The following is a 72,089-nucleotide window of genomic DNA, read 5'->3' as shown; positions in this document are numbered from 1 at the left end:
GCTCTTTAAATCAATATATGTTATGGCACATGGGCTAAAATATTACACAGGAATAATTAATGGGTCTCGAGATAATATTTTGGTACGAAATGTTGGGCCAGTTCAGTTTTGGCTGAATTTTAATGATTATTTATTACCAGGGTTATCTATCTAAAAGTTACATAATATATAAACGTAATAATATCAAAGAATTCTGTAGTAATATAATCACTTATCAGACATGCCCCATTAATATTGTGCCATCATACCACAGAATAATATACAATCTGCATACCCTGACCGAAATGATTAGATACCAATCTGTAATCAATATTTGATTCAAAAGATATATCATATATATTATTTTATGATTTTTAAATAAACAATTTAAACGTTTACTTCACAAATATTTGTTATATAAATACATAAATCGCGGTTGTAAATTATCAATTATCAAATTTGGTAAATGTTGTTTTTATTGTCATGTATCTCGTCTTAGTGCTAATTGTTCACTGATGTTACTGGTTTTAGTCTAGGTATCTAATATTTATTAGGGATGGCGGCGGCGTTTGAAGAGATGGGCGTTTTGCCCGAAATAGGTAAAGCCATCGAAGAAATGGACTGGCTGTTGCCCACAGACATTCAAGCGGAAGCGATACCTTTAATACTTGGAGGTGGTGACGTGTTAATAGCAGCAGAGACTGGTAGTGGTAAAACGGGAGCGTTTTGTTTGCCGGTTATTCAAATAGTGTGGGAAACGCTCAAACAAGCTGATAAACCACGAACTAATTTACCGGTTTATGTGTCGGGTATCACAGATCCATGGGCCATGAGTGTGTGGGACCGTTCATCTGCCATAGCTGTGACACCAGATGGTAAAAAATGTCAATCAAGAGAGCAAAAGGATTGGCATGGTTGTAGAGCTACTAAGGGCGTTAAAAACTCTGGAAAATATTATTTTGAAACAACCGTCACTGATGAAGGTCTGTGTCGAGTTGGCTGGTCTACACCAGGAGCCGTGTTAGATCTAGGTACGGATAAATTTGGTTTTGGTTTTGGCGGAACAGGCAAAAAGTCAAATAACAAACAGTTTGATTCTTATGGTGAAAGTTTTGGTTTACATGATACAATCGGCTGTTGGTTAGATCTGGATAATTGGATTATTGGATTCAGTAAAAATGGTAAATATCTTGGTGATGCATTTAAAATTCCTGCAAATTTGAAAACTTCAACATTTTATCCAGCTGTTGTATTAAAAAATGCTGAAATAGCATTCAATTTTGGTGAATCATCATTTAAATATGATATTCCTAAAGACTTCTTCGCTATAAGTAAGGCACCTAGCAATTGCATTGAACTCTCTCAGTGTAATGCTCCAAAAATGAATTCAAATACAAAAAAACCAAATAATGCACCATATGCAATAATTATTGAACCTTCTAGAGAATTAGCAGAACAAACTTTTAATCAAATAAAAAACTTTAAGAAATACCTTGTAGAACCGCAAGTTAAAGATCTCTTAGTAGTTGGTGGTTTTAGCATTAAAGATCAAATTGCTACCTTATCTTCAGGTGTTGATATTATTGTTGCTACCCCGGGTCGTCTGGAAGATCTTATATCTGGTGGCCATTTATCTTTATCTCATTGTAAATTTTATATATTAGATGAAGCTGATGGATTATTAAAACAGCGTTATACAAAACTTATAGAAAATCTACACGAGAAGATGCCAAAAGTTTCTTATGATGGTAAAAGACTTCAAATGATTGTTTGTTCTGCAACACTTCACGATTTTGAAGTAAAAAAATTGGCGACACGTCTTATGCACTTTCCAACTTGGGTAGATCTTAAAGGTGAAGACGCTGTTCCTGAGACTGTACATCATGTTGTAGTTACTGTTGATTCCCAGAAAGATTCATCGTGGACTTGTTTAAAAAATCCCATTCCAACTGATGGTGTACATGATAGAGATAATATAAGAGCACTGAATACATCTGAAGCATTATCTCAAGGAATTAAGCTTTTAAAAGGTGAATACTGTATCAAAGCTATTAACAAACACAAAATGGACAAAGCTCTCATATTTTGCCGCACTAAACTTGATTGTGATAATTTAGAAAAATACTTTAAACAACTTGGTTCTTTTTATTCTTGTTGTACTCTTCATGGATCACGAAATGTTAATGATCGTAGAGTGAATTTAGAAAAGTTTAAGAATGGTGAGATCAAGTTTTTGATTTGTACTGATGTAGCAGCTCGTGGCATTGATGTTAATGGGTTACCTTTCATGATTAACATGACTTTACCTGATGACAAGACTAATTATGTTCATAGAATTGGTCGTGTGGGTAGAGCAGAGCGTATGGGATTGGCCATTTCATTTGTGGCTACTATCCCAGAAAAAGTTTGGTATCACGGCGAATGGTGTCCATCCAGAGGACAGAGGTGTTCAAATACTAATCTAACTACTAACAAAGGCTGTTGCATATGGTACAATGAACCCCAGTATTTGGCTGAAATTGAAGATCATTTGAATATAACTATACCACAAGTTGGTCCAGAACTGGATATTCCTATGAATGAATTTGATGGAAAAGTTGTATATGGCCAAAAAAAAACAAATAATGGACCCTCATATAAAAATCATTATGATCAATTGTTGTCTACTATCAATGAGCTCACTCAATTAGAAACTAAGGCTCAATATTTATATTTGCACATGCTTAATAATTAAGTGTAACATTTTGTACAAAGTACTTGTATTAAAAAAAAAAAATAATAACATTTATTTTCACGTTAAACATTTCAGAATATAATTTTCTTTTCTAAATTCCTGACTGGGTTTTATTTTCTAATTTTATACACTACTGTATAATTATATACTGTGTGTTAAAAATCATGAATTACAAGCTATCATTTTTCATTCCAGTTCCAACGGGTCCATGACGTCTTTCCCATATCATGCGATTGAGTTGTTTTGCATAACACCTTTCGGCAGTAACAGCAACACCCAAATCGCCATCTATAAAACAAATCATTTTAACCTTACATATTTCCATTTTACAATATTCAAAAATATGTTCTATACTTACATTTAATTGAATAATTTTCCTCAGCTTTCTGGTAAATTTCAGACAATGGTTTGCATTTCCTCATACCATCTGGTGCTTCATAAATCCGACAATCTTCATACCTTTGTCTTAAAATGGATAGAATATTGCTATCTACTAGCCTATAAAATTTTAGTTAATAAATTAAAAAATTCAAACAATTATCTTAGTTTTAGAAAATCAATATCTCATAAATGTACATATTAAACAAAAAGATTAATGTATGTTGTTTTTTGTAATATCACCTTAAGCAGCAGTAAAAGTGTTTTAATTTTTAATTTTAGAGGTGGTTTGTAGTAAGAAATTTGATCTAGTTAGTACTTTTTTTTTTTTTTTAATACAAAGAAATTTAAAAAATATTTATACTTATTTTATAGTATTAACTTATAAGTTAATTATTCATCATTAGATAGTTTATGGAAAAATTAATTCAGACTTTTAATATAAGAAATAAAGGTCAATAGACTATCCCTAATTAGAATAATAAGCAATGGTTTAACATTGAAATTAAATTGAACATATTTATTATAGTAACAAACTCAATTTTGAAATAATTAATTAATGTTTTAAGTTCATATAACTCATTTTAAATGAAATGCGTAAAATCTGCTCATCACTTTATTACCTTCTACAAATTTCATAATATGTAAAATTGCTCAAATATTAACTTAAGATAAACTATAGTATTTGTTATATTATAAACATTCTCTTAATGAATTTTATATACCAATATCATAAAAAATATTATGTGTTAATAAGAATATTAAGGTTTAAGTTAAAATATGTATCAATAGGCTTGTCATTCGTCCCGGTGTCCTGGAAGGTCATTAATTTTGTACCGGTTAATGGAACCAAGAGAAAATAACTTTAATATTGTATTATTTAATTATAAAATATAAAATAATATTGTACATAGTATTTATCATTACCGTATTATGTTATCTAAATTTTATTGACGTGTTTTCAGGTTTATTTGTCTTTCTTTTTTTTAAAAAGCTTCAGAAATTTTAAACTTGAGACTAAAAGAAAAAAATGATGTTCCAGTTTGATGATTTTAAAATCTGGCAACTCTATGTATCAATAACTATGAGCAAAAATGAACGGATTTTCAAGTTTTTTAACCGTTTATTTTAATGAACTATCTTCAATTTTAAAAAATAACAAATACTATTGCTCTATCAATTATGGATTTTTTTTTTGATTTGTTACACATACTTATCCCGAATTAACTGCTGATTGGCTTCCCATTTGCACAGTCTGTCATCGTCATAACACTGATCAACTGTGGGCACTCTACGTAACTGTTCATGATAGTAGTTGTAATCTTTCTGATTGGGTTTTACAATGGTTTCTAAAAACAAAAGACAAGCAAATGTAAGTGAGACTCAATAACTATTTAAAAAATATGCACTATCTTATGTGAATAAAAAAATAATTAGCAAACAGTAACGGTGTTACCTCTAACCCAGATTACTGGTCCGAGGAATACGCCTTTTAGGTTCTCTAAAAAGTTTTCGATTGAGTTCCGACCAGTATGTTGTTGTTTTTCATAACCGAAAATCTTTCCGGGCATGGTGTCTGTATCTGATGACATTTTTGTCGTTCAAGCAATGTTTTAATGGTAGAAAAAAATCGTAAATTAGCGAAAATTTTGTGAATGTCGCCGTATTTTGTGTTATCAGCGAATTCTTAAATATATAGATAATCAGTCGGAAGAACGACCTTTGGGAACGATCACCGGAGAATTCGATAGCGAGGTACACGGTATTTATGTGTAGTACTGCTGGTGAAACTGTACTTGTATTTTCTACTTATCAATAAACTAACATTTGTTAAAAAAAATTGGGCGGATAGACAAACTCAAGAATCAAGATTACATTTAATGAATTAACCACTCTCAAGGTAGAATCGAATCTCGACTTCTCGATATTACTTTGTATTCTCGCACTAGATTTTAATATAACTGAAATCGGCACTCTTTAATCGAACGCCATGAAATTCTGCGGACCTAAACTGTCCCTGTGCGGGATCATTATCAGCATTTGGGGAATAATCCAATTGGTAAGTAAATAGTTTTTTTTTTTTGTCAGTTGACTTTAACCAATGTTTCTATTATTTGTAAGATTTTAACGATTGTTTTTGCACAGGTTTTGATGGGATTTTTCTATTACATTCGTAGTGTAGCGCTTATTGAAGACTTGAACATTCCCGAGGAACATAAGTTTACTGATCCACAAGATTTCTACAGCTACGCTGACAAAATGTATTCTTTGGTGAGTAATAAAAATGACTTTTATAATAATAAATAGATTAACTGATTTTATACCATGCAAAATCTATAATTATTAATTTAGTTGTCCTATCAAATGCTAATATATTCTCTCTTATTATGTCCTTTATCGTACTTGGTCATAAAAATGGGCGTGGATTAAAAAATTGCCTAATAAAAACATGTATCAATATTTGAAGAAACAGTCAAAATGTATAGTTACTTATTATTTAATTTTCATAATAATATGGTCAGTAATGTAATCAATAAAATAAATTTACTAATAAAGAATAATAAAAATGGAACATATTTTTTTTTTTTGAAATAAAATATAACAGGTATTTAGGTAGAATAAAAATAGTAGAATGAATGTAGAATAAAAATAGTTTTTATTGCTGTAAATTTCTTGTTGATTTTTAAATCTTCAAATTTCTTTCATCCATTAACTTTATTTGTGTTGTTATTTGAGTGAATAAAATGTAGCCTGTTGATACCTCATTGTTATCAATGTAGTAATGTGTAGTTCTTACTTTGATGTAGACTTTAAAAAAATGAAAATTTTTAAATCAAAAGTTAAAAAGTAGATTATTTAAAATATACATTTATAGCTAAGTACAAAAGAAAAACATTTAGTTATTCTTGGTTACACATTTAAAAACCTTTAGTTTTTTTCCTTTCAGGAAATATATAGCATTATTAATATATTGTATTTTGGCTATAAAACATATTACCAATCGTTTGTCCTTATCTTAAGATTTATTCAAATCAACAAATAATTGTAAGCAATGGCTTATGATAGGAAACATATGAAATATAATTCTGTGTTTGTAAATGTTTGACATACATATTATATTCTAATATGTACTTGGAAACATGTCACTCAATTGGATTTCACTTCACAAATATAATATAAAGTGAAAAATTATTTTACTTGAAATTATCACAAAAACGTCTGCTGATTGTCTTTGAATATTAATCTACTATTAATATAAAAGAAGATTTAAAATATATTTCTTTTCTTTAAATATCTTTTATTTTGTTCTTTTCCTGGGATTCGTCAGTAATCATGTTCGAGATAGGATAAATTTTACTTGAATAGAGTATAACATTATTGTTGTTATAATATATTTAAATTTATAATGACCTTATTTAACATATTTTAACAAACCATTGGATTGTCTAAGTTTTTGTAATTGTTTTATGATCAACATACAATGTAAACAATTGATAACCTTTTCATTTTTTTTTCAGAATGCATATAACTGTTGGATTGCTGCTTGTCTTTATATATTTACATTGGTTGTATCAGGACATCAATTCTACATGAACAATCGCAACACAATGAGTTTGTAAAATGTTATTTTTATTTTATGTTACAATTTTTATTATTTTTAAGAGGTTTTTTTTGTTTTCTTTATTTTTTTTTTCAATTGTCTCCACGGTCACATTTGAGTTATTCCACATTGTTAAAGGATTGTAAGATTATTATTGGGTTTTCATGTTGTCGTATTATCAAAAAATTTCATAAGTTTTAAGAAGTAAATATGGAATATATTATATAATTAAAAATACATTTGGTATTTTATACTGTAACGACATGACCAGAAATTGTAAATTATTTATCATTTGTAGATTTATCTTTTTACATTATTGAATATTTTTAAATAGTAAGTAGGTAGTTCAAATTTGTGTGTTAAATAATGTACAAATATAATATGACTAGGCCCTCTATGTTTCACTTTTGAGTTCATATATATTTAACCATAGATAAATTAAAATATATTGCACTTAAATCTATGGTTTAATTGTATGTAAATAAAAATTTACTAACTGTATTGATTGTAGTAAGTATTTATTGAAGAAAATGCTCAATTACACTTATTGTGTAAAAATTCTAATTTTAGGCACATTACATTTAGTTAGTACATGTTGATAGTAAATTTAAAATGGTTTTGTGAAGAAATTAATGTACTATTGTATTCTATTAAGTTATACTCAACTGCTTATACCAGCGGTTCCCAAACTGTGCCCTAGGGGCACCGCCAGCACTTTCTAGGGGCACCGTGGTCTACGTTTCATTGGTTCTCAATGAGTACTTTTTTTGTTCCATCTTTCATGTTATATACAGCAGGGCACCGTGGTTAACATGGTGCCCCTAAAAGGGCACCACGTTCAAAAAAGTTTGGGAACCGCTGGCTCATACTAACTCATTCTAATTTATTTGGATATTCAGAGTGTACAAGACAAGAAAAACATGAAAGTATAATGTTTTCTTAACATTATCTTCTTGGAATATTTAGGACTTTTTTTTTTAAATTTTCAAGAGTAATACAAAAAAAGATGTTACACAATATAATAAGTGCCTCAATCACAATTTTTTATCAATAAATAACATATAAAATATAATAAAGAATTTTATGAAATTCTATTTTTAATAAATAAAAAATTCAATAATTACTCATTTATCAATTTCAAAAACAATATAATGGTATTAGAACTATGAACAATTATAACTTAAGAGTAGAAAAAAAATCATTAATAGCTGTACAATAATAAATCATTAAAGTATAAAATAATTTTAACAAATAACATTTTAAAATATGAAGACATTTTAATAACAACAATGTTTTCATCACTGTATTTTGAACAGTATATTATAGATTTTTTAAAAATATTTAATTTCAATCTTTGAAAGTTATAATAATAATGATAAAAATATCTTTGGAAAAATAAGTTATTGATTAAAAAAAAAAATAATAATAATAATTTACACAAAATTGCCCTTAACTTTAACATGAAAATATATTAATAACAATTTATTGTTTAGCTACTGATAAATAATAATAATTTTATTATTTATATTTGATTTACATAAATGCCCAATTAATGCATTTAGGTAAAAATTTAAAATTTCTTATTAGAGTGTTCTCTTGTAAATCTTTTCTAAAAATTTAAAAAACATGTCTTGTGATAAACCACGTGACAATTGTTGAATATGAGTGCATATTAATTTATAACTTTCTTCTTCGTAGAGTTGAAATGTGTTTGGTAATTTCAACTGTTCATACAAATCTTTGATAATTGCAACATTCAATGGATTATCAATACCATAGTTATCCTAAAACAATATATTCAATAAGTTAAAATTTCAAACCATACTGTAAACTATTATATGATATGTTACCTCCATAATTTTTTTTTGCTCAGAATTTACTTTTTGCAAAGCCATTACAGCTAACCATGAACATTTGCCATCTTCAATGTCCGAGCCAATTTTTCCCATGACGTCTGGATCACCATAACAATCTAAAAAGTCATCCTAAAAAAAAATATTTATTTCAATAATTCCTATTTAATTGATTCAAATAAACAATTTATACCTGAACTTGAAAAAAGTGTCCCATTTCAAGCAATATGGTCTTAGCTTGTCGAAAAATTTCTGGATCATTAATGTTTGTCTGTAATATTATATTATTAAGTAAAATGTAATGGATGTTATCATAAACATTTACTTACCATTCGCATTGCAAGACATACAGGAAGAAAAAATGAATAATAAGCAGTCTTATATTTCACAATAGCTGTATAATTTTCCATGGTATATTTTTCAAGTTTTTTTGTCTTAAAGCTATTTGCAGTAAGCATATCAAGACATTGACCCATTGAAGTTTTCATTGTAACCTAATTATTGAATTGTGTCAGGGCCGTATTTAGGGCAAAACTCAGGCCCTGGGATCCATGTTAGTTTAACTTTAAGACAGCAATATAAGTTGTATAGAAAAAGTAAATTTTTAATTAATAACATAAATAAGTCATGTAAATATTTCCCAAGGCCTTTTGTTATCCTATGCACGGCCCTAAATTGTGTAACGAATATTTTTATGAGAATTTATATTTCGTACGTCATAGAACAGCTCCAGAATGTGTATGTAATAAGGCTTATCCTTGAAGTACTTTTTAATCAACTGGTAAATGGTCTGTTCGAGAAGAATACCATCGTTCACTGCCATTAGACCAATATCATTGTGTCTATACCAACAAGGACGTCCACGTCTAGTAATAGCATTATCCATTATGTCATCCAACACTAATTGATAAGCTTGCAACTAAAAGAAATTAAATATATATATGTAAGTGATTATTTATTGATTTCCCATCAATATTTTGCTGCATATGTTAAATTACTAATTAAGGTAGTAGTATAAAATTAATCTAGTACTTCATGAAATACGATTATTATTTATAGCACTAACCAACAATGAATAATTATAAACTAAGTTCGCAAGTGATTAAGGTATACTTATTTAATGTTTTAAGAAAAAAAAAAAAAATGAAATAACGTAATACAATATTTTTAAATTGCAACAAATATTTATCAATGTTATAATATTAACTATAATTGTTACAATCATTTTTTAATAATCATATAAATAAACTAACTGTATTTTATTATATAAAATATTTACTCAGTTATATGTTAAGTAATAACACACACACAATTAAAATTATAACAGATAAAAATAAAATAGTAATAAAATTATTACTAATTTTTTATTTTTTATGATTTTGTAAAAAAAAAATTAATGAATTAGCAATTACTACAAGAATTAAATATTTCATTAAAAACATACTTTGTATGATCATATTATTTTTAGTTGAACAAGAAAAAAATGTGTCAATTTTAATAAATAACCCACAATTATAATTTGTGATATAATAAATTAATTCATTAAATTAAGTCTATAAAATGAATAGGTAAGAAATTAAATCAATACTGGCATTTTTTTTATTATTAAATAATTTATAAAAAAAACTATTTTTACTATTTTTATTTTCTATTAGTCAAATAAATTCATTGAAAAATGATAAAATTAAAAAATTCTTGCATAATAAAAATAATTAGTGATAAGATAAATAAATATACCAACTTATATTTTTAAATGATCTTATATCATAAAATGAAAAGTTATTAACTATTATTTAAATTTACCAATTCTTTTGTAAAATTGATAATTTTTATTTGAGATAAAGTTATATTGTAAAATAGAAATATGAATTTATCACTTATACAATTTGCATTAGAATAATTAAAGTAACATATTTGAGAAATATAATGTAAAGATTAAATAATTTTATTTCATTGCACCCATTTTTAACTAACACATTTACATTGTCATATAATTTGCTTATTGATGAGCTTTAAGTTTTAAATCAGTTAAAATTTTTGTGTCTACATTTATAAATTATATTTAAATTAAGAGGGTCCAAAGAAAGAGATGAACATGTATGATAAGTGATCAAAACTAATATTTTTTTTTTAGTTACAAATCACAACGACTTACAATTTCAACACACCATCCCAGTATGTAAGACAGTCTAAGATTTTCATCAGTTTGATCAGAAGGGGAGGAAAGCATTTTGAATGACAGTACTAAAGCCAATCCTCGGTTTTTCTTACCGCCAGGCACATTGTATTGCAACACCTATAATAAAACAGAACGTTTAATACAAAAATGTTACATAAAATCAATTTCTCATACCTTAGCAAGCCACTTGGTGACGTCAGGTATGTCTAAGTTACGGCCAGTTTCTGTCAGATCTCTAACAACGTCTGGAAACACTGCCATAAAATCCCTGGTTTCGTCTTTGCTGACAGCTGTACCGGTTATGGCTGGAGGCACTGGTGGTGCGCGAACAATACTCATGAATCTGAAATGGGATAAATTTATTTTTAACAATAATATATGTGATATACTTTACACGATTTTCAAAGTGTATATCGCAGACTTACCGGAAGTGATTCTTTCTAACGGAAGCCGCATCGCTTAGCAAAAACGCGCTTGGGCGGCTCAGGCATCTTGTGAATGTCAATATTTTGTTCATGTCTTATGATATAAGCAGATAAACGGTAGTTATGATGTATGGTCCAGTGGATAGTTTGTAAATGGATGGACAAAATATTGCCTAGATATATGTCGATCGTCGATGTGGAGACCGTCTTGTACCTCGATTGGAACCGGACGCGCGACGACTGACGTTACGCGTACGATTGGCACAGCTCGACAGTCTAGATTCACAACCACACAGAAGACGACCACGGCGGAATTGAAACTGCGGACGTGCAGACGTGCAACCGTTGTTGTCACGTCGCGGCACGAGTGAAATCTCGTTTTCGAATTCCAGAAGAATAATGTGCGTGAGACCACTGCGCTCTCTATCGGACAGAGAAACAACTGTTTTATGTACATCTTCACCAGTTGGGAAACTACCTGACCGGAGTTGAATATTTTCGATTTTTATTCCGTGGCTGTGTACGTATCGGACGATCTAATCCTACTAGGTTACTGGTTAGGTATATAGTATGCTGTATGATCAACAGACTGTAACTATGGTAATATTATACATCAAATTCAACGGGTTATCTACTTCTCGTATACTGTCATATCGTCAAAGCTCGTCGAGAGAAAGTGAGGTACTGAAGTGTAATCCGTCATGAGATTTAAAAAATAAATAGGTATTAAATTTTGAAATCACAACAATTAGTTGTTTGTATGTTATATTACTTATATTATCTAACTATTATGAAATTTTACACAACAACCTATTTAGTCAATTTTTAATTATACTTAGTTAATACTTATTAATTATGATCAGAGCTGGACAATATAAAATTAATTTTCAAAATCTAAGTATAAATTCGTCGAATAAAAGATTTCGAAAACGTTTACCAAAGAAATCCGGTTTAGCATGCTTTTAGAGGAATTAAATTATTGGAAAAACTTATGTATCTTAACCGAGTTAAGGACGATGGTGCTAACTAAAATTCTCGTACAGATTTAGTTTTTGAAATTATAACTATTTGAAATTGTTCGTTTATGCAGTTATTGTTTAAGTATACCTGCATAAGTCTAATTAGAAACCAACTTAGAGCTATACACGTAATGCAATGTGGCATTATTTGCACTTTTTCTTCTCAAACTTTAACGGAAGAAACTAAACATCTATTATTATATAATATTTATATTTCTATCGTCTATTTTTATAATTATTGATTTTACTATTGATACCTAAACCGTTGATTAATTTTTACCGTAAGGCATAAACATACACCATTTATTAGGTACATCATAAATTATTAGACATCAATATTATATATTATTATATCAATATTATATCATGTATTATTGTCATTAACTGTTACTGGAGAACAGTGCAATAGTTTCAAAAAAGTATTCACGGCATGAATAATAAGGATTAAGGAATATAGTAAATTATTATAAATTTAAATGTCTTAGGTAGGTTGGTAGATGCCTACCTGTGAATAATATTTTTGAATTACCTACATTAAAATAAGTAACATCATTATTTTTCATCTGAATATCTAATTTCGTCAATTGAAACTCAAATGGCTAAAAAAGAAAATTCTACTTATAAACATAAAAGTTACAACATTAAAAGTTTTTGGGATTTGAATTTCAGTGAGAACTATTTATGAAGAACCTTGTATTAGTTGTATTCGATTAAAGTGATACCAATATAAAAATTGAACATATTATAAATGTAGATAATTATGATAATTATAATAGTATTTAATTATAAAAAAAAATTGCCTGTTAATTGTTAATGAATAAATAAATAAAATAGCTTGTAAATTTTTTTCGTTTTAAAGAATTTTGTGAACATCAAAACTTCAAGGGTATGCTTTAAGCTTATAAAAAGAGATACCTACGGGTCAGTACGGGACGCCCCTGCAATGATGCATTATGCAATATATACACTATACATAATATATGCAACATTTAAATGATAAAAAAGTTTATTTGTTAATAGATACTTAATAGCAATAATAAGCACCTATTTATATGAAACATTTTAATGTACATATTATTACATAAGACATCACTATAATTTAAAATAATATTGATGTTAATAATTTTTTATCTGTAGATTATGTAGGTATAGTAATCGTTTATACGTAAATAAATACTGTACCTAAATGCTATTATAATAATTATATTATAATTTATATAGTATTTTTAATCATTATGCTATAGATAAATAAGTAAGGAATTGGAAATTTAGGTAGGTAAATACTAGAAAAAAAAAATCAGTTTATTAATATATCGTTGTAATACCTAATTTATATATTATACGTATCATAATAGTTTGTGTATACCAGCGAAGTATTTATAAAATTTAAAATGCATTTTAAGGTTTTGAGTAAAGTGATGAATTTATTGATTTTATATTGATATGTTTTTTTACGTCTGTGTATAAATTATACGATAAGTAGGTAGTCGATAAAATATTTCGATTATCAACTTTGAGGATGGCTTAATATAGCAAATTAAATCTAGTTAGTACTTTTGAGAGATAAAAATTAACAGTAAAAACAAACTTAACAAGCATTTTTATGCTAAACAAACTAAAAAAATTTAAGCCGAAAGTCATTTAAATTGTATATAAGTATTTGAAGTTCAAATATTTTTAGAATACTCGATAGTCAATTTTTAATATTTTGTCGTATTTCAAAAAAATAAAAAAAAAAATAAATAATAATAACATTAGATATTTGAAGTATTTACCAAATACTTAATTATCATTTTCTATACATGGTATTATTTTCAAAATATTTTAACTTTTTTGAGCTATTAGTATGAAAAATCTTCCATTTCTGTGGCTGACAGATCATATTTACTCAAAATCTTTTTTTTTTTTATATAATGATTTGTCATTGAATTCTAATTTACATACCCATTAAATTGATCTGTTCGACACGTAATACGTATATAGCAGAATTGATTCCACTTGCCTACCTTTTTTATAATTTTTGATTTTAAGTCAAAAAGCATAAAAATTATGTAATATTAACGTTCCCGATAAATTGGTTTTATAATATTTTAAATATAGGTAAGTACCTATAAACTTTTCAGTTACAATTTATTTTTAATTAGGGTTTCAAGTTAAATCACAAACTATATGAATAGAGACAGTATATTATATTTTATAATTTATGAATTATTCAAATTCTGATGAAATCCTAAAATTGAACGAAACATAACGATGATCCTTATATGAGTTATGATTTTATGACCCTTTAGCAATTTTATTTAATTTGTTGTAATTTAAAATATATTAACCGAATGAGATTTTAATTATACGCATATTATTATTTTCCACGAAGATGAAATTTAGAAAAATATTTTGCCTAATTGTACATTGTTAATTTGTTATTTTAAGGATTTACAAGTTTCTATGATATCGGATGTATTAATATATACTTATAGGCTATATAGTTATATTTAATGTATTTAGTAAAACAAGTTTAATGTATACATGATTTATTATATAATAAAACATAATATGTAAATTATAACTATTTATACCTAAATATAAAAAAGTGTCTTTAGAAACAGATACATATCATATAACACATTTGCTCTTTCTCAGAATCGTTTGTCAAATACAATATACAATGATCTATTATTTAATTTAAATTTAACTCATCCATTTTAGTTGTTAGTGGCATATTCGAAGGTAGTATTTTATCTATACAATATGTATTATACATTCATATCCTTCTAATGGTATAAAGAATGAGTTCACCGATATTATTATATTATAGTTTTATAAATAAAAAACTATTAGTGTTCATTATTTATAAGTTATAACTATTACTGCTTGCAATATCATAATAATTAAGGTTATTTTATAAAGTTATACACGCCAGTAATTATACGGGAAAAATAACTGTAATATTTATTTATAATTTTACTGTATAATAGACATAATAGTATAATGTGTGCATTACGGTAAAATTGTATCTATACTAATGTATAGTTACCATTTTACTGAATAATTCGTATGACTTGTATGAGTATATGTTTACTTCATAAGTACTTGTATAAAATATAATTGTATTTAATTTAAGCCAGATGTGATTTATGTAACTGTTATTTTTATAATTAATTATTTTTCATAAGATTTATTTGTACTTTTAAAAGTAGGTGTTCAAATAATTTATAAGTTAAAAAAAAAAAAAATAATAATAATCTTATAATTTTCATATTTATACGAGTTAGAAAGTAAATAACAAAATATGAAAATGGGTAGTGGTCGTTTAGGAGAGAAATAATTTTTACCAAAAAAATAAAATTGTCCGATTAAATGAATGAAATTATTTTTTACCAGAGTAATTAATATGGACTTGGGATTATGGACGGTTCTAGGGGGGGGAATTGATGGCAAGTACCATCCCCGTTGGAAAAAAAAATAAAAATTTTAGTATTAATTTTTTTTGTTTTGTGGGGATATATCTATATTATAAAATTTTTCCTATAAAGTGCCCCAACCGTAAAGACATGCTGGATCCGCTCTTGACTTGGATGCACACGTGATTTAATTTCATTAATTTTTGACTGTAGTATTATTATAGTATATATCACTTTATATCAAGTTTATCTAATATCTATATCATAATCTTTTTAAAGTTAAAATTTATTATTATTATTAAATATGTACATTGTATGTGATTTTTTTTACAATATACAATATACATTATTTTACTATGCTATGCATACAAATTAATTTACTTACAAACCTTTATTCATACTTATTTGTCCAAACAGAATTTTTGGTAAAATGAATACTTGCCCAAACCGTATACAGTGAAACCGCCATCTTAAGGAATGGTCCATTATTGAAAAAACCTTAACATTTATGAAAAATTCAAAAAATGTTCACTATAGAGAGGTACTATTTAGGAAAAAATTATTAAGTGTAAAAAACACATTTACCTAAGGTAATATATAATTAGGTATATTACCTAATAACTAAAAAGAATAACATATTAAAATGTTTTTAGCGGTATTAATGATTAGTAATCGGTGTTTTACATACAACTCTTATATAAGTCTTATAATATTAAAATTATTATATTAATTTGTAGCTTATAATTTCGGCAAGTGTTTATTTACGATATAGTGCGTAAACGGTTATAACTGTATTGACGAATAAAATTAAATTGCGAATAACAGATTACTCGTAGGAGTATTTTGTATAATTTTATGAAAAAAAGTTAGAAAAATGTTAAATAGTGTCGTCACAAGCCAAATGGAAAAATAAAAATACAATAAACCCCTTCCCCATCTTTCCAGACAAAAAATTAAAAATCGGGCAATTTGGTGAGTGGTGACACTCAGGAGACTATTTGGAACAAATCTATGAAAAAAATATAGAAAAAAAGATAAATAGTGTTGTCACAAAATGGGAACATAAAAAGGTCTGTTCTTGTGGACCTCGCAAAAAGGCCCCAAAAATTAGCTTTATATTTTAATTTTTCTAGAATTTTATACTTATTTTTAATTAACAAAATTGGTACTAAAACCTTCAGCAGACTGTCAGGTATAACTGTAAAAATTTATGCCAAATCGGTTCAATAGTTTTTTAGATTAGCGCGATCGTAGAAAACCCTTTACAATTTTATTTAGTAGGTAGTAGAGATAGAGAAGAGATAATTATTTTTAAAAACCCTTCAATATCGAGAAAATTAGTATCAATAGTATCTACAGGCTATATAGATTGATGTATATATATTAGATATACACTATATACGTATATTCTCTAAAAAGGCATACATTATACAAATAATATATAGCTTATAGAAATAGGTCATATGACTCTTAAAAGACATGAACGTATAAACAAATTTATTTTAATTATGTTTAGTGATAAAAAATATAAATAATGTTAAGTACACTGTACAATATCATAATCAAAATATTCACACATGTAGTTCTTATAATAAATTGTAAAACATATACATACATACATAATATAATATGTATAATAAGCAAAATCCAATAGATACCTATTGTTGATATAATATTATATTAACATTTGTATAATAGTATTGCATTAAATTAATAATATTATTATACCTACATTAAATGATATGTAATTATCATATTAGCACCAATTCCAATGGAAAATACAAATTAAAAATATGGTTGTCATAACGTACTGTAAGTATGATAAGGGAATTACTTTTCGTCTCGTCGCGGGGTAATAAACAATAAATCTCATTAATTACATAATTTAAATAAAATATACTTGTATAATAAAAAAGAAAATGACCACATAAATTATTTAATATTATGTAATATACTATTATACTAATATTATTTAAAAAATAGGTAATATCTAACAGCAAAATGATTAATACCATAACTTATTAAAACAACTATGAGTATACTACTGCCATTTAAGTATAAATAAAAATTAAGTATTATAGATTAACCTACCAAAATATAGTTATAGCTTTTATATTGCACACACATTTTATTTAGTTACCTATATAGATTTAGATACCTATCAATTTCAATTAAAGAGTACCCTATATAATAATTTATAATGTTTAATACTTATAGGTACTACTCATATAATATATTGAATCATTAATGATTATTACGTATATCTCAATTCAAAACATTGTGATTATATAATTGAACTAAACATGTTTAAATCTATTACTATATTTAATAAACAATTATAGGTACGTGTAAATGACCTCTAAATAATATCTTTATAATTATTAATAGATATGTATACAATACGATAAAATGTATTATACAATACAATATTACTATTTTTAATTTTATAGTCGTTTAGTATATTAAAACATCTATTTGGATTATCATTTATAATTAATTGTGAAATGAAGTTATAGCCTTTAGTTATAGTACCTACTAAAATAAATAAAATATATTGTATATTTAACAGCCTAACAGCTGCTGAACAGAAACAGTATGAAACTTTATACTTAATCTATATATAATCCATCATCTTGTGTGGCTTAAAATTTATTTTGGTCATCGAGGCAATCATAAACCGGTGTTAGGCTGGATATCAACCCCCCAAAAAATAAAACACTATGATAACGAAAATTCAAAATAGCAATAAATTAAAAACTTTTATATATTATATAACATACTACATATTATTTTAACCTCTAGACTCTCGAGGGTGCCACGCTCGCATGTGTCGTCTCCATTTTATAAACGTATAACATGGTAAACATATAAAAGTGCTCACAATTCACTTAAAATCAAATTACCGTAAAAAATCAGCGAGAGAACACATCTAATATTTTAACTTTTAGGTTTTAAAATAGATCATTTCACTGTAATATTTGTGCTAAACTTACCAAATTTGTTCTACTAAATGAAAATTTACCTCGTGTGTATGTTTGTTAGACAGAGACAATACATGCGAATGTGGTCTCCTGTTAAACAATAAATATTTATAAATTATAATATCATGGTAAACTAATGTTTTTCAACCTTTTTACCATCGCGACTTCCCAAATTAATATTCAATTTTTCAGCGATCCCTAAACATATATTTTATATACGTGAACGGGTGAATGTCATGAACGATGTACATATATATTTTATACATGTTAGAAATCCTAAAAATTTAGTTGTCGACTTTTTAGGGGGCTACAATCAAAGATCACTGAAAATCTTAATTTAATTTAGTTAAATCAAAATAAATTTAAAAGTGAATTTATTTCTGAAAATTTAAAGTTAATATGTTGAAAAATATTAACTTAATTCGGTTAAAAAAGGGTATATATTTAAATTATAACCAATATTTTGTTAAAAAAGCATCCTAAAAAATCTTCTAAACATCATTATGTACAAAATCACATCAGGATAAAAAAAAAAAAATCAATCAATCAATTTAATAGTTACAACTTCGGATAAATATGATTATTGATTTTCACTAATAGCATTACTTTTGAAATTTACTGAAAAAAGTTTAGTTATAAATTAATTAGAAAATTTACAAACTTTGACTAATAAATATGATGTATTATTATCATTTTTGTTTAGTTTCAACTCTAAGTTAATGATCTTTGTACCTATATGTATTATATTTTTCATAAACTCACAACTCATTAATAGGTACCTAAGTACTCATAAATTACGAACCTACTACTGATATTAATATTATTACTTTTGAATATCATTGTAACTGTTAGTTCATTAACTTTTATTATACAATTAAAAAAATAAAATTCGCTAAATTATTTTGTATATACATTTCAAATAATTATATTAAAATTTAATTAAACTATATATATCAATTTTAAAAGCACATTAATTAAATAAAACGTAAAGAAAAATTTAGATTTTTATAACAAATATACATAAACATAACTTTAGATATTATAGATGCTTATTTTGGAGGCATGAAGAATATACCTACCTTTTATGAATAAAAAACGAATAGACAAACTGGATCTACAGATAGAATTCCAAAAGTCAATTACAAGTGTTGGCTGCTTTTTGTTATATTGTATTATGATATTTAATAATTAGTTTTTGAAATTACAGATCAACTACATGTAAGAAACAAATTATCATAGGCGTATTGTGGTCAATTTTTTTTTTTTTTTGTGGGGGAGGGCTGTAGCCTTTCTAGAGGTAGACATATGTACTGACATGTGGAAGATTTCGTCTGCATTTGGGAGGGATAAGTCCCCAAGCTCCCTAACTTTGCCTATGCAAATTATCTATAGTCGATAATTACTTATAAGTTTCTACTTGCTATACTTAATCAACAAACATAAAATTGATATGTTGTATGTAAGTAAGTTTATTGTTTTAACATACGGCATTTTTATATTTAGTTACAGTGCAATTTTTTAATTGTACTTACGCAATACATAGTTAGATAGGAATATCAAACTATTAAGTGAAATAATTGCAGGTTGGGAAATAAATTTAGAAAATATCACGTTAATAATAATTTATAAATAAATTGTTCTAATTACTGAATAAAATATTGTGAGTATTGTTTGATGTGAATATTATACATTTACAAACTCCTACGATAATTATTAAACACGCACTAATTTTAACAGATTTTGATTTTGATTTACTGCCAATGGGTACACACAGTATAGCGAAGAGTACCAAGAAATCGATAATAGGCTAAAATTATTCAATTTTGCAAGAACTAAAAATAATTGTATGAATAACATCAACATTCAAAACTGATAGGTACCTAACCAAAAAAATCGAAACGGTGATTTCTCACCAAAAATTCGTAATCAGAAATCATAAACCTGTTTTTATATTTTCTTTGCTTGCCTGTACGTATACCATCAAAGTGGTTTATTAAATAGACCTATAGTAATGTATGTTAATAATGTTAATAAACTGGTAGCATAACACTCAGTTGTATACTCAATAGATATAATATTGTATAAAAACAAATAAATAAATATACATTATTTGTACATTAAGGTAGTCAAAAATATGTATATATATATATAAATAAATACATTCTTTTAGTAACTATAATCATACAAAAATACATTGAAATAAAATAAATGGTGGTTTTAATCACTACAGCTATGTACTGAGTTCTACTGAAATACCTATTGCATATAATCATATTTCAGTCGAAACCATTCTTAGTTTACCTTGTTTAAAATTTCTAAATATTTCTAACTTTTCTATTTTAACATTTTTAACCATTATTTTATAAACCTTGTTTTGAAACATTAATAATTAAATTAAATTATCTAACATACCTATTTGTAGGGGATTAATAATCTATAAACTATAAATTATTATAGGTGTTAAATACTTATTCAAAACTATGTAATAGAATATAGGATATCACGATAAAATGATCTCATACATAATATGACATTTAGCTAAATTATTTTAGTATTAAAAAAAAAAAATGGTTATGGAATCTAATATTTTACTAATGGCATATACAAAATTGATATTATTAAACATAATAATATGCAATAGATATACTTACTAGTTACGTACAATAACTATAGATATAATGAATAAGTAAGGCAAGTACTTATAAACACATTAATTAACCCCCTAATTCAAACAATGCATTCTAACTCTATTTCTGACAAGATTCAACGCTATTTCCAAAAGAACTGAAATCACGATGACTTGTTATTAGATACTAAAAAAAAAAGAAATACCATAATTAAATTATAAATATATAATTCTGAGGGAGGTATTAATGTTTCACTAATGGGGTTAACTTCCCATATCACGATACTCATGTTATAACTGTAAAAATATAATTTTATCATAATAACTTTTGTACACATTTATGTATATACATTTTTTTTTTAATTTTCTTAAAAAAAATATAGTACAAGTAATAATTTATAGAATTTATTAAGTTTTGTTTTGTACCCACTATGTAGTATGTATGTAGTTATATGATGTGATTTAATCATTAGTTATTTCTGTTTGAATATTTTTAAGAGTCATTATGTCAAAGAAAAACTATCTTTTGAAAAGTATATTTGTACGCAGTACCTATGTTGTAGCAGTGTAGTCTGTAGGTACCTACACAAAGTGTGTTAACAATTATATGAAAGGAATTAAAAATTTTAAAATAAATACAATGAAAAATTAATTACCGGCAGACAGTACATAATTTGTTTTTTAAAATACGAGTAATATAGGAAACCAAAACAGATTTTCTTAATCAAATATTATTCGGAAATGATTAAAAATTTCGTGTGAACGATTAAATTCAAATTACGATTGTGAGTATTATTATTACATACTATAGAATATTTATTATTGAATATACTTATATTGTTGAAAGTTAAGTTAAATACAAATTTATGAGGAAGACTAAAATATAATAAAATATTATTTTTAAATTTTAAATTGATATTGAAATCCTGCAGTTAATATAATATGTATTACACATAATCTTTATAATTATTATTATGCGGTTATATTTTTCAGGTTTAAATTTCTGGGGTTATTCATCGTATTATGATAATAGATACATATAAGTTATATTTAAAGAACTGATTCTCGTGCAATTGAAACTTTATTGCATGTTTCAGAATAATCTATAGAACGAGTATTAAATCCAAATCAAGTGAATTATATTATGAATTTAAACATAGTTTTATTTTGCAAGCAATTGCGCATTTTGGGGATTCTACATTTAAATATACATTTTCCGTTTTATTTCATAAAAATAAATACTTGGGTTTTCGACTTTTCGTATTTAAAGTTATTACAATTTACAGCTATGATGAGTATTATTTGTAGTATTTGTTAAGTTATCAGGGTTGTTGAACTTGGATCTTAATATAATACGATGTGACAAAGATAACGAATATTAAACGATCAACACATGATAGATAATAGTTATAGTTATTTATCATCGTATTATAGTTAGCTACAGCCTACAGGTATATAGTCTATATCACTCTACCTCCCACTACTGTGAAAAAAGACTTAGGAAATGTATATAATATTACTCGTATAATAATAAATTTGATTTGATTATTTTTTAGAATAGATAGATAACTATAGATTGTATAATTTTTTGTTTTATAATGTACATATCTATATTGGCCATTACATATACAGAAATATATTATAATATTAAAAAAAAATAAAAATAATTTGACGTATCTACTTACCTTCAATAAAAAAACGTTACTCTTCAAATCCAAAAATAGGTATTAAATATTTTATTTTACACATTTTGGAAATGTAATTGACATTTTTACGGGTGTTTGTTGTACAAAAATCCGGCCTTCAGTTATACCTATTATAATTTATCATAACGTTTCTAAGCTTAAAAATTTAACTATGGGTCACAGACCATAGCTCTGCAGCAGTTTCTTTTCCACACGGCTCTACCTGCATCATAATATGATACCTTCCAAATACCTATTGTTATATTCCATATGGCGTATGGTACAATTGGTATAATATGGTATACATAGTATCGTACTATAATACGGTATTGGGTATTTGTTTTTACTAAACTACACATAGACTAATATTGCAATTATACACTATGGATGCATTTTTTTGTTGATACATATTATTTCATTTTCAGTGTAAAACGTAAATCAAGTCTAGAAATAAATATATATTTTACTATATATATTACTTGACAAAGTCGTAAATAACACTATCATATTTTTATATTATAATATTAATTATACTTACACTATACAGCTTTATCCGTGAATGTTAGAATATAATACGTGTATAGGGTTTACCTATAGGCAACCAGTAGGGCACGATAACTGAAAACATTTTATTTCTCACTGGTAGAATTATTCAATTTTAATGATCATTTTTGTTCATAATGATATTAAGTATAATATTATATTTATGCTATTAGTTTTTTATAAATATTTATAGTTTTCTTGCTAGTTAACAGTTTTTTAAATTATCACACCTACCACTCAGTTTCACTATTAATAAATTATTTTTATTTGTGTTTTTTTCATGAACTTTAGTGATTAAACTAACTTCCTAAGTTAAAAATGGTTGAGTAATAGAATTAAGATACGTAATTTTTTTTCCAATTATATAAGCATAATAAAAATAATTATAACTAAAACTAAGTGTCTAAGTTATAATAATTATTATATTATAAAAAATTTTATTTTTATATTCCCGCGTCAATCGGTGTTGCCAACATAAACTTGTTTTGGTTCGTTAAATATATACTTCAAGATTCGTCCTGTGTTTTTTGTTATGATAACAAATGTGCCCTTTTGCGTTGCGTAAAATGGCGGTTAAAACATTGTATCTGATAACGCCATAAAAGATTTTAAGTTACATGTTTATAAATGTTATATTATTACTTCCTAAGTACAAATTATAATTAATTTATATTTGTGTTGGACGGTATATCCAAGTATTTAAAACGAGTTTTTAATATTATGTTGAGTTATTAATCGATACTTGGTTTTTACTTTTGGTGTTATGATTTTATTTTTCATTATTTCGTCTACCTAAGAGTAAGTACTAAGTAGTCTAATCATAATTATTATTATGATTTATGATATGTTTTACACTGTTCAATCGATCTGATTTCCCATTGTAAAGTAGTAATTACCAAAAACGAACTATTTTTTTAAACTATTAAATTATTATTATAAGTGTGCATGTAGATTAAATAACTAATGTTATTACATAACAATATTGATAATTAAAGTTAGAAAGATTATGACTAGCAGAAATAGCATCAAGAAAATTTATACCATAGGTTATTTAAACTATTCTCACATAGCCTTGTCTTGTAGCTATACAATAATTAATAATGTTATTTGTGTAGGTACCTATCTAAATGAAGTCCAATCCAAAACTATAAAGACTATAAAAAATTATAGGATCAAATTAAGGATCTACTGAAAATTTTCTTTTTTATAATGCTATAAAATTTAAATTTAACAGTTGAGTGTTGGCGATAAGTGGCCATTTTGTGATTTTTTGATTATTAGTTTCTTTAAGTGTGGATGATATACTGTAAAATTGCGCTATTATATAGCATACATATTTCAAAAAATTAACACAGTTGAGAATTACAACTTTTTTATGTTTACGGGGTATTTCTTATAACTATACAGTTTGATAGAACACTATAGTAATAAAATAATAAGAAGCAAATAAAAAAAGGTATTTTTATTTTTTATTATTAATATATTATATAATTAAAAATTAACACCTAATAACACTATACGCAAGTACCACGGACATGGTTCACCTACAACCAGTTCGCGGAACACCAGTTGAGAAACACTAAATTAACATTTTTGTTATTTCTTTGTTATTAATTAATAACAATGAATAGAAATTGTCATAAATTTCAAGTTTGTAAATAATTTTGAAAACAGTTTTAATATCTATGGTTTAAATATTATTTTGAATATTTATTTAATTATTACAGTTTTATTTTTAAAGAATTAACAATTTAATAGAACATAAAAGTTAAATAATTTAATAACCAGAACATTTAATATATTACATTAATTATATTTTTTATATGACTTCCTATACAATTTTAAGAGAATATCAAAAATCATGAGCTAAAATTTTTGTGATGTTGGTTTTAAGTTTGTTTGTCAATAAATGAATGTTAATTATCTAATGTTATTTATTGATTATTATATTTTATTGAATTTATAGATTAAAGATACTTTTTCATCTTATTCTATGTGATTTGCTTAGTTCATAGATTCTTAACCTTTTCTGGACCATGGACCAGATATATAAATAATACATATATATTAAATGTAGTTATTGGTAACTAGTGAAATTATTTTACCTAAACATCATTTAATTTAGTTAATAGAAAAAATTCTGAATATATACCACATTTACACAGAATACGATGATAATATAATAGTACCTTTAGATATCAAAATGAATTTATATTTGTATGCGTTGTGTATCTTATCAATGCGTAACATGGAAAGTTTAATATTTACATGAATATATTTAATAGTGTTGTTATTAATATTAGAGTGAATTGACCTGTTATTACGTTTAAGAGTAAACATTTTATCTAAATACGTCAAAAGGTTTTTAAAATATTCATAATTTGCTTCAAAAGTAAAATATTAAATTAAAAAAAAAAAAATAATAAGGTAATAATATTATATATTATGTCTACTTTTAAATTTGAGAACAGCTTATTTTATTCAAATAATCTCAAATATTTAAAATAACAGTAAGACTGATTCTTCTGAATGTTAATTGTCAATGTTATGTGATAGTAAGACAGAGACAAACATATAAGTTTACGTTCTTCTTAAGTGTATTTTGATAATTATTTTCTAAGTTTATATTAATTTCTTTTTAGTTGTTTTATATTCATATCTTATAATCTTACAACAAATAGTGATAGTAAAGTTTATATTATAGTTGATTAAGTATGTAATTTTTACTATTGAGTCTTGAGTATTCAAAAATATTACTTAATTTTTAATTGAGTAATTTTATTTTGTTAGACTAAATAATAGATTATTAACACTTGTATTTATTTTTTTTAGATTTATAATGCATATAAAATCCTTGGTTATTGATGGCTTTAAGTCGTATGGAAAACGCGTGGAGTTAAATGATTTCGATCCAGAATTCAATGCTATAACTGGCTTAAATGGTACAGGAAAGTCAAATATTTTGGATGCAATATGTTTTACTTTGGGTATATCAGCTATGAATACTATACGTGCTTCAACTATGCAAGATGTAATTTATAAAAGTGGACAAGCAGGTGTTCATACAGCTACTGTTACTATCACTTTTGACAATAGAGATAAATCAAGATCTGCTCCACATTATACACACAATGATGAAATTGTCATATCGCGAGAAGTGGGAATGGGTTCTAAAAATACTTACAGAATTAATGGTCTTACTGTACCGGCTAAAAAAATTATGGACTTTTTTAATTCTTTACAAATGAATGTTAACAATCCTCATTTCATTATTATGCAAGGTAGAATTACTAAAGTGTTGAACATGAAACCTATAGAAATATTGTCTATGATTGAAGAAGCTGCTGGCACTAACATGTATGAGTCTAAAAAAAGAAGTCTTGAAATGACAGTGGGCAAAAAAGATAACAAATTAAAAGAAATGCGAGATGTTGCTGATGAAGAGATTCTTCCAACAATGGAGACTATAGAAAAAGAAAAACAGATGTTGGAAGAATTAAATATGGTTCATGGTCAGTTAAGAATATTAAAGGAGAAACTTGATAGTTGGAATTATGTGCAATTAATGAAAATGGTAAATCAATTTTCTGATGATCTTAAGAAACTAAATGTTATAAAACAGGACAAAGAAGAATTAATAGAAAAATCAAAAAATCAGCTAAAAGTTATGGAAGAACAAATTAAAAAAGATGAGGAATTACTGAAAACAAGTGGTGGAAATAATCTGAACATATTAAAAGTTAAACTTGAAGAAACGGAAAAAGAAAAGGACAATGTACAACTTCAAGTAAATGCATGTAAAACAAATATAAATATTGAGGTTAAAAAAATTAAAGATTTGGAAAAACAAATAAATAATAGTAAGAAAGGTTATGAAGCAAAGAAAAAGGAGATGGAAGACTTTAACGAGATGAATGCAGGTGTAGAAGAAGAGAATAAAAAAAATACAAATGATTTGGATGAGATTGATAAAAAAATTCGATCATTAAATTCAGGAAATATATTTGGTGATGAAGATAATGGTTCAGTGCAGGAAAATATTAATAAATATAATTTAGAATTACAAAACCAACAGACAGAAAACCAACAATGTGCAATTAAAATTGATGGATTAAAAAAAAAGTTAAATGAACATTTATCTGGTGTCAAAGAAGCACAAAAAACATATAACATACAAATGGCTCAATTAACAGCTAAAGAAAAAGAATATGAGAAAGTTAAAGATGAATATATAAAAGCTAGTGAAGCATTAAATCAACATCATACTTTGAAATCAAGTCGTGATAATTTACTAAGAGAAGTACGCAATTTAAGTTCAAAAACTGAATCGTTCGAATCAAATAATCCCGGTTTATTTTTTCGATATAATGATCCAAGGCCTAATTTTGACCGACGTAAAGTGCATGGGCTTATTTGCCGTTTGTTTACGCCTATTGATTTTAGATTTGAGCTTGCATTAACAACTTTAGCCGGAGGTAAATTATACTTTATTGTTGTTGAAGATGATACTGTTGGTAAAGATATTTTGGAAACCAATAAGTTTTCAAATCGTGTGAATTTTATACCTTTAAGTAAAATCAAATCTGATAGTTTAGATCCTAGAATTATAAGTAGAGCTCAGCAAATTGGTGGAGCTGATCAAGTTTTTCCTGCCATGTCACTTATCAAATATGATAAAAAGCACTTAAAAGCCATACAGTGGGTATTTGGACAAGCATTTATATGTACTACCAAAACAATTGCTGAAAAAGTTTGTTTTGACAACAAAGTTAATAAACATTGTTTTACTTTGGAAGGTGATCATTTCAATCCTTCTGGTAGTCTTACTGGTGGAGCAAATACTCAAAGACTTATTTTACAATCAATAGCGAAACAAGAAGAAATTTCATTAGAGCTCCAAGCAAAAAAAGCTGAATATGAGAAAGTGGATAATAGTTTGCAAGCCATGCATAATTTACCAGAAAAGGTTGCACAACTTAAAGATAGACAAATTTCTGTTCAAGAAGAATTGGATAAAATTAGATCAGATGTACATTTAGGACAACCTCATCAACAAGTTACTGAATTTAATAAAATTAATCAGCAAATAGCAGAACTGGAATCTAAGTTGGTTGAAGGCAAAGCTAATGAAAAAAATTTACAAAAAAAAATTAAAGACTTAGAAAACAAAATGAAAAATGCTGAGAATATACTAAAAAAACAATTAAGTGACGCAGAAAAAACTAGAAAAAATATTTTGGAAAAAATAAAAAAAAACAAAACTGAATATGATAAGAAAAAAAATAACTACAACAAATTAGAACTTGAAATCAAAGATTTAACTGGTCAGATGCAAGAAGAAGAAAATCAATTGGTTGAGTTAAATGTTGAGAAGAAGCAACTTGAAGAAAAACTTCATACATTGATGTCTAAACTAGAAGTAGCTGATGATAAATGTAAAGAAGCATCTAAAGAATATGAAGCCCAAAGAGAAATTGCAATGCAAAATTCTAATACAATGCAGGAACATAAAAATTTATACAAGAAATTGATTGAAGAGATTTCAACTAGTCAAGTTAATTTGGCTGAGCTTTCTTCAGAAATTACTAAAATGAATAATGGATCATTAGCTGCAAAAGAAAAATTTAAGGATATTGATAAGAGATTGCCTGACGAACAAAAGCAAATGGCACTTAAAATGGATTTTATAAATTTTAAATCTGGTAAGATTAAGTATAGTATACTATACCATTTTTATTATAATGATAAATAATATGATTTGGGTTATTTATAAGTTTTTATTATTTCTTATGTTTCCATGAAACAGCTTTGATTAAGTATTGACTATGGTAAGTTATAAAAATAAAAGTCCAAAAACACACACATACATGTTTTATAATCATAACAATTTCAATATCATGTTCTTATGTATTTTATTTAAAGCAAACTTCATTATCAAATTATTTTAGTATACAAAATAAAGCAAATATTAAAACAAAAAAAAATGTATTAATTAAAATAACAGATGTATAATACTTATCAAAGTAATATGTGTGTTAGGTGTTAGGTATATATTTTGTAGGGTTATAAAATTAATGAAATAACTCATATTATTTATTTATCATAATATATTAATCAATAAATTTCGATTAAAGTATTTTGAATTGTCTGAATAATTAAATATTATTATTATTGTTTGCAGAGGAATGCAATCGATCAGTTAATGAACTGCAAGCTAGGTATGATCAATTAGCAAAAGTTGTAGATCCGGGGAAATTGAATAACTTTCATAAACATATTCAAGAGTATAAGCGCCTTCAAAAAAAACTGGAAACAATTGTAAAGGATAAAATTAAAATTAATGAAATAATTGAGGAATTAGAAGTGAAAAAACGTCTTCATTTACAACATGCTTCAAATCGTGTGAATACAGAGTTTGGAAAAATATTTAGTAGTGTATTACCTGGTGCTCAAGCTTGTTTAAAACAAACAAGTGCGGATGACATAACAGCTGGTTTAGAGATTTGTGTTGCATTTAATGGACTATGGAAAGAAAGTTTAGAAGAACTAAGTGGTGGACAACGCTCTCTAGTTGCTTTGTCTTTAGTTTTAGCAATGTTGTTGTTTAACCCAGTTCCTCTTTACATTTTGGATGAAGTAGATGCTGCTCTAGATCTTTCCCATACTCAAAACATAGGAAAAATGTTGAAACAACATTTTAAACAATCCCAATTTATTGTAGTATCGCTCAAGGATGGAATGTTTAGCAATGCTAATGTATTGTTTAGAACAAAATTTGTTGACGGATCTTCTGCAGTTACTAGAACAACTTGTAATCAAACATAATTTTAATAATTAATTTGCTTTTTGTTATATAACATTATAGAAATTATCAAATTAACAATTATTTCCAATTTACATAATGTAAAGGTAGTTTGACTTGCTGCTCCCTTTGTTTTTGTTCTACTCCGACATTGTATTCATAAGTTTGACTTGAATATTTTTATATTAATTTTTAATATTACCATCATTACTTAATAAGCATTTGGAATACCTCGATTTTTTTTTTTTGTATATGTTTATTCTATAGTAATTTAAAAGTACAGCTACAATATTTTAGAAGATGATAAATTATAATATTATGTCATTTCATGCAAACACTGTTTTTGAAATAGATTAACATAGTTAATTTATACTTCACTCTCTTGATAATATTAAATATATATACAAGTTTTATTTGTACAATTATAAACATGTAATAATATAAATTAAAAATACTAAAAATTATAGATTTTTAAACTGTAAACTTTAGAATTAAGTGATTTTATTAAGTACAAAAGAAGAAATCAAATGTCTTAGACTTATATTTTTAGTAAATTTAAAATTTAAGTTGGTTATTTTTTATAAAAAATGATTGTAATATGACAAAATACATTAGTTGTATATTTTGTTAACATTAATTCTTATTTCTAAATTATCTATTTTTTTTTTACTTGAAATTTTGGTTAAGGACCAGACTGTTTGACTTATGTTTTAATTAACTTTAATGAGTCGTGTTTCAACGTTCTAATTTTTAAATTTAAAAATATAAAATAGTAGTTTTGATTAGCTATATATATACGTTTTTAATATTTTAAAATTGACAATAAGAATTTTTTATTACACAACATAGCTTTTTCATTTTGTGAATGATTATTTATAATAATTTGTGCAAAGCTAAATTAGATCAAAATTCCAATTATTCACATAGAAGTAAACATTGACCATGGTATTCAACGTTTGGTTAAATAGGTACCTATAAAATCTTCTAGCCCTATAGACTACTTCTTAAACAGTATGTACCTATTAAATATTAAAAAATATTGTAAGTTTATAAGTACTGTAGCATTTATTTTTGAAAGTTATAATTATTTGTAAATTGTAATATAGAATTTATGTGTATTTCACGAATCACGTAATTTACATAATATTGTAGACTACTTCATTAGTTTAAGCAGTGGAATACTCATAACTTGCTAAAATTAAATAATAACCAACGTTCAACCGTTTAGAAACCTTGAGAAATGAGGAGATGGACATGAAGTTCCTCAATATTATCATAGATGATAATATATGAATATGTTATGTTCCATGATATTTATTCAATTAAAAGTGCACTTAATGGTGTCTAATTTAATTTTTAAATTTTTATGTCTTTACATTTTTAAAATATCAACTAATATTTTTTAATAAAACTTAAATGAAGATAGTTTATTAATAAATCTAGACTTTCTAAAAAAATAACGTCCATTATATGATATTTTTATGCATGAAAATATATCTCCATACATAACATATCGATACAGCTGCAGAGTACTATTGTCTATCTGCAATAAATATCAAAAGAACGGTAACAATCTATTCAAAATAATTTACATTAGTGATTTAATTGTCTAATATATCATTTAATATTTATCAATCATTAAAATGCAGTGGGATGATTTGATGTAAATTTTTTTATAATTCGCACAGGAAATAATAGACTAGGTACCTACTGCAGTTTGTGTAATACTTAGTGCTCGAATTGGTAAATTAAAAGAATGGGAACTCAAATAGAAATTAAATAAACTGCGTTCTAATTGAACATTTATTTAACACTAACCCGTGGAGGGCCTTGCCCCTCACACCCCTTTAATTACTACCATCATATTTTAAGTTAAATAAATTCTTTTATATATTATTTAATATTTTTAACTAAGTTTTAATATGTTTACACTTTTAATCACTTCAAACTTAATTTTTTTCCTAGTTGTATTAAATAGAAAAAAACCATTATAGGTAGAATATTCGATTAAAAAACGTATGGTACAATATACAAAAAATAATACTTCGTTGTGATTTGTATTTTATATTGCTCGATTGCATACCTGTGCGTTATTTTAGGAAAATGTAGTACAGAAACGCTAATTAATTTCAAAAACTACAGTTTAGGAGCTCTTTTCATGCGTTCCCTCCCAATTCGAGTACCTAGGTATTTATCGCTGTCATTTCGTATGTGCTCTACTATATATTTTACCACTTTGCATCCATATTTAGATTTGTAACAATATATCTTATAAATCTTAATAAGTGGTTTTAAATACGAACAAAAATTCTTACAAATAAGTGATATACAGTAGACGCCGCTTATAAGACTCACTTTGGGACCAGCACAAAGTGAGTCTTATAAACGAATGAGTCTTATAGGCGAAGTGGAAAAAAAAATAATTACGTATTTATAAATTTTATTTTACTACATATTTTGCTTTGATTTTAATACATTAACACATATTACATATTACATACTTTATTATTGAATACATTTTATAATCCCGATAAAAATACTAAAATTATAATAGGTAAATATTACATATTACGATAACTGTGCAGCCGCCAGATAATCAGTACACTATAATAACAATTATCGTTGCGATAAATGTGAACTTTTATCTGCGATAAAAATTATTATACGTTATAAGATACCAACAGAAACTAGAAATAATCAACACGAATATTATTTCATTTTTCAATAGCAATTTATTTCTAAATTATAACCAAAAAAGTTTATTTTCTACTATTTATTTTACGAAATTTGAGTCTTATAACCGATTTTTTTTTAATGTATTTGGATACGTCCGGACCGTTCCAGACGATTTTGAGTCTAATAAGCGATTGAACCTTATATCCGTGAGTCTTATAAGCGGCGTCTACTGTATTATAAAAAATCATTATATATTATTATAAACGCGCCGTATTTGTCGTCTTCTCATTCGCTTCATTAGTATTGATAATTATAAATATAATAACGTGATAAGAAAATATAAAAAAATAAAATAAATAAATATTAAAATACTTATGACATGTCTCTTAGAAATACGTTTAAGAGGACGTCGTACCCGCATATGTTATCTCCGTCTTACAAATGCGTAACATAGCAAATATTACGTTCAGAAGATCACGGTTAACCGGGTTAACTCCTTTAAATTGAAAATTAGAGTAAATTGACCTCTTTTGAAGTTTAAAAGTGAGATTATTATCTAGGGCATCTCATAGGCTTTTTATTATATTTTAATTTTAAAGCGAGTTATGTGTGTTTTAAGACAATTTTAAAATACTCATTTGTGTTATTTTTATTCATACCTCTTCACTGCGTTTCAATTAGATACCTGTATAGTTATTATACTTATACATATAATTATTATATAATATTATACTCGTATTATTAAATTATATATCGTATTGAGTTGTACTAAAGAATTATCGCCCTATAGCCATAGGCTAGGATCACACTATGCGTTTTGTCGGCAACCGAAAAATACTATCCCGATTAACCACAATCGGGACGATCGATCATACTGTGCGTTTTATCGGTAACCGAATACATACAAATAAGATGAAAAAGCCCGAATATCGTTTTTAATTTAAATTTAAATTTTAAACTGATTTTTTATTTAAACGAAATGGATCTAATATTATAAGTAAAAAAATAATAAAAAGGTTGTGTAATTAGAATTATTTGTTTTTATTTAAAACGTGTATCAACTAATTATGCTAATAAATAATAATATACATCTATAATATAAATAAAATATAATATATATATGTATATTACAAATATATTTTAAGTTTTTTAATTATTTAAATTTAAAAATGGTTATTAATTATTCATAAAATTTTCAATTTCGGTTACCGATAATCCTCGCAAATGTGATCGGACAAATTGCATTGCATGTGTTGTGCTTTACATCCCGAAACGCAACCGGACGGTTGGGCCGCAACACGTTGCGGTCGCTTCCAGACGGTTTTAATCGGTTCCGTAAATCGGTCTAGTCTGGCCCTGATAACGCATTTTATATTTAAACCTATTTTATTTTAAAGTGTTGCGGTTTGGCTCCGGTTGGTCGGGAACCGGCAAAACGCATAGTGTGATCCTAGCCTAAATATACGATCAAAAATTATATGATGCAGGAAAAGAGAGTGCTTATCTTTATTACCATTTAGTTACGATAATCAAGATATAAATTGGATACCTAGTAGAGCGCGTAGGTACGCCAAGATGGCCGATATTTACTTATCATATTCTTTCGTATTATTTGTGAATATGTACCTCATTAGTTATTACATAGTTAATAAGCTAATTCTAGTTGTATTATATTCTGATAATTAAACTGTGTATAGTTATCTAATTTGAAAAACTTACGTAATTACTAATTAATGATAACTTATGGTATAAATATTTAAAAAATGTACACTTCTACATCGTATTATTCGTATATATGTACTAAAAATCTTATAGAATATTTACATGGTTTTGAATTATTATTTCTATTTTGATTTTATTATGCATGAACTAATCTAATAGGTACATTTTAAAAGCATTTGTTCTTGGTGTATCTTTTATTATTTATTGATTTATGATTTGCGATTTCTTATGTTTACATTCAGTTTTTGATGAATGTATTGTTTTACAATAATTGTATTTTTTTTTTATTTTTTTTTTGGTTTTTTGCGATTGTCAAACACTCATAAGTCATAACTATAAGGCAGCGAACTTATTACATTAAAAAATCTAAAAAAATGCACTTAAAATCTCCAAATAAGCATAAGTAAAAATAAGTATAAAAATCTCAAATGAAAAAATATTTTAAATTAAAGATATTAATTAAGTAGCTACGGTATGTGGCATGTGTCAGCATGTATACAGATTATATTAACTATTTATAAATCAAAATATGTAAAAATTACTCATAAAATTTGTGTAAAAAGTTTTAATCGGCGAAATTAATTAATAATATCGTAAATAAGTATAAAAATGACTAAATTAATTAAAATGATCACTTTACCGGAAAAAAATAATAAATTAGTTTAATTTTATGCTCATAAAATTTTAAATTACAGTTATGTAATTATATTTTATTAATATGACGATAAAAATCTAGAAAAACTTCATGCAAAAATCACGTATAATATTTATATATAGGTACATTTATTCACCATTATTATAAGCCATAATAAGTTAGTTAAATGTTTTTATTTTTTTTTTTAGATCAAAATTTATATTGTTTTCATATTTAACTAAAGAACTCTGAGTTTAATTTTTGCATTTATAGTATATAAATGCGCGATTTTAGGGAAGCGAAGAGTCAGAAATAATCTGGAGGTGAGAATCTTTATTAAAAATCCAATATATATTATATTAATTAAAAAAGAGGTGACTTTCTTGGGCTGGTCATATGTGGTGAAAAGAAAGTTCACTTGAAATTTACACATGTGATATAATGTGTATAGATACTACTTTAGCGAAGGTAAAAGACGAAGGCTAATAGGTCAATTATTCAGGTTAAGGTGAGAAGACCCTAGTTGTTACAATAGTCGTGGAGCGACTATTAGATATGGATAGAGAAAAATGACAATACATATATCAGTATGCCCAGTATGGTCATAAGACTGAAAACTATAAAAAAAGAAGAAGAAAAGTTTTATTGTTTAATTAATAAATATTCTATTAATTTAAAAATGTATTTATTATTAAAGGTTAAAAGTGGAATATAATATGTTAGATTATTATTAATAATAGTTTATGTTATAGATTTATGAGTAACATATCAAACTTATATCGAGTTGAAGGAATCATGATTAATTTTGATAATATACAAAAATGTTAAAATCCTCCGACACACACATACTTGATAAAATATCCGTTAAGAGTCAGTGCATATACATCATTTTAAGTATAATCATGAAATTTTAATTGTTTATGTTTAATTTATTAATACAGAAAAATGAATGTACAAGTTATAGCCTAAATTCAGGCATTCAAAACTAAAGTCTTTTTATTTTACAGTGTATAATATTACAGCGTACGTTTTGTGCAAACAACCGCATTTTATTACGTTTTTACCTTATAAATAGTCCCAAACCACGGGGAAAAAAATATTATGAAATAAAAATACGGAGTGATTCAATTAACGCGAGACACTCATAGTTTTAGAAAATATTAACGTTTTTTTTTTAAATATATTTTCTACATAATATTTTTAAGTCGTAATTATTTTTTTAAAGGTTTTTACTCTTGTGATTTGTGAATGACAACATAGGTATACATTTATATTGTCGTATCCTGAAGCTATGCGTTATTCTGAATATTTCGATCAATACAATAATTATTCGAATAGTATAATTTATTAGTTATTATACTTATTAGTATTTAAATCTTTTATGAGCAGAGTAGTGGACCAACAATTTACGGGGTACAGGGATTAAGGAATTTAAAACGCTCGTTGTCTTTAGAAAAAAAATAATAAATTAATAAATAAATGTAATAAACGACGTTTTTTTATGACTTAAAATTATGAAAAAAAAAAAAAATTTTATAAACGTTAATAGTTTTTGAAATGATAAATGTATTACGTTAAACGGATCATTCGGTACACACATATTATACTCGCGCGCGCGCGCGCGCGCGCCTCTATACCTACTCCTAATATTATCATTATAATATGAACTCGGTCGAGCCGACCAGCCGCGTCACCGCCGTCGTCACGAGAGCGATCGATAACGCGCCGTCGCGGCCTGCGAATATAATAATATATGGTATGCGTGTAAAACGGCCCATCGCTGGCGATCGCGTAAAACGTGCGCCCCATAATACGATCGTTGCATAATATGGCTCGATCGCGATAAATAATCGTAAATAACGATCCCGATGATTTTTTTTCTTCTTTTCGATGATTATTGTTTTCGTCTTCTACGCACTAAAAACGACGAAAGCTGCGACGATGATTTCGCCGCGGCACAATAATATTACAATAATATTACTATATTATATCGTTTTTGTATAGATCTTACGACGAGAAATCATATCATATATATATAATAATATGATAAATTTATATATATAATACGACGACAATGCGACCACTATTGATGGGGTGATGCGGACGGGTCGGGTCGGGTCGGGTCGGGGACAGGGATCCGTACGCCGAAAGTTAGGGGCGCAAGCGCGCGAAGTTCGTCGTCGGGTGGCGGTACAGTCGTCGGTCGCGCTGTATATAGGTTATACGCGACGCGCGCGGGCTGTTGTGCGATCGCGCGATTCACCGCGGACTACACGGCGGGTACAGGGCTATAGCGGTGCGGAGGAGAAGGAGGACTGAATTGGCAAAATAGATCGGCACCGAACACGGTAACAGGAGTACTTATAACATTATTATTATTGTACATATATATCGGACCGTAAGATTATTGACAATACGGCCCGAGCGGATCTATCGCGTCCTCGTATTAAACGCGACGCAACGACAAAAACGATATTATATTTATCATATATCTCCGACGCGCGCACATTCTTCCGCATACCATATTATTATAGTACAACGATATTATAGTGGCACTTCCGCAGCGTGGTGTACAATAATAATCATATTATATTATACTACACGTCATGTGCGCGTGACGATCGTGACGACACGACAACGGACATCGTACGGCAGCGGGCGTACATAGATCGTTGGGTCGCTGGATCGCGGTGAATCGTCGTCGTCGTCTTCGCCGTCGTCGAGATGCAACCGCCTCCCAGGAAGGTAAGGAGTACATACAATCCTCGCAATGTTTATATTTATTATTACATTAATTGATGACCATAAAACGACGGGTGGTGGGTGGAGGAAGTGGGAGGAGGTAAGATAATAAAAGCTCGTGCGAAAAGTCATTCAATCATTCAGTCATCTCATTTGGCGTTGGCCGGCAAAAAAAAAAAGTATCGTTTAATTTTGCCACCCGTCACTGTATACACCTATATTGCGTTACGATATTATTGATGTTAGTTGTTACTTGTTACAAAATAATATTATTATGTGCAGTCGGTTCTTGTTCGTATGTTTTTTTCGTCCAACCAGTTGTGTTGAATGATTTCGCGACATTTCTGTCAAAAGTTATTATATAGTTTTTTGATTTAAAAATTTTTTTTTTTTGCTTTAACGTTCTCCTTCGGCGTGATATAATGTTCGGCGGTGACGGTGTTGCGTATTGACGAAGTAATTGTTTGCCGTCGTTTTTTTTGTTATCATTACTCGAAGTCGTACTCCGAGGGCCGACACGACTCTACGACATCGTTGGGCGAATGATAAATACGCAACACGAGTATACATAGCTATAGCAGCTACACGCTGTATTAACTTCGATAACTTGATCAGTGAATCGTGCAATTTCACACATCGATGAAATAAAAATTCGTTTAGTGCCCCCTAATAACGGTAGTTATAAGCTACGCCTGCACTCAACATTATTTCACCATATATTCATATTATTATAGGGGATTTCGACAAGCATAATGCTTACCTCCATTCTTTTCTTTGATAATGAATTTATTCAAATTATATGAATTGAAATTTTTAAGTTCCTACTTATACTTTTACAACGCTTATGGATCATATTTTCAAATACTTAAATTTTCTATGTGGTTTAAGGAGTGTCCCTGTTATAATAAAAATTAAAAATTACTTAAAAAAAATTTTTTTACTGTAGGTTGCTATGGAGATGGATTTTTTAAAAGTGTCTTTTACATAAATCGAAGTCGAAAGAGTAGTAATTGAACTTGTACTTAACTAAAGAATGATAATAAATTATAATAGATTTAAAAGATTGTTTATATATCTTTATAAGTTATAATGTGACCATAATTGTTAAAAATGTTTCCAAAATGTTTAATTTTTATTCAGTCATAAGGTCACCCAATTTCTAGTTTTAACCAAAAAGACATCCTCCAAAAATGTAGGCCTAAGCAAAAGCCATTGGAGTTATTATTGGAGATTAAAGTAATAAATATAATTTATTTGATTTGTCCAACTTAAAGTAAAAATACATTACCTATACTTATTAGACTAAATATATAACATTCATTTTATTTTTTATATACAGTCGTTGTATTAAAATTATCATTTTTAGAATTTTAAATTTAATAAATTAGAAATCAATATGTTTATTAAAAAAGTTTGCTCTTATTTGAAAAAAGTTAGTATGTGTCACCACAGGATTACTATTCCTTGTAAATATCCTTGAATCTAAAATTTAATACGAATTTTTAGTGTGCTTAAAGATTTTTAAAAATTAGAATTTGAAAAAATGAATAATTAAAGAATAGAAATATGGTTAATGTTTGATGATATATCATATATACACGTCTTGAAGATATTATTCAATCAATTATTTTCATCTTTGATTGTTTTCGCTAACCATTGTTTTAAGTCTGTTCAGTGGAATTAGTCTGGATTAAGCTATTTGAAAAGATAAAAAAAAATAGTCGTCGTCGAATAACATTTATAATATTGATTAAGCCCTTGTTAAATATTGTTAAATAATAATGTTCATCAGATAAACTTTTATTATGATAATGATTTAAAGTTTAAATTATATTACCATAGGTATGACTTTGAAAATAGTAATTTTATATTTAACAACAATTTACAATATGTATTACTTATAAAAAATAAGTAAATTTATTGAAAATAAATCTAAGACATGGTAATGTGAACGAAATAATCTTTTACCGATATTATACACTTAAAATATGAAGCGTTATTGTTGTTTATTTTCCGATTGTATTTATATGAAATTGAAATGTTTAAAAAAAAACGTAGGTTTTTATGATATTTGTAAAAAGTTAAACAAGAAATTTTAAAATATTGTATTGTTCGTTTCAGTTATTATATTTGGTTAATAATAAATAAATAGTAATGTTGGGTTGACATGCATTTTATTGATTTCACACTTGAAACACATAAACATAATATAACATAACGGTTTATGGGTAAATACTAGTCTTGTAGTAATTATTAATATTAAAACAAGAAATAATTATTTTCGTTCAGTATTTTGATTTTTTATAATTCATTACTTACACCTACTTAGAATTATTTATTTTTTTGTTAGAATTTAATTTAGTGATAGTTTCTGTTTAGTATTTAGAGTTTTAACTTAAGGAAAAATTTATGTTGAAATCCATTAATTATATCAAATTTCTTATTGGTTAAATGAGTAGGTAATGAATAATCTGAATTCATTTTGAAAATAGTTCAAGTTACTGAATGTTATTTGATACAGTTCTGTTTAGCGCTGCTAAGTAGGTACACACCTTATTAAATGGTTCAAATAACATACATACTTTTTTTTTTTAAATTTAAAATTTCTATTTTATTTCATTTTTATGTGGAAATAAAAATCGGAAACTAAAACACTGATTTTAATTAATCCATTTGTGGATATGGAGTAATTGAAATGTTAAAATGATATGAATTATAAACTCGTATTGAACAATTTTATAAAATTATTTTATAATACAAAGAGTTTGTGGTTTTTTATAAATAATGTCTGTACTATAATATTTTGTGAGTAATTTCTATGTTTTAATTTTGTTTTAGGGAAATTACGTAAAATTTTTAAAAAATCTTCACTCGGAACAAATAGCAAAATTACTTTTAAAAAACCAAAACGAATGTGATCTGTTGGAAGACATAAGGTAAATAATTTCATCATCTTATTTAGTATAGTTAAGTATACAGATTGAATCATCAGATAGAAATTACTTTTTAAAGAAATAATCGTTGTTGTAATTAGAAATGTTTATTTTTTATATAATTAGTATAAAATAAATAATCAATCGATTGCATTTGTTCAATGAAGTGTTGTATTGATAAAACATTGTTGTGTATTTTATTTTTGTGTACCGGTAGTACACGTTCATGTAAATATTTGAATTTTATACATTTTCAAAAGTTCAAATTTATTCTATTTGATGAGCAATTTTTTCACCGTTTTTATTTACCAAGTTATTGAAACATCAGAATCGTTCCAGATATCCATTGTGTACCCAAAGTTATAACTCACTGAACTATAAACAGTCTAATTCAAATATACTTACTACTGACACGTGTAAAATAATATTTATTTTTGATTTAGGAGTTTTTTGATCAAAAAATCTTCTATAGAGAAATCATATTCAGATGTAAGTACTTATATTAAACCGTATATTTGTAAAGTAATAACAACCTCACATAATATTGTTTAAGTGTTTAAGTAAATATTTTTATAATTTTTTTAGGCATTACTTAAAATATCTGTTGCTTTTTTGAACAAGAAAATTGCTAATATACCGGACATAAAGACTGAAGGTAGTGAAGAAAAATGGTAAGCATACATTATCTGTAGCATGTATAGTGTATACTGCATAGATATTAAAATAGATAACAAATTTGAAGCAATAGTTTTTTTAATTATAGCTTATAAACATTTAAAATATAATTAAGTGGTTTGAAGCGACATTCAGTATTTTATACGTTCAATAATCGAGGGTAAAATGCATCTAAACTGTGTGGACTTTTTTAACCATAGTACCTACTACAGAAAAACCTAATTAAATATAATTTAATGATTATTAATGTTATCATACAACATATTCAATGTCATGTTGTTCTATATGGTAGGTTTTGAATATACCTGGTCATTGAGTAGTTGTTATAATGATGTGTAACATTTGAATTCAATTATGTATAATTGTTTAATATAAAAAAAAAAAAACGATTCTGACCGGAGACCGCGTGTGATAGTCTTTATTTCTAAGAATATTTTATAATATATTTACTATTGATGCAATTAAATAAGTATATTATTTTTCCAACATTATTAAAAATATGGTAAAATTAACTTAAAATAATTGTTGGTTGATTATATTATCTAATTAATTATTATTAAAATATTACACCATTCGTATATCTAATACTTTAATTAACATATAGTTTAATAACCAATGGCGACATATCGACATACCGTAGAATATTGCTAATAGGTTTGTGATGTAAATAGCTTAAAAACGCTTAAATAATTTAATAATAAACAATAATATACGCAATGGCATTTTAAATCTCTATTATGACTATTTTTTGAATTACAACTAGGGGTGGATTCATGATATTTTTCGTTTCGAAAAATAGGAATCAAAGCGACATATAATTACCTATTTCTTCTTTATATTTTCAATAAAAAAATTTTTTTCTCCGATACTTTACTTAATATGTACTTATTATTTAATCTCACATATAGTATTTTATGATCAAGTAATGAATGACTATAAGGTTAAGTTTTAAGTCATTAATTAATTTAATAGGTAGTAGGTACCTACATACTGATAATTCCATTGTTAAATACAGCAATGCATAACATCTAATAAATAAATGAATATCAGAATATAATAATTATTTCATAGAGTTTAATTTTTAAACCGCTAATTTTTAATAGCTGAACTCCTTGTGAAACTAATTGATTTAAATTTTTATTGTTGTTTAATAACTTCATCAAGTTTATTTCATTGGATATTTTTACTTGATAACATAGGTACTCATAAGCATAAAAGCTTCTAAATAATCTTATTTAAATGCATTTCAAAAACTAGCTAATATTATTTTAAAATTTAAAATAATTGTAACTGAGTCGCACAGTTTCAAAACAAATATTTAAGCAATTGCAATAAAAAATTTGAGTTTTTAAAATTAATAGTTTAAAGTATTATCTGAGTTCAAGGAAATGTAAGATTGTAAAAAGATATTTATAATATATTAAAATGTTAATTGGTGATAAGCATTATTATAAAGCTCATAAGTGGTATTTCATTAAAACGTTAAAGTAGCGATCGAACAGCACAATTTATTTTTACACACTTTGTTTTCTTTACAAGAATTTTTGTAAATGTTTGTATCAGCTATATCTAAAATTTCTTTAAAGTTTTCATTGTTATTAAAATTATAATCGTCTATACATGAATCAGGAAATAATTTTGTGAAATTTAATTATTCTCACTCTAGTATCCATAGTATTATCCTTGTTAAACTTTTAAGTTTTAAGTTAAGTGGATATAAAAAGATTTTTGACAATTTATTATGAAAACTAACAAAATTATTAGTAGATGAATACATGTTATAATATGATTTAATTTTTTTTTTTAATATACGTACTTACGTATAATATGCTTCCATTAACGTAATCCATTATACAGTCATATATTTTTATAGTAAATTTTTTAAGTTGATTAATTTAAAATTTGACCAATGAATATTTATTTTCTATTATTTATAAAAATTACATATGATTTTTTTTCGATAAATCTTTGTAGAAGATATCTGTATTGTTTATATTTTTTATTTTGTTGAATATATAGTAAGAAAAATTTTATGCTCTGGACAGTAATGCGTGTTTATTTGAATATAAAAACCACTTAAAAATTAACTAATTATAATTTTATGTATAATTTATTCAAAGTTTATATTTTCTACTAAACCTTTTAATTTTTGCATAAATATGTATATATTAACAAAACAATTAATAAAAAATAAAATTTTTTATACATCAAAATTTGTCATATTTATTTTTCAATCTGAATATAAGTAATATTAATCAATGTTTTTTCTTTTTCGACGATAACTTATCATTTATGGACTTACGGTTAAGACCACTGTATTCAATAATTTCTTACTAATTGTTAATATTTATAATTATTTAAAAAAAGTAAATAAGACTTCGTACAGGTTAATAAAAAATACTTCGTTGTTAATTAATGTAATATAAATATTGTTAAAAATTAAACATTGAGAGTATTGTTTATAATTTCGTGGTCTGTGCTACTTATAATGAATTTCATATTATACACAAGCGTATTATAGACAAAAATAAGCCTTGATTACCTAATATAAATAATCTGATGATACTTAATATGTATGATAAATAAAATTATACTTCGTATATTATAAATTGAAATAAAAATAAATGTTTTAATTAACTATGGTAATTATACGTATTATACGTTTATATTATAACCTCATAAATCATAATATAGCGTGAGTATAATGGTAATTAATCGGTAATCGGTATTTATTTCCGAATATTAATAAAAATTTTTAAATAAATTTAACATGATATCAATTAAACAGTTTATTCTAGGTAAAGGCAAAATTTTTGTTTTTATTTAACACATTTAATAGATCTAAAAAAAATTAATTAAAGAAAATGTTTTGTTTATATTTAAAATTCTTATGAATGTGTGTTATGTCATATTAATGTAGTTATATAAATATGTAGTTTAAAAATCATAAAATATCAGTACACTGAAAGGTAGTGCAACATTGCTGATTACTATGTCTTAAGGTATAACAAATTTGTTATACTTTAAAACTAACTAGAATCGATCAACGTGACCCGCACGCGCATAGTTTGTGGTCTGCACCTTACAATACACTATCCTCATACCCTTCTAACGGACAATGCTCCAAATAACAGTTCTAGTTCAAGTATTTTACTCTTTTAACATGTAAAACGAACCATGTGTAGTATTTTAATCGTTAGACACAATTATTGAACCATAAATTTGATAGTAAAAGTACTCTTATTTTCACATTTTCTTCAAGTGGAAAATTTAATTTGTTAAAATTGTTTGATCTTTATTTATTGATTTAAAAATACTAGAAAATAACTTAAAAAAATAATAATAAAATCAAAAATTACCAAAATAATAGCAACAATATTTTAATATAATTTCAATATTAATATAATTATTTTTAATAAAAATAATCTCTAAAAAATATAAAAAAGTCATTTTAAAATTATGACTGTTTCATTTTTTTCACAAATGAAAAAATACTGCAATTTATTTTAATATATTAGGTATAGAAATGCTAATTTTGAATTTAATTAGGTACTGATATAATGTAGATTATAAATAATTTTTATTTTATTACTAATTAATTTTAAAATACATGTATTATAATGGTTTATTTTTTTGTATACTCGATAAAATTCCTTTTAATGTAAAAACATGTATGTAGTTATTTGCGTCTTATAGAATTTATTTATATTAGTACATTTTTTACTCACTATTATTTTTTAAAATAATTAAAAAAAAAATAATCGTGATTTGTAGCAAAGGAACGATTTTAAATATGTATGCTAACACTACAGTGAAAACAGTAGAACATAAAATTAACTTAAAATCGTTTTTAATTGATGAGATATTGAGATGTAACATTGATTTCAAAATTTATAGTATTAAGCGTAGTGTTCAGAGTGGAAGAATAAAAAAAGGATTTTTAGATTTAAAAAAATTAGCGTTGATTGAAGTTATTGAATTTTATCTAACTTCAGTTATTTGCAGGACCGGGATAGGTTAAAAATAAAGACTTAAAATTCAATTTATATAATTTAAAATTAATTAAAATTAGGTATATTAATTTGTAATTTTTTTAAAATTATACTTTAATCATATGTTATATATCATAGTGGTTTTGTAGTATAATCGTAGTTATATGTTGCTTATATATGTAATTCATCAAATTAAATTTTAATACCTTATTAAATAAGATTTTACAAAAAAAAAAAATAAATATAATGTATATAAAAAAATCTGTTTCGTAAAAAGGATGTACCGTCTCCATTCAAATAAAAATTATAAATAAGGATGCTCTCAAAATATAAACAAATAGTAGAGAAGCCTGAAGTTCACTTTTTGCGTACTTCATAAATCATAATATGAGCACTTATAACAATAATTCAATATAGACTATTTTATAAAGTTGAACGAAACAAGACAAGCACTCAAATAATTGACCTATACTCATTATGTATTTATTTTTTATTTTATTTGAAAAATAGTAAAGCCATGGGATTTATGTGGAATTTAGTTTTTCTTTTATTTATTCCCGTAAGAGTTAAATTGAAAATATATGTTCTCTCCAAAAAAAGCGTTCCGGAATCTCTCATATAAGAATAATATTTTTAACTTTGAGAATTAGATAAATAATTTAATTCTTTTAATCAAAATTATTTTTGAATACAATCGTTCAAAAATTTATTGAACACAAAAATAATGTTAATTAAATAGGTATATTAGTATAAATTATAATCTTAATTTTTTTTTTAATAAAAATCTTAACATAACAGATTTTTAATAACTTAAATTTAAATTAGTAATTGTTAAAACCTAATCTAGTAAGGGGATCAACTTTTTAAAAAATCATTAACTACAACACTGTAACTATATCATATAAATATTCCATTTTATGTTTTATTCTAAAATAACAAAATGTCGTTTAAAATGTCAGAGCGTTTAAATTTCATAAAAAGTTTTGCTTAACTTATAACTGTAATATTTTTACAAAAAATTTATCAAAGACCTTATTTTTAGTTTTATCTAGATGTTTATTAAAAGTATAATAGATTTATATTAAAATTTTTATTTGTTAAAAATATATGTTGCAATTTAATAGAATTATACTAGATTTTTATTTACGTAGCTAATATTATTTTCTAAAACAAATCAAATGAATAATATTTGTATTACTGCAAATATTCAATGTCTAAGCTTAATGATGAGCTGTTAATGTTTTTTTATTATTTTATACTTTAGTAACTTTTATGGTGATATGATTACAAATGTGAAATACTCGTAACTGTTATTTATTCAAAATAATAGCATTTTTAAAAGAAAAATTGTCTTTAATATTATTAAATTGTATATCTATTTATTCTAAAATGTCTTGTTTGATACTATTAATGATTTTATATGGTTATATAGATTAAATGTGTATGAAAAAAATTGTGAAAATATGTTTACTTACTTTTAGGAATATGTGGAATGTATGGCGAACAGTTCTCGAAGAAAACGAAACAGCTGCAAAAGCACGATTAGAAGCTATTGAAGTTTTACAAAACCAAATAAATGATGAGGCGAAAGCTCTTCGGGCGCATAAACTTCAGATTGCAAAAAAAGTAAGCTATAAACATAATTTTATCCAGTTTTTTAAACATTTAATTTGAGGTGTTTCGTAATGCTCTTATGAAAAGTTTACTTTCAAAGATAATCGTGATCCATGAAACACTTGTTAATTGTGTATGACTTACAATTTATAAGTAGAGATTGGAATTTTATGTAGTAAATTACCCTTAAAATTTTTCAAATATGATTTATTAATTGAAATATTCCATTTTAAATATTTTTAAAATATTATAAAAAAATATATTTTTTTTTTACAATTAGAAATACACAATCTGTATAGCGTAGCACAATGAGTATATATGATATTATAATAGTAACATGAATATTTTGAAATAAGAAATAACCCAATGGTGACACTTGGCTGGGAATTAATGCTGTCTAGAGTCTAGAACTTCGTTGTTATAAAAAAATATAGAAATTAAATTGCAATAAATTATGAAAATGTATTTACAATCAACTATCTACTGCAAGTATTTACTTAAAATTCTAAAGAAAATTATTATAGTATATGAAAATTAAATACTTAGCACGTAATAAAATATTTTCCTTCAGCTATGTGAAAATTATTATTTTACAATTTTGTTTGTATTAATATTTTGTATACGATTTAAATATTTAATATTTAGAATAAATGAATGATTGTACTTTTATGCACTGTATAATATAATATAACTGCAATTACATTTCTCAATAAACAATAAATATAATTTGGATATGAATTTATATTAAAATTCATTAATTTATGTTGTGTATTATGTACACATATTAAAACATAAATAATAATATGGCTTTAACATATTTTTTATTATCTAAACTAAAATATTTATTATATATTATTATATGATTATAGTGTACAGATCATTTAGCATTGGTACAAAAAGAACTTCATTCTTCCGTTCAAGACGTAGATAAGACAAAAAAGTTTTATTTCGATGAAGAACAGAGTGCTCATGAAGTGAGAGACAAGGCTAAGGATATAGAAGAAAAGTAAACTTTTAATTTATTGTTAAAATACGTGTATAATATATTAATGTACTTTTATTTTATCAAATTAATTGTTAGACATTGGTCAGGATAAAAAAATATGTTGAGTATATTAGATCTGACATAAGAGTGAAATTGTAATTATACTTTTTGAAGGGTAAAAAAAGCTTAGAAAATATTTAAATAAAGCGAGAATATTCAACTTAATGAAATTAATTTAAGCCAATATTTTAATTATTTTATAAACCATTAAAAATTCGTTATTTATTGTATATTTTAATTATTTTTTAAAATCTAAGCATATCAATAAAAGTATTGGTCTTATAATAAGAATATTCTGAAAGTTTCACGTATACTAAGTATAAATCACATCGTCTATATCAGTAATGTCTAACCTTTTTTTTTTCGGAGTGCCAATTTAGTAAACAATTATTTTCGAGCGGGCCACCAAGTATAAAAGTTCGAATAATCCCAATCTTAATCTAATAATATAATTTTGTTATACATAATTCAAACTAGATTTTTAATTATATTAGTAAAGTAAACTCAAGTTAAAATTACACATTAAAACTTTTTTTATTTTATTATTATTATTATATTATTAATAAATAAATAAATAAATAAATATAATTTTACTTTTTTTTAAATATTTTGTTTTATTTGAAAATTTGTAACGGGCTACACAGAATACCTTCGCGGGTCACATGTAGTTCGTGGGTTGCGGGTTGGGCACCACTAGTCTATATAGATCGATTAAAAGTCTACGTAAAAAAAGATGCTTACCTGCGTATTTTATACTGATTAACGTGATGGATGATTTGTATTATTGATGAAATGATAACAATTTAATACACTAGTTCATTATATTATTTACATTTATTTTGAATTTAAATGAACTGTTTTACATCATTAATTATAACGTGTTAGGTTATGATCAAAAATTAGATTAACTGCTAAAAATTGCTTACATTAGTCAATATGCGATACACTATAATAATTTTTATAATTTAAGTGAATGGTATTTGTTGCAGGTTAAAGAAAAAAAAAGGCTCGTTCTTCCAGTCAATCACTTCTTTACAAAAAAATAGTGTAAAAGTAAATATTATAATTTTTAGTTCAATGTAATAAATTATAATTAATTTTTGAAACCTATAGTGACATTATAGATACAGAACACTGATTAATGACAATCAAATGTCTTGTATATTATTTTAATTGTTGCATAATTTTTAATAATTTTAGGTGTCTTCCAGAAGAGAAGTTTTGGAAGAAAAATCTTCAGGAGCTAGAAACGATTATTTACTGAGTCTAGCTGCTGCAAATGCTCATCAGACACGGTATTTTTTGGTTGATCTTCAAAATGTAATGAATGTGAGTAAACAAATACATATAACTACAACTTCTATAATCTATAAACTTATAATGTATTATAAAAATACAATTCGAATAACGTTTTAATGAATTCCATAATAATACTCACTTTAAACATGTACAAATTTAATTTAATTGCTATTACAACTATAAATATAATTCATAGTAATCATTTTTAATTTTCAAGTTCATTTTAACTAATAATACTTTTCTTTATACAATGATATTGCAGTTATATGGTAATTTGATACTTTATATAATATAATTTATTCATTAAAGTTAAGTTAATTATTTCAAGTTTATCCGTTACTTGTTATTTTAAAATTACGTAATTAAAATAACAACGATATTTTTATTACTTTTTTTTTATATGTAAAGAACTTTGGATAAAGTACAATAATTTGCTTATAATTCAATACGCTACCTATTAATTTTTTTGGTATTTATTTAACTTGGTTATTATTTAATTTTATACAAAAAATTAGTATAGAAAATATTTTTATTTATTGAATTTAGACTATGGAACACAATGTTTATGAAAAAGTACAAGAATATTTGGCATTAATGAGTAAAATTGAGCTTCTTACGTGTACTGTCGTTCATAATTCGTTTAAAAAAGTCAGAGACCAAGCTCAACAAGTTAGTATACATAAATGTTGTTCACAAAAATGTCATATACTGTTTAATTTTATTTTAATGAAACAAAAATTCTGATAAAAAAAAAAATAATAATTTAGTTAAGTCGAGAGTACAACATGCAATGCGTATACCTTTTCTACCCCGTGTTGAAGCAACATGTTCAATACCAATTCGAACCTTGTGACGGAGACAGTATAGATCACATCACAGCGGATCACGGTGGAGTAGTGACTATACTTAGTCAAGAAGCAAAAAGGTGGGCCACACGAATAATTAGGGAGACAAATAACATAAAAGAAAACACTAGAAAACTACAGGTTTTCCAAGCTCTCAGAGATTCTGGACAAAAGGTAAATTAAGTTATAATATAATGCATGTGGCATTAACGTTTGGTTTATTATGTAATTCCATTAGTTATATAATAAGACTGTTTTATTGATCGAAACATTTATTAAGTTAAATACATATATAACATTATATTACATCTCAAACGCGAAACAGCTTATGTCCAAGTTTATATGTTGGAAAATAAGTATCCATTTCGTGAATTCTTGCAGCGATGAATAATTCATTAATCGACAGCGTGATTTATTAGTATACTGCGTACGATCTAAAAAAATACGAAATATTTCGTATAGATTATTATTACTTGGTTTTAAAAATAGTATATAGTGCTTAATAAACGATTAATTATTAATAAATATTAATTTAATGGGGGTTTATATTGGCGGAAACGTTGAGAGATCACTATTTGTAACCATTCTAACAATATTAATAATAGACAATATTATATTAAATTGATTTTTATTTTATTTTTGTGATTCATTATAGAACGACCCAAATGATCCAAATGGACCTGATTTGGAAACTAAAATAGAATCTTTGAAAAACAGCATTCGAAGATCTGAAGTAAGCTTTATGACAATGAGTTCAAAATTACTTTTATAAAATTACAAATTTTGCATACAAAACGCATAATAACTAATATTGCAATTTGTAATACCCTATCAATAAAATGTTTACTTTCATAACACTAAGTTATAAGCTTGTGTGCGATATTTGAAATTATCAAAATATTACACAACGAATACTAGTATCAATTAGTGACATTTTCATAAATTATTTTAGCAAAAAAAAATTGTTGACATGTTATTACAAGCATTGATGAAATTATAATTATTTACTGCATAATGGCAACACAAATCAATATGTACATTTAGAGTGCTATACTTGTACTTAATTATTTAATTTAGACATGGATAATAATAGCTTATAAATAAACTTTTTTGTAACCATTTTAGTTAACTTGATGTCGTTTAAAAAAATTTATCGTAAACATTTTTAATATTTTTTAATATTTTTATGAATGATACAATTTTCAAAATATTTAGTCTAATATACTACGAACCTTCTATATTATTATTTCTATTTCTCGATGTAAGTCAGTATTAATGTATAAGTTATGTGCAAGATTTTTTGTGAACAATTATGAAAATAATAAATAAATAATAATAATAATATATATATATATATATATATAACAACGTATAAGGTAAATAGTTATTAGTCCACTTCACACCGTTATCTCCAATGATTTATTTTTGAATTAAGCTAAATTTATTTCAACGATGAAATATACTTGAAATCATATAAGTGTTCAATAGAAGCGGTTTTCCTGGTTTTTTTTTATTATTTATATAACAATATGATGAGTAAATTAATTTTTTTATTGTTCATTTTCTTCTTTTTCAGATAGCCAAAGCTAAAGCTGAATCTCGTATTGAGTGTTTGAAAAATGGAGATGGAAATGGTACTTAGATTGTTTTTTATTGTTTTGGAGCTTTTAACCAACGAGTTATTAAGACTATTAAGTTTTAAATTTTTATTGGTAACTTAAATCCATTCGTCTTCATAAAAATTTGTTAAAAGTTAAAACAATTACGTGTTATAAGGAAAAAATTAAAATTAAATATTTGTATAAACATAATAAGCTGATTGTTTTTTTTTTTTTTTTTTTATCATAGTTAATGTAGAAGAATGGTTAGCAGACATGGGTGATATAAATGCCGAACTTCAACGATCAAATAGTACATCTTCATTACCAATTGATGGAGGTACAACTAGTGCTATGACATCTGACTATGATAGTGAGGATTACGGAGACGGACCTTCTGACAGTCCAATACCAACCGATCAACCACAGCCATCATCTCAAGATGAAGAAGATCGGCCAGATTCGGCGGAAATTGATAAAGATTGGGGTATTTTGTTTTTATTTATATCATAAATCATTATTTTAGAACTTTTTGTATGTTCCTTTTTATTATGTATTAATAAATTTTCATATAAGAATTGTTAATAAATCGCATTTCTAAAAATGAAATATTCAGTTTTATTTGTGTATAATTTTAATTATAACCATATTTTTATTTATACACATATCTTATTGTTGTTTATATTTTAGCTCTTGTGGAAAAAGAACGTCAACGTATTGAACAATTAACAGCTGGTTGGGACGATCCAACTCAGGTAAATTGGGAAGAAACACGTGACACTGAAGAAAAAACGATGTATCCTCAAACTGCTCCAGAAGAACCTGAAGGCCCTGTTTACAAATGTACTGCGTTATACAGCTATACTGTAAGAAAAATAAAATTAGAAATTTATTTATACATTTTTATTTTTTATAATTCTGCTAGTGGTATAATTTTGTTATGTTTGTAGAGGAGAGAGGGATGAAATGTTTGTACATTTAGTAGGACACTTAAGTAGACAAAACTCTTTGATTCCGGTTTGGGCAAAGTTTTTATATATTGTTTTTGGTATTTAAATTATTTAATTACATAAAATATTTAAGTATATGATACATATAATTATATAAATACATTAAAAACTAAGATATTATTTGTTGTCTGTCATTTGTCTGTTTGACGGATTTTGTTTTAATGGTACAAGATCTTTTTTTACCTATTAGTATTATATTAATTAATTTTTAGAATATAATGTTGAAAGAATTTATATTTTTATTTTACTAAAATAGATGATTTAATAATTTTTGAAGGTGTTTAATCATCAAAACATCAAATGTGTCTTTTCTTATTTTATGATGAAATCGATATTGTTGAGTTTGAATCGTTAATTTTTTATCATTGATTATATAACTAATTTAAAATTAGTCTTATGTTTTTTATTGTTTTTTTTTTTTTTAAATTAACTCTGATCCTGTTAATTCTCTAATATATATGCTCTATATATACATTTTATACACTCATGTATCATAAGTTAATTTAAAACATTTTGAATTAATATTATTTTCCTATGCATGTTTCAGGCTCAACATCCTGATGAGTTAAGTATCGTTGAAAATGAGCAACTTGAAGTATTTAGCGTAGACAGTGATAATTACGGTTGGTCAAAGGCAAGAAATTACAAAGGTGAAGTAGGGTATGTACCATCTAATTATTTGGATATCGAACAAGAAACGTGTGATCCAGAAACACACGACACCCCTACTACCTACCAACTTAGATCGCAGATTAGCTTCTCTTCAGTGGACTATATGGTTAACGATGAGGCAACAAATCAATCACAGCACTGTCAGTCTGACGAAGACGCCGAAGCTGAAGAACAGTCATCAGAAAAAAGCATTACTACAGTGTGGGAAAAGAAAGACGGAGGTAATATTATGATCGTTATAAAAATCGATTTCTAAAAATTAAACAATATAGGTATAATGTATTTTTGTTGCTTATAAATTTAAAATATGATTACGTTCAATCGATTAACTATATTATCACGTATTTATCAGAAATGTAATTTTATTTTATTTTTTAGGCATCATAGAAATACCATCATATTGTATAGCCCTATTTGATTATGACGGAAACGATCCTGAAGAATTGGGTATGAAAGAAGGCCAAATTATCAAAGTAGTTGACAAGACTACACATGTGGATGACGGGTGGTGGGTAGGTGAGTTGGGTAGCATGATGGGACATTTTCCGTCATGCCTAGTAAAAGAATGTTACGAGAACGGTGAACTAATACCCACACCAACATCTGAAAACGGAGATAGTGATTTTTCGAATGAAGATCATCCCGAATTTGTTACAAGTGGTCCACCACCGCCACCACCACCAGTATTTACACCACCCGAATTATCAACACATTTGTTCCCGACTCAAGTGATTGTCACTCAACCAACGCCAATTGGTGATCATGGCCCTCCTGGAAGTTTTACTCCAGAAGGTGAGTAACACGTGTGAAAGATTAACAATACAAGACAATTAAAAAAAATTGAAAATAAAAATGACCTAAAGAAGAGTTTTTGATTAAAAAAGTAAAGGTAGTTGTATATTACTAAATGTAAAAATAGAATATGAATAATTGATCAAGATTCATTGTTTATTTGTATAATGAAAACAAAGAATAAATTAATCAAAAAAGTAATATAACTTTAATATAGTTATTTAAAAGCAATAAACATTGATTTTAAAATATAATAAAATATTTACATAATATTATTATTACGTGAAAATTCTACGGTTGTAACAACAATATTGCTAAAATAGTTTTTTAAAGATTAATAAAAATTGTTTGAGTGATAAATAAAAAAAAAAAGTTGAAATATAATTAAATCATATTTAAAAATAAGGTAAGTATAAATGTATGCTTGGTAAATTAATTATATATACTTTATACATATTAAATATAAATATAATGATGTTACCGAATCAATAAATAAAAAAAAGAATAAAAATATATATCAATATATTTAAAATACATTATTGACGTTGGATTATATATTTTTATTTGGGATTTTAGTACCACCCAAATCGAATGAATTTTCAATGGTGATAACTCAAAATCAACAAGAACAGTATGATACGCAGTTTACGGAGGAATCTTCTGTCACAGTATCAGTAAACGGTAAGTGTTTAATGTTTATAGATAATTGACAAATTAAAATACTGTTTTAATAATTTTATACAAATAATTTTTTATGTAATTAAAATGTACAGCGCCTGGTGTACCACAACTGTTTATAGAAAACAAGGTAATATTATTAATACAAATTCAGTAGTTAGTTTACTAAACCTATTTTTCTTTTTTTATATTTATAGAACAAAACAGTTAAATTTTAAAATTACCTTCAAGTACATCTTTATTGTTTGTACAACTTTCTATACTTAACGCACGATCAAATCATTTCGATTCTATCTCCGCATATTACCCACATACAGGATATATATATATTATATATATATATGTATAAACTATACGCATAGTTATGTTTATTAAACTCTAAAACGTGATCTAAAAATGTCAAACAACTACTATTATTTACACATCTAAAACGTTTACGGAGTAAGTACTAAACATATGCCTACAACTATTAAGTTTAAACACTTTAATAATCTAAACACTTTTTAAATTAATTTATTCATCTCTATAACCTTCATATTATATCAAAGTCAATACCATTAATTTTTATAATATGTATTATAGTATTTAAAATTTTACCTCAGACAAAGGTAATCATAAGGTTTTTCCACTCCTGCCCATCGATCAAAAAACTACACTATCTAGTATCGTACCATGAACTTATATATTTGACAACGTTGTTTAAAATTAAAAATAGTATAGTGCACACAATCATACGCCTAAAAAAGTAGGTACCGCGATAAGGACCGCTCGCAATCGTATTGCGCCCATATAATTAAACTATTCCGACAATATTAATTAGTCGGGTAAACCGAAGTCAAATAATAATAATAATATGTAAACTGTCCATTACACAATTATTTACAGACACTCTAAATGATGGAAAACTTACCACTAGGGAAAATAAGTACCAATATTGTTATAGTACGTAATTATTTATGTTATATTACTTTATAGGACGACGGTTCTGAACCTCCCGATGTTCCCCCGCCACCAGCACCTGTACCTGCGTCCGAAGGGCTAGGCGTCGCTCAAATCGTCATCACTGCCGCCACGCCAATGATGGAAGAACCGGAAAAGCCGTTCGGTCAAGAATCGGAAATGGTCAAGACCGAAACTGAACACCCTAGCGAGGAAGTCCAATCGGAATCGAAATCGGAAGAGGAGCACCGTATGAGCGTGGACAGTGATTACTTCCCGGCCACAATATTGGAAGAATCTGAAGACGATTTGAAGTTGCTCGAGACCGATCACCATGCCGACACTGGCTTGCCGTCTGAGCTCGAACCCAAACAGCTGGCCAAACTTCACGATCTTAAAGAGTCGAACGCTTAGATAGATTTTTTCATCGTCTTATTACTTCTTTTTCAAGGTCGACTATACATATTATTTTTAAGGTTCTACCTATTATATATTAAGACTCAGTGTTCTTGTTTATGTCGTTATCGATGAGTAGATAACTAAACCTATAACACTGGCTATATAATATAATATATAAACTAAATGCTTACGATATAATATACATATAAATATATATATTATATATAGAACATATAAAGCGAAATTTATGTGATTGTATGTTAACCATTTCTGTTTTAGTAGTAAAATGTTAATCATAATTCATCAATAATATTTCTTTGACACACGTATATCTTATTATAAGTATATATATTCAATATCAGAAGCACGTTTAAAGAAAAAAATAATGATTAATTTGTTCATAGTTTAATTCTTCTTGTTAAGTATTATTTTCGATAGGGTAGAAAATAATTACTATAAATCTAATAGTTTCTATAAGTGACAAATTATTATACTATTATGTGACATTTAAATATTAATAAAAATGTATTTTATATTCTCAGTTTATGTGTACCAAGATTGATTCACTCCAAAGAATAAGGATTGTACTTTTGTCGCATTAATCCATAACTGAAACATAAGTAGCTTGACTTGGTAGTTGGTCTTTCAATAATAAACAAATTATCTAGGTAATTATTGTGAACCTATTTTGATCTTTAGTATAAGTGTAAATCTATAATGTTATTCTAAAATAATTGTGAAAATTACATTTTTTTATCAATAGTCTGTTTACAGTATTTAATTAGTTATAATAATGGTTATTTAAGACATAATATACTACGATAAAGTCAATTGCAATTTTGCGTCGATAATAGTAATTAATTGACAATTAACGAAGAATGCATTTAAGTGTATCTAATGTTACATAATTAATGATTTATATGCTTATTTTCTGCAATATTTTAACAAAAGTATTCAATATAGATCGTGAAAAGTATGACTTATCGTTTATTCTTCCATTCGGATTAAAAAAAAAATTGAACAAGCGAGTTTTGATTTTGATAATCAAATGTATAGAATATTAGTTATTACAAATCGAAAGTTATAGGTATATAGGTATGTTTAGAATTATTTCGCAGATCTAGCCAAGAGTAATACGTATTTTCAGATGTTTTTCTACACATTTTTTTTTTTTTTGCTAAGATTTGTTTTCATTTTGTTTAAAGTTGGCAGGTCTGGTCATTATTAGAGTGGCTATGCGCGTAATAAAAAAAACGTCTAAGCGTCCTGAATATTTTAAATCTATTATGTATTAATATATTGCTATATGTCTTATATATAAAGACTGTCGTTTTACGTTTTCTACAGTACCTACATATGCATTCTAAATATATACCTATACTTTTTAATTTATTTAAAAAAATATTATATTATCTGTTATTGTTATGTTTTTGAAATTAATTTCAAAAATAAGCGTATAACTAAAGCATGATAGTCATTGATAAGTGATAATAATTATGTATTAACGAGTTATCCATTATTATGCAATATGAGTACAATTATTATGTGTTTTAATTAACGATACCACTAAAACACCGAATTATTATTTATTCATTTACAAAACGCCATTTTTTAAACGACGTAATTGCGACATATTTAGTATATTATGTTTTTAATACTTGAAAATTATTGTATTTACACGATTACTATAATATTTTATTGAATTCGATAAATTAATTTGATTTATATTGACGCCATTTTATAAAATATCATGTTTATATCGAATTAACAGAGAAAAACAAAATATCTCGATAACATTCGCAAGGCACTGTCTAAACACTAATCGTTTTGATATTATATAAATATATTGTATCCATAGGAGTGTATACAACAGGTGATGTAGGGTAATATCTCCGAAATAGGCCTTTTTTAAAATTTTTTAAAATAGTATTCCCAGTGTAAGAGTGTTACTAGCTAGGAAACATAAAAATATCAGCTAGGATTGTTGTACATTTTTATTTTGTTACTTTCAAAATACGGTACGCTGTTAAACTAATGATTAATCAGTAACCGCGTGTCAGTCAGCTAATAATAAATTTTCCTACATTAGAAAAAGTTTTAAGAAATAAAAATTGAATACACAGGCGGGTTTTACCCATTTATACTGAAAAAAATATCGTCAATTTTGTGGATACTGATACTACCTACTAGTTGCTTGTATGTTAGAACATTCTTATAATTATTCTGTTTTCTAATTCTGAAAAAGTAATTGATGAATTAACTAAAAAAAAAAGAAAGAAAATTAAATTTGTTCTTCAATTATTTGTAGTATCTAAATAAAATGTATTAAATATATATGTTTTATTCTTTATTATTTTAATAGACATGTACCTAGATTTAAATTTATTTTTCTGATCTCCTCTCCCATACAAAATTATGTATACACTACTGTGTATCTACAATAGACACGCTCGTTGGTAGGTATGCAATATACATTATATTTATATACATACTGATGAATATTAACTTTAATATTATTGTTCCAAAAAAAAATAAATAAATAAATATTTTAATCAATTGAAACGTTTGGGCTTATGTTTTTAATCAAGTCTATTGCTCAAAACCGACAGTGAAATAGCTGGGTACCGAGCGCCAAGAATCGTATTTATGTTTGAATAAATGATATTATTGTTAGTTATTGTTGTTAAATAATGAAATGTTTGTAATATTTTATTATAATTTGTTTTTCTTACGACGATCTATATTTTATTCTATACAATAATCTTGGCGAGAACAAATATAATATTATGCTTGTGCAACCTAAATAGCTATCATAGACAATTTTATTATTAATTGTTAAAGGAGTGCCTTTTTCGTGTACGTATATGACATATTATATTATAGTCGTTAAAATGTTAAATGGATACAAATAAAACTTAAATCTATATACATTAAAACTAAACTAATCAATATTTATTTAAAACATGTATAAATTGTAATAATATTTGGTGTCCTAATTAATATCTACTATATCAATAAAAATTAAAAACAAATAAATATTCCGTAGCTTTATTTGTACATTATAACGATTAACGACGGTTCCTTTTGTATAGATTGTTTAAACACTTTAACCTCCCCCCAAACTAATTAATTTTAAATAAACAACAATGTGTTAATCAATGTAAACCGTTTAATTTTTTTTTTCGTACCTCTATTGTATTGTATTTGTTTAGTATTGTGTTTTATTAAAAAACCAAAACCAAAACGTTGTTATTAATTTTTATGCGATTTTTATGCAATTATTTCCTATATCATTAATTATATGTTGATGTAATAAATCGTTTACTATTATTTATATTTAGTTCTGTTAATGATAATTTATACTAAGTAAATACTTTGCACAATATGGGACAGCTATAAGCCTTTTATTATAAATACTAAATAATTGTACTTATATAATATTTATCAGGTATAGGCAATGTATCTAATAAAAACGTATTTTAGATAAATTTGTATCTGGTATCTTTTGAAACTAATTATTGTATCTAGTATTTTGTATTTTGATATTTTTTGGGGGCGTATCTTATATCTATTTTTGTGTACAAATTCTAGTTACTAGATATCTACAAATGAAGATTCGTTTTTTTTTTTTTTGAAATCAAAATAGATTGAAAAAATACAACTATTCTAATCTTTAAACAATTTTAAATATACAATTTATTACACAAATCATTTATAAAATTCTAAAACAAAACCTCATCTCATTTAACGCAGATAATGTGCGACACTTTTGGTACCTATGTGTAATGTATAGATTTATACAGGTATAATATATTGTTTTGTTAAATTAATTTTTGACAAATGGTCGTCACTTATCTAATTTTATATACTGGAGACTATAGTATTAATAATATTGGTAAACCGTATCATAGTTATACATTATTTTATCATATATAGGTAAGCAATACATTGACGAATTATTTTAGATCTTAGTATGTTCGTCGTATATCTAAGTATTCTATCTAAAACTCATCTTATCTTGTTGATGGTTAATAATTACATATTTACACAAGATGTCTGAATCTCAAACTTTTCAATTAGAAATTTCAGATATGTTACATGGAAAATACTTGAAAAATGCTGAGGTCTGAAAATGCGAAAAAATAATTTAAGAACTATTTGTACAACGTATTGACTTCGATGGTTATTAAAATATTATGAACACAAGCAACAACGGTTACAAAAAATATGTGTTGATGCCGAAGTAAAATATTTTAGTACAGGTAACAATAAAAATGATTACAGTTAGGGTAGTGTGGATGATTTTGATAATTTTATTAATTTTCAAACGAATCTGAGAGTAAGCCACAAGGATCTATAGTAGATTTAGAAGTAATTGAGCCATTAGTTTTTTTAATGATGAGAACAGGTCTTTGTTTATGCTGAATTGTGATTCTATTGTAAAAATAAAAACTATTTATTTACTAAAGCACTACAACACGAGTTAATGTTTATCTGCGAAAGTTGAACGAATGTTTTCTTCTGATGGTTCCACAATGTTGTTGAATTTATAGTATGTGTTTGCTCTGTGATTAGCTGCTTTTGTTAAATTATTTTTCACTATGAAAATAACAACTGTTTTATAAAAAAATGTTTTAATTGTTAACACATTGAGTTCAATTTAGACAATTCAACAATAATTATCATTATTAGTATTTATCAGTACGATACTACACTACGATCAATATTAAAACCTTGATGTCCTTTCATTAGACAATTATTTACTTTGTTGTTTTTTGTAGTATTTGTGTATTCCGCTGTAACTATTTTCATTAATATGGTAGATTCTGTTTAAATTTATTGTAAGTACCTATACGTTTTTAAATATTTAAGACTTGGACATGAAATTATTAAAAACATTTACGCACACGATTTACGCTTTAAAAATAGTAAAGTTAAATGTATTTTATAATTGTTGTTGAGATGGCTATTGTTTATAGGTTACAATGCATGAGATTAGTCAGATTACCGATTACCATAACAAAAATATTTATACAGTTTTATTAGGCAAAATAGTTATATTTTTTCAATTATTTTCGCCTACTTAAAGGGGTTATATTTGCTTTATCGTATTTAACTGTGACACGTGATACTACATTGGTCATTTATAATATTTGTTTACGTATTACGCGTACGTATATGATGATAAATACACAGCAAGTTTGGCACGAATGTCATGGTGTATGGTCGTAGCAGCGGTTGTTCGTCAAGAGGTAAATATACCAGGGGTCTCCAAACTACGGCTCGCGGGCCGGTTTCGGTCTGTTCAGCTTTTAAACTGTCTCGCCAAGTTAACTGATATTTTGAAAATATTATTTATTTATCAATAGTATTTCCTAGTAAAAGAAAAATAATAAAACCTTAAAATAAAATAAATGGTTTTTCATTAATCGTTGTCGATTACCCCGTCGATTGCTGTTAACTGAGTTGTCATGTTTAATCGATCGTTAATCGAAAATTTATTAACATATTTTCAAAATATAAAATGGTGATGATGAATTAATGAACATGAATGTGTTTAATGTTTTTAATATTTGTGGGAATATAAACTTTTAAATTATAGCATTTTATTTTATTTATTTAAAAATGTTTTATTTACACTTTTGAATCTATTCAGTTTTACAGTGTATTTTATCGAAAATAATAATATGACATATTAGTAGTATTATACAAAACTAGTACCTTTGAAAAAAAAGAAAAAGATTTTTTGTGTTATTATCCTTAAATAGAAACCGACATAAATAACGACGTGTTTAAATTTTTAACTTGCATTGTTTAAAAAAGATTTTAATATTTCACTTTAAATGCTATCCATGGTGATATTAGGTATTACTTTTATATTATTTTTTAACAGTGATTAATTAAAAGTTATGTTTGTGCTAATGTGGCTAAAATTATTATGTTAAAGTTAAAGCAGGGATAAAAACAGGACTGCACTATTATTAGATTTTTAGTGAATCTATAAAGATATCGGTTTTACATTATATAGACATTTCATGTTGAAATTTTTATGAAATTGGATATAATACTTAAATTATTTATTTTTTTAAACTTTTATTGTCATAACTTGAAATTTTTTTTTTAAACGTATATTATTATATTAAGTATAAAATAAAATTTAAAAAATATGTAAATGTAGATTAATTTTACTCTATTGTCCATTAGAACCACAAACCTATTCACACCGTACTACGGTATAGGTACGTTGGCGTTGATTTAAAATAGCTAATAGCAGTTACCAGTTAGTAATATTAAACGAAATTTTATCATGATATGATATATGAAATTTGTTTTCGATAAAAACTAATTCAACTTAACTTATTAAGTATAGAAAAATATATAACTAATGCTAATACAAACATTCAAATATCCTTAGAAATAAAGGCTGTAGACGGCTATTTCTGCTCAGAATCGATTTTATAGGTGCTTAATAATAATTAATAACCGTATACAATGATATTATCATTGAATTTAAATTGTATATACCCTACAACAATGTATTTGATGGCCAGTGATCACTGGATTGGTACACACTTCATGCGAAATCTATCATACAACATATCGCCTTCTTTGGTTGTTTTTTTGTAGATGAGTATCGAGCTCTTAGAAGTTTTGAACTAAACTTGATAATATTTGTCGGAATAAAATGATGTATACACGTTCGTTTCACTCAAAACAAGAGCTGCTATTATTCCCATCGTTAGACGATTTTATAATCGATAAATTATTCTCATTGCCTGTAAGTCACTTACACGTTTGGTAGTAATATATAAATACATATAGTGGCATGGTGAGATGCTTTTTTTTAGTCGCATGGCTTAATTTAAAAACGTTGACTGTGATATTTGGTGGTAGCAACTATAGGAATGGCCACAGTAAAGGGATAAATAAATTTAAGTATTTAATCACCATTACTATTTATATTCAAAGATTTCTATTATACACGTGTAATGTGTATTGTAATATTACTTAACATTTTTGTATAAAAGAGTATGTTTGAATTATTATTATTTGCATCAACTATTGTAATTAAATTAAAAAAAAATATTTTGTTTAAGCTTATGAGTGTTTATAAGTATTACTAATAATTATATAGTTAATAATTTATTAGCTTTTTATAAATTGGTATTATTTTCAAGTTATATTTTTGTATACGCATTAATTCTAAAATTTAAAATATCACACTTTAAAATTTTTTAAGTTTAATTCTATGAATTTTAAAGTACAATATAATTTAAAATTCGAATGATAATTATAACTAAAACAATAATAATTTGATAATTTTCTCAATTGTAAAAAGTTCGCACTTTGAAAAAAACTCTAATAATTTTATCATATTTATTATTTATCTGTCATAAAGTTGTAACAATTATAATTTTTAGCGAAGTGAGAAACATTTTTGTGTGTGGGTGGATAAGAAAAATGTACAGCACTGTAGTCAGCGTATTGTGGTTAAGTTATTCACACACACACACACACACACACACACACACAAAAATATATATTTTAAATTACATATTACTTATATAGTTATATATGATTGTTATGTTAACGATTCACACCTAGGTTATCCATGTACACTGTACAATGTACGTGTGTTAAAGGTGTTCTGATGGGGTGGAAGTTTCAAAGGTTTAGATCATGTTTTTGTTTATTCGTCTTTATAACGTTATTATCATGCTTCACGGTCATATTCATCTGCAGTTCAGGTAAATAATTCAATCGTTTTAAATCGTTATAAAATTATCTATTTATTCCAACCCCGTATTCGCACTAAATGTGGTATATTTAACATTTCATTTGTTATGTACATGTTCATTATTAATTACTTGTTATTATTCCGCAAGACAATCGATAATCGCTAAGCGATGGTTACGCCAACCAAAAGTGATTTAGCTATAGATATTGTGACATCACCATAATCAAATTTTTTTTTTCCGTGACATATTACTATATCATTGTATATTACTGTGCTCACCAGCAGGTACACCAATAAACACTAGCGAGTACACCAATAATCAATTAAACAAATATTATAAATTACACATTAAATAAACAAATTATGAAAATATACAACTTAATTGACATTCATAGGGTACGATATTAGACAATTTTTATTATACATAAACAAAATGCAATGCTTAAGTAAACAATTAATAGCATAATAAGTTGGGAAAATATGAATCGGGTCTTTGGATATTTAATCGCTTCAATTAAACACGAGTTGAGCCCGCAGTTATATTTTATTTTAATGTTGTTGATAATGACGATAATACTCGAGTTGGGTCCACAGTAAAGATAACCGGACAACATAACCGTCCGCCGTCATATTGTAAGTTGCTAATTTTTTCTTAAAATTATTTTAAGAGATAAGATGAATTAGTATATAAGTGGAGAGTTTACTCGATTAAGTATCGTAAAATACGTGTCTTTTAAATTTCTTTTTTAGTTTAAATAAATAACTGATTATGAAAAAAAAAAAAAAAAAAAAATGATAGTTTTATACATTTAAGTATAGTAACAAAAAAATTGAATTTTCGGGATTTTCAGCCAACCCTCACGTGGTATATCCTAAGTATATTCTAAGTATTTGTATTACATTCTAAAGCCAGAAATGTAGGTTATTTTTTATTTAATTACACACAATAAATAAATACAAACGAAATGATGATATCAATAATCTAAATATAAATGCAACCTAATTAAAATTTAATTGGTTTAAAATATATACATGTTAATATTTCAGTGTTTATATAGTGTTTAGAATTCCTCCTGTTCGTTGTGAAAAACAAAATTATTTGATACAGATAATGATAAACTTTGTAAGCAACATGAATCAAACTGAGAAAAATGATTCGTTAATTGTAGTGATGATTGCTGAAGTAATGTACACATGTGATTATCTAATATAAAATATATTACTGATGGGTTTATATTTGTATCTGATGTGTTATAATTTTTCAGGTCGATTTGGAATACACGCGACAAATTTCAGTAGAAATCAAAAATCAGTAATTATTTTCATTATATGCGATGCGCGTTATTCAAATAAAACATTTATTATTGTTGAATATTATTTGAATTGAGGTTACCAGATGCAGTGAACTTTGGCTTTGTAGAAGTAATTGCTCCAACCGCAGAATACTATCCAGATTTCAGTAAGATTCACGTTACCTACGTTCAATGACACTCAAGAACGGTACCGCTGAAGGAGCAAACAAAATTTGGATTTTGCTTTCTTGATGATGTATTATCAACCAAAAGGATCGTTTTATGTTCAATTCAAAAATGACCTAATCACGAAGCTGCAATTCCAAACTTTTATGAAAAAAACGGCTATGCAGTGGATAGTCGACAAAAAAGAGTGGTTCATATACGATTTTGGTGGACTTGGTTTTATTGGTAAAAGCCGTTGTAGTAACCAAATATTAAGTCACTATAGAGGAATAATGTACATTTTTATTTTAGAAAAACGATAAAATGTTCGGATTTACCGTGGCTTATACAATTTATCGTGATGTTTTATAACGAGAAACCAGGGGATTGGCTGCTGAATGAAATGATGCAAACAAAAGCTTATCGCAATGACAAAGATCTTGTGAGTAAATTTTTAATGGTATTTATCATAGTAAATTCATACTTATAATAAAATAGCTGTATAACTTAACTTAGTCCGAAAAATGAGCAAACAAAATATGGTGTTATATAGGAGTATATAATTTTTAGTGTACATATAAGTTTATGGGCTCTTTGGTATTAACGTATCTCGCTTATGAAGTGATTTGATTGAGATGTGCCATATACCTGTGTATTAATATAACCACTGGCAACCTTTAATATAAACAAAGACGTTCAATTTGCATGAGCCAAAAACGAAATGTATATAATATGAGCTACCTTATAATAATCTATCGGGATTAAAAACAAATCTATGAACATACCCCGAGTCTCAATCGGTTCAGTATTTTTTAAGTCTTAAAGGCATAAGCTCCATTTATACTATATTAATTTATATATATATTATATATAGATTATAAAAATGTTTATTATCAGACAAAATATTACGTAATATAACTGACATTTCAATTATTAAACTTTGGAAAAAATTTTGAATCGTAGGTATAAAGTCCGTATTGATTATTATCGTATTTAAGTATTTTTTCAGTAAAATTAAAAATTAAAAATTAAATTAAAGTTTGTAAATTTTGAACCATACAAAATAAAATTCAAACAAGTAATTTTTAATTGTTTAAGGTGTTTAAGCTATTTTATTAATTATTGTTCGTAGAAAGATTGTAAGAAAAGAAAAGACGCTATATGGATGAAACATGAAACACAATGTATCTTTATTCCAGCATGTTAAAACGTGGACATCTTTGAATGGCAAAATTCAACGTTTGAAAGTAAAGTTATGATTTGTATTCACAGGAAAATAATATCACGATTTTAACATAAGGTAACATATTTATATATTTGTTTCACAAGCAGAACATTTTTAAAATAAAAGCGCATAAAATGAAAAAAAATGTATTACACAAATAAAACAAGAGAATGATCTACAAAAAAGGTCAGGTTATCAGTAGTAGAAAATCAAAAAATCTTAAAACTATGATGAAATTAAAATAACAAAATTAATTGTAGTGATTAATCGAGTGAAATAATTTATTATTATTTAGTAATATGTAAGAACAGATACTTTGTAAAAAAGTTTAAATTTATAAACGCTATTAGTTTATTTACACATAGGCATAAAGTTAATGTATTTTTTACATATAGACTTAATTACAAAAAAAAAAAAAATTGACATAATTACTGATTATTCTGATATCATTTAAAAAGTATTTTTTTACAAAAATGTTTGTTAATTACTCAAAATATACAATTGTATAGATACCGACATAAAGTTTTCAATGAAAATTAGAGTAATTATACAGACGTAAGAAATATATGATATATTTATTTACAATTTTTTCGATTAAATATCTCAAAATAAATAAATAAAATAAATAATAATTATTGATAAGTACCGACGATATTTTTATTTTACATTAGTATTATTGTGAGTATATTGTACAGCATTAATTATTATGTATCTTTGTATTTATAATCAATGTCACTAAAATTATTATATATAATTTAATTATTACTATTTTGCAAAATTATGTTGATTTCATGATGAACAGAAATTATTTTCAGAAATATATTTTAAGTACTTTCCTCTAATAACTGATTTAACTGTTATCTATTACAGGCCGTATAAATGTATAATTTTTAAAATTTATTTGAAAAAATATAAAATAAAATGTGTCGTCATTAATTTTTAAAGTTGTGTGCACACAATGTTTTTGTGTTTCGGTTGTCAGTTTTAACTTCAATAGGTATACTAAAGTAAATCTAAAAAAAAATGTTGTCATCTGTGATCGAGTTACACGCAAAAATGGGAAAGCACCTTTAGGAATTAATTGAAGTACATTACACCAAACACTAATAAAAAAATTATGTTTACTTACACATTGTATAATGTATAGACTTAAATGTAGAATGCAACGGAAAATCGAATGTATTAAAAAAAAATATTGAGTTACGAAAAACGATGAATTATTAAAAACGATTGAAAAGAACTAATAATTTTCAACATATTTAGATTTGAGTAATAAATTTCAATTCAACTTAAAGTATCTACTTAGTATTTACCTATTTATATAATAATGTATGTTAAAATGAAATTAATATATCGTTTAACTGTTATGGTTATAAATCTAGTTGATTTTAATTGTATTTTCTTAATGTATCGAAAACGAGATGAGTGGACCATTCGTAACCAAGCGTTATAAATCCCAGGTAACGTGTTTAGATAATTTGTATGAAATAATTATATCATATAATTTGAATCGCATTCATCCACATCAATCTTAAAATAGTTTGGCACAATGATTTTTTTTTGTCGATTGAGTGCTTTGATTTATTATCGGTGTATCAAATGTAATTAGCTGTTGAAAAGTTGTTTTATGACATGAGATGAGGATTTAAGACTCAAAGTCGAGATATTCGATTTCAAAAATGTTTTTACTGATATTTCTTGGAATTGAAAATAAGATATTATATGGTTGGATGTTTTAAATGTCAACAGTGTACGCACATTTACAATTTTTTCCAGGTTTATTTTAAGTCGACCGCCAGCTGTCAATTAAAATGTAATTAATTTGTGATAGGTTGAAATCAAAAAAAATATGGATAATTTTTAGCAAATTGTATTTCAGCAGTGTAATCTGAGCAAGTGCAGATTATTATTATATGATAATAATGTATAAATAATAATGTGTATTGAATCTTAGGTTATATAGTTACAGCTATACAGATACCATGGTATGATATAGAAATAATAGAACATAATAATATAAATAGCCAATAGGCTTAGGTATAGTTAAGTGTCTATATCGGAGTGTCTTGTTTATAATCAAGTTAAAGGCATTTGCTCAGAATTCTTTAGGTTACTTATAGTTGTTACTTATTACTGATTTATCTAATATTTTATCACCGTTTTGCCTTTTTCCTTATTGTGACAGCGATACAATATTTAAGGTCCTAAATAAAGGCATGAGTTGTTGTGTCAATATTTTTGCGTGCCAAGGACTTTTCTATTATGCGTCGGCCGTTTGTTATTTTGAGATTGTTTACGTAGACACACCCGTATTCATTGATTTTCAATATTTAATTTAAAAATGTCATTTATCCATGTGACAGAATAATTTACTTATTCACAACTGTGGCATAAGGTTAGGTCCGGAGTGTCTGGACATAAAAGTGATCTAGGGACTATTTCCGTGATCTTCAGGATAATTATATATATATATATATATATTATATACATACAGATATAATATAGTACACAAATACATATAATATTATATCTACATCTAATGTTTAAAAATGTATGAATATTTTATGAAATACTTCAATATTTTAGTAAATCGTTTTATTGATTTTTTTTTTAAATAAGTTGTATTTTTATGTAAGTTAGTCATTAGTGGTTACTTTCATTAATATTATAAAAGTACTTAACATTTTTTATACTAAAAAAATATACGAAAATATTTAAATCGGAACGGGTCATGTGTTTGAAGGCCATGTTTTCGAATGACAAGTGTTAGAAAATTTATTTGTTCAAATAATAGTGTAATCGAAAAATTATTTATTTAAATAGATATATGTTCGAAAAGTCGTATGTATGAAAATGATTTATTTAAATTAAAAATAGCTATCTAATATTTTAAAATTAGTAAAAATAAAATGAAAAAAAAAAATTGTCAACGGCCCCTCCCTCCCCCCAGTGCGATGATATTCGCCTATATCGCCTATATCAAAAGTTAAAAGTTTAGCTTAAGTTGAATTACCCTTCTTCGCCTGATAAGGGTCAACGGCCATGGCGGTGCAATATCGGCTATATTGGAGTTACTAGATTAGACATTGAACCATTACCCGCCCGCGCGACCTTAGCTGGTACATATATAATATTTTTTATTTCTTAAAATTAATCTAATATATAATATTTTAACGTAACAAAAAACACAATTTTCGGGAGATATTCTAACTAACATCTACGTGGTGCCTCTTGGGTAACGCAAATAGGCTAGTCCCAATTCTTGTGCTCTCATGAATAACTCATGATATTTAATATATTATTTCATTCATACGACTTTTCGAACATATATCTACTCGAACAAATAACTTTTTTAATACTTGTCATTCGAAAACATGACCTTCGAACACTTGTTTAAATGATATAATATCCTATACTTATATACAAAGTTTTGACACAAACAATCGAAAACAAAATCCTAACGGCTGATAAAGTAATATAATATATTAACTATTGTACTCAATAGTCAATACATTAATAATATTTGACACTATCAATATTTGTACTTATTGTTAAAAGTAAATCGTTGATTATATTTCTTTTACATTTATATAACAAATTTTTACTTATTTAATATTGTGTATTTTAAAAAATTCAAATAATAAACTATTTGTTGTAAATTTTCACTCAATAATTTCCGATAAATATAATGATTATTATAAGTATATTTAGTATAATTTATGTTGATGTTTTAATAAATCATTTCTGGGTTTATAGAACGTTTTACATTATGATTGATGAAGAACATCAGTTATTGTTCCACCCGAATACATTAATTATTATTTTAACCATTTGTCATTATTGATCAATAATGCTCTGATCGATTAATACATTATCATTATTTTCATTTTCCTTTGAGTTTTCTAATTCCTGTGTGCTATCGTTGTTTTCATTCGATTGTTGTTTCTTCTGAAAAAAGAGAAAAAAAGAAAAAGAAAAATCGTACGATATTCATATGCATTAATATCTACAATTATTTACATGGAATTGTATAACCATGACATTTATTGAAAAACCATTCTATTGACAATTTTACTATATTATGCTATGTTATGTTTATTATAAGTACTTTTATTTTTTTATTTTTAATAAATATTAGAAAAATATATATTTTTTAATAACAGTTATAGTAAATATATATCTTCGAGTATGAGTAAAGAAAAAAATTAATATACAGAGTATGAAAGTTTGAGAAGAGTAATTTACTCAACAAAAACACTCTGATGCGATAAAGATTTGATTATTTTATGCATATATATATATATATATATATATATATATATTTATAATTCAATTTGCAAAATAGTGTTTTTGAATAGAGCCATAGCCCAAAATACATATTATGGCGAAATTTTGTAGGTACAGAATTGAATTTGTGTACCTTATTTTTCCTTTGTCATTTTCCATTTAAATATTATTTAATCTATATATATATATATTCGCGGATTATTGCAAAAAAGTCAACAACTCACGATCATGTCAATGAGTTCCATGAATTCTTTTTCAGCTTCTTCTACCATTCGGATTTCGGCTTCAGCCAATTGGACGAGTTTATCTTTTGTCGTAGTGGTGTCAGCTTTTGCTGACGTTTTTGTCTTTAATTTTAATTCCCGTTGTTTTGCCTCTATAATTTTTTCTCGTCTCGTTTCTCGATCAAACATCTATCAATAAATTGCAGATTAAAAAAGATAATTGATCATTTGAATATAGAATGTATTTCTAAACACGTATTGATCATATATACAAATGTTATCATTAGTTTTGATTTAATACATTTTTTTATATTAATCACTAGGTAGTCAGTAATGATGCTCACTGCTGTCAGCAAAGCTTTATCATTTTTTCCGGCAGTGACGAACCAATCGTTCATTTTTATCACGTAGGTCTTTCCACAGTCGTCGCCGACGGCCAACATAGCACCACCTTCGTGACATCGAATACAATTCAATCCTTTGTCAGCCACCTATGAACAGAATACATGGAAACAAAAAGAAAAGCAAGATCGTATAGAATTGCATTTTATCGTTGTGACATTATGTCTCTTGGTCACCGAAGAGGTTATATTCGATTTGGTTTTTATGTCTAAAAATAATAAAATTAGATTTTTACAGAAAACGAACATATAATGAACTCCAGGTAGTATAAAGTACTTTTTGTGT

General features: G+C 25.8%; 7 protein-coding genes and 1 pseudogene across 8 annotated transcripts in view; 5 read left to right on the top strand and 3 right to left on the bottom strand.

Moving 5' to 3' along the window:
- The first annotated feature begins 398 nt into the window (after positions 1-398).
- Positions 399-2,821, top strand: LOC112594306 (ATP-dependent RNA helicase Ddx1). Of its 2 annotated transcripts, none has more exons than XM_025339020.1 (2): positions 399-441; positions 511-2,821. In XM_025339020.1, the coding sequence occupies exon 2, from the start codon at positions 536-538 to the stop codon at positions 2,711-2,713; it is 2,178 nt and encodes a 725-aa protein (XP_025194805.1). In that variant the 5' UTR covers positions 399-441; positions 511-535; the 3' UTR covers positions 2,714-2,821. The 2 variants fall into 2 exon arrangements, with proteins under 2 accessions (XP_025194805.1, XP_025194806.1); XM_025339021.1 differs by having other exon boundaries at positions 402-441; positions 516-2,821.
- Positions 2,791-4,774, bottom strand: LOC112594307 (NADH dehydrogenase [ubiquinone] 1 beta subcomplex subunit 10). The gene is made up of 4 exons (XM_025339022.1): positions 4,548-4,774; positions 4,305-4,440; positions 3,072-3,211; positions 2,791-3,001 (listed from the first exon to the last, which is right to left on the bottom strand). Exons 1-4 carry the CDS (start codon positions 4,681-4,683, stop codon positions 2,883-2,885), a joined length of 531 nt encoding a protein of 176 aa, XP_025194807.1. The 5' UTR covers positions 4,684-4,774; the 3' UTR covers positions 2,791-2,882.
- A 149-nt stretch (positions 4,775-4,923) lies between these two features.
- Positions 4,924-6,929, top strand: LOC112594308 (ribonuclease kappa-B). Its single transcript, XM_025339023.1, has 3 exons — positions 4,924-5,150; positions 5,237-5,362; positions 6,610-6,929. Exons 1-3 carry the CDS (start codon positions 5,082-5,084, stop codon positions 6,709-6,711), a joined length of 297 nt encoding a protein of 98 aa, XP_025194808.1. The 5' UTR covers positions 4,924-5,081; the 3' UTR covers positions 6,712-6,929.
- Positions 6,930-8,203: 1,274 nt separating this feature from the next.
- Positions 8,204-11,510, bottom strand: LOC112594305 (farnesyl pyrophosphate synthase-like). The gene is made up of 8 exons (XM_025339018.1): positions 11,150-11,510; positions 10,899-11,067; positions 10,701-10,841; positions 9,261-9,464; positions 8,875-9,039; positions 8,739-8,816; positions 8,543-8,677; positions 8,204-8,476 (listed from the first exon to the last, which is right to left on the bottom strand). Exons 1-8 carry the CDS (start codon positions 11,239-11,241, stop codon positions 8,276-8,278), a joined length of 1,185 nt encoding a protein of 394 aa, XP_025194803.1. The 5' UTR covers positions 11,242-11,510; the 3' UTR covers positions 8,204-8,275.
- Positions 11,511-24,026: 12,516 nt separating this feature from the next.
- Positions 24,027-30,590, top strand: LOC112594344 (structural maintenance of chromosomes protein 2). The gene is made up of 3 exons (XM_025339078.1): positions 24,027-24,202; positions 26,237-29,106; positions 29,586-30,590. The coding sequence occupies exons 2-3, from the start codon at positions 26,244-26,246 to the stop codon at positions 30,227-30,229; spliced, it is 3,507 nt and encodes a 1,168-aa protein (XP_025194863.1). The 5' UTR covers positions 24,027-24,202; positions 26,237-26,243; the 3' UTR covers positions 30,230-30,590.
- Positions 30,591-37,453: 6,863 nt separating this feature from the next.
- LOC112594301 (F-BAR and double SH3 domains protein 2) lies at positions 37,454-57,447 on the top strand. The gene is made up of 19 exons (XM_025339014.1): positions 37,454-37,983; positions 40,819-40,916; positions 41,357-41,402; positions 41,499-41,584; positions 47,062-47,206; positions 48,064-48,200; positions 49,229-49,292; positions 49,440-49,568; positions 50,085-50,207; positions 50,306-50,557; positions 51,039-51,116; positions 51,960-52,017; positions 52,232-52,468; positions 52,672-52,847; positions 53,539-53,884; positions 54,042-54,455; positions 55,032-55,136; positions 55,229-55,263; positions 56,109-57,447. Exons 1-19 carry the CDS (start codon positions 37,963-37,965, stop codon positions 56,484-56,486), a joined length of 2,928 nt encoding a protein of 975 aa, XP_025194799.1. The 5' UTR covers positions 37,454-37,962; the 3' UTR covers positions 56,487-57,447.
- Positions 57,448-64,187: 6,740 nt separating this feature from the next.
- On the top strand, positions 64,188-66,925 carry LOC112594468 (annotated as a pseudogene).
- A 3,646-nt stretch (positions 66,926-70,571) lies between these two features.
- The window catches only part of LOC112594422 (dynein intermediate chain 3, ciliary-like), a 13,002-nt gene continuing 11,484 nt past the window's right edge, over positions 70,572-72,089 (bottom strand). Inside the window, exons 8-10 of the mRNA XM_025339189.1 lie at positions 71,747-71,893; positions 71,403-71,591; positions 70,572-70,839 (exon numbers count right to left, since the gene is read on the bottom strand). Of these exons, the coding sequence (XP_025194974.1) occupies positions 70,729-70,839; positions 71,403-71,591; positions 71,747-71,893 (447 nt within the window). The 3' untranslated portion in view covers positions 70,572-70,728. The remainder of the gene's footprint in view (positions 70,840-71,402; positions 71,592-71,746; positions 71,894-72,089) is intronic.

This window comes from Melanaphis sacchari, unplaced genomic scaffold, assembly GCF_002803265.2.
Source record: "Melanaphis sacchari strain LSU unplaced genomic scaffold, SCAv2.0 Contig22_pilon_pilon, whole genome shotgun sequence".
Lineage (NCBI taxonomy): Eukaryota > Metazoa > Arthropoda > Insecta > Hemiptera > Aphididae > Melanaphis > Melanaphis sacchari.
This window is presented reverse-complemented; position numbering and strand designations above follow the sequence as displayed.

Coding starts and splice junctions, on each gene's coding strand:
- LOC112594301 (XM_025339014.1), top strand. CDS start 37,963: ATGCAACCGCCTCCCAGGAAG. Junction 41,585..47,061: donor GAAGGTAGTGAAGAAAAATG/GTAAGCATACAT, acceptor ACTTACTTTTAG/GAATATGTGGAATGTATGGC. Junction 47,207..48,063: donor AACTTCAGATTGCAAAAAAA/GTAAGCTATAAA, acceptor ATATGATTATAG/TGTACAGATCATTTAGCATT.
- LOC112594306 (XM_025339020.1), top strand. CDS start 536: ATGGCGGCGGCGTTTGAAGAGATGGGCGTTTTGCCCGAAATAGGTAAA.
- LOC112594308 (XM_025339023.1), top strand. CDS start 5,082: ATGAAATTCTGCGGACCTAAACTGTCCCTGTGCGGGATCATTATCAGC. Junction 5,151..5,236: donor TTTGGGGAATAATCCAATTG/GTAAGTAAATAG, acceptor GTTTTTGCACAG/GTTTTGATGGGATTTTTCTA. Junction 5,363..6,609: donor CTGACAAAATGTATTCTTTG/GTGAGTAATAAA, acceptor TTTTTTTTTCAG/AATGCATATAACTGTTGGAT.
- LOC112594305 (XM_025339018.1), bottom strand. CDS start 11,241: ATGAACAAAATATTGACATTCACAAGATGCCTGAGCCGCCCAAGCGCG. Junction 8,817..8,874: donor TATGTCTTGCAATGCGAATG/GTAAGTAAATGT, acceptor ATAATATTACAG/ACAAACATTAATGATCCAGA. Junction 8,678..8,738: donor GACACTTTTTTCAAGTTCAG/GTATAAATTGTT, acceptor ATTTTTTTTTAG/GATGACTTTTTAGATTGTTA.
- LOC112594344 (XM_025339078.1), top strand. CDS start 26,244: ATGCATATAAAATCCTTGGTTATTGATGGCTTTAAGTCGTATGGAAAA. Junction 29,107..29,585: donor TTTTATAAATTTTAAATCTG/GTAAGATTAAGT, acceptor TATTGTTTGCAG/AGGAATGCAATCGATCAGTT.
- LOC112594307 (XM_025339022.1), bottom strand. CDS start 4,683: ATGTCATCAGATACAGACACCATGCCCGGAAAGATTTTCGGTTATGAA. Junction 4,441..4,547: donor ACCAGTAATCTGGGTTAGAG/GTAACACCGTTA, acceptor TTTTGTTTTTAG/AAACCATTGTAAAACCCAAT. Junction 3,002..3,071: donor GGAAAATTATTCAATTAAAT/GTAAGTATAGAA, acceptor TTTGTTTTATAG/ATGGCGATTTGGGTGTTGCT.